General features: G+C 39.6%; 3 protein-coding genes and 1 non-coding gene across 5 annotated transcripts; 3 read left to right on the forward strand and 1 right to left on the reverse strand.

The window, feature by feature from the left end:
• Positions 1 to 7,907: 7,907 nt before the first annotated feature.
• LOC105689319 lies at positions 7,908 to 25,695 on the forward strand. The gene is made up of 10 exons (XM_012406235.2): positions 7,908 to 8,410; positions 9,429 to 9,628; positions 18,577 to 18,697; positions 18,803 to 18,968; positions 23,637 to 23,830; positions 23,902 to 24,071; positions 24,156 to 24,338; positions 24,412 to 24,490; positions 24,572 to 24,750; positions 24,848 to 25,695. The coding sequence occupies exons 2-10, from the start codon at positions 9,432 to 9,434 to the stop codon at positions 25,038 to 25,040; spliced, it is 1,482 nt and encodes a 493-aa protein (XP_012261658.1). The 5' UTR covers positions 7,908 to 8,410; positions 9,429 to 9,431; the 3' UTR covers positions 25,041 to 25,695.
• Positions 21,301 to 22,086, forward strand: LOC105689318 (probable small nuclear ribonucleoprotein E). Its single transcript, XM_012406234.3, has one exon. The coding sequence runs from the start codon at positions 21,406 to 21,408 to the stop codon at positions 21,688 to 21,690; it is 285 nt and encodes a 94-aa protein (XP_012261657.1). The 5' UTR covers positions 21,301 to 21,405; the 3' UTR covers positions 21,691 to 22,086.
• A 340-nt stretch (positions 25,696 to 26,035) lies between the features above and the next one.
• On the reverse strand, positions 26,036 to 52,819 carry LOC105689313 (knirps-related protein-like). Of its 2 annotated transcripts, none has more exons than XM_048649215.1 (3): positions 52,801 to 52,819; positions 31,152 to 31,229; positions 26,036 to 28,353 (listed from the first exon to the last, which is right to left on the reverse strand). In XM_048649215.1, exons 2-3 carry the CDS (start codon positions 31,227 to 31,229, stop codon positions 27,037 to 27,039), a joined length of 1,395 nt encoding a protein of 464 aa, XP_048505172.1. In that variant the 5' UTR covers positions 52,801 to 52,819; the 3' UTR covers positions 26,036 to 27,036. The 2 variants fall into 2 exon arrangements, with proteins under 2 accessions (XP_048505172.1, XP_012261650.2); XM_012406227.3 differs by lacking the exon at positions 52,801 to 52,819 and adding an exon at positions 35,127 to 36,517.
• Positions 38,880 to 38,951, forward strand: Trnap-cgg. Its single transcript has one exon. It is a non-coding gene; the product is annotated as a tRNA-Pro (tRNA).
• Positions 52,820 to 72,089: the final 19,270 nt, after the last annotated feature.

A 72,089-nucleotide genomic window follows, 5' to 3' on the forward strand; every position in this document is an offset into this window, starting at 1 on the left:
TCGGGAACCATTTGATTGGTTCACCGCGCGCTTGCCGCTCTAACTAGAGGGACGCCAGATTCACATTGTCCATCCCTATAACTCCCTCAGGAAATACACGCATTTCGCCTCATATACATACCGCCATACATATGCAACGAGCGTACATGCATATATGCAAGAAAACGCGATACCAAAAAATCGTACCGAGTTACCGACGCTTTTTTGTCTCCCTCATCTCGATCGTTTTGATCGTTGCTAATTTTCCACGGACACTTCAAGTCGGTAGAGATTTTTCTCCCATTCGAGTCGTACGTGTGTAACTTTTCACTTACATATTTACACTCGTATAAATTATGTGTATTTATATACATATATGTGTTGCGTGAACCTTATATGGGTGCGCAGTCGGGGCGTGGGCCAGGTAAATATAATCGTGTAGGGCCGGAACAAAGGCAAGCACCTCTGAACGTTTCTGCTGCCGTATATGAAGGAAAAAAAATCTCAAAAAAGAGAAGAATAAATAAAAAAGAAGAGTAAAAAAAAGAAAAAAGCCCGGAGCCAAAAGCATATACATTATGAATTCAAACTATTGTACCAAGTTTCGTCGAGGCGTTTGAAGTCCTTTTATAATAACAAAAGAGCTGGGCGAAAGAGCAAAAAAAAATAAAAAAAAAAAAAAAAAAAAAAAAGGAAAAAAATTACTTCTGGTCAAAGACTGGAGAAAAAAAAAAAAAAAAATTAACCTGTAGCGAAGGACGTTTCGCAAGAATATCATTTGCTTTGGATAAATAAATGTCGGATATTACAGATCTGATCATTGAACTGGAAATGGCAAACTAACGGAACGAAAGTGACATTAATATTTCGGAATGTACAATTTGGAAGAAAAAAAAGTGATAGAATTTCGTTAAATATCGCTCGTATTTCTGGTACATCCTCGTGTGTATCTAGGTATGGGTAGAACCGCGAGATACGGATATACGCTCGGATATTTTTTGAGTAAACTTTGTACAATGTCACAAGCAATATGTAATAAAATAACTCGATATCTTTACCGTATATCCATACGTGTACCGATATACTCGATGAAAATGGACTAAGATTCAATCTGGCAATCGTGATTTGAGTGACAGTTTTAGATAAGCGAACGATTCACGTGTTACCCCACTACACACACATATATATACACACGTACGTTATGGTTCCAACAGGAGCTCTCAATTTCCGATATTATTTTCCTTTTATTTATTTATTTATTTCGTTTTTTCTTATCCCATTTCCTCTGCGCAGCACATGTGTGTATATAAACTATTTTCTTTCCGCATCCTCACCTTTCATTTCCTCTCAATGTTTCGATCGTAGAAAAAAAGGTTCAACAAATGAATCAACCGATAAATGAATCAAACGCGAGAAATCTCACGTTTTTATGTATGCAAAGTTTTACAACAATTTGCACAAATGGACTCGCCGATGAATGATTTTTTTTTTTCTCTAAACAGACAGGAGGGGTGAGGATCGGCATGGATCGTCGCGAGTCGTCGTTGAAACTTGATGTACTACGATAAATTTGATCTCTGTATTCGGGTGTAATAAATCAGGTATGAGGATCTCCTCTGGATGCCGTTAAGTGGTTATATTAGAAAGAGGAAGAGCAGCAGCAGCAGCAGCAGCAGCAGCAGCAGCAGCTGCGTATTTGACTTAGATTACTAGAGTAACATGTGTAAGACACGCGATATCTCCGTTAACAAACATGTCATGTATGCAGGGCATCCTGACAACTTGTCAAACTGATATTAGCTGTACGGACCGCGGTGCGCTCCGGTAAGTGGTCTGATTTTTCAATTGATTTACACGGATTCAAAATAGAAAAAAATTCCTCCCAACAGATTTACGAATAGATCGTGTATCACTCGTCCAACCAAAACCTCGATGAGAGCAAAAATTACTGCGTGACTTTAAATTAATTTTTTTTTTTTTTTTTCGATTCACAATTCCCAAAAAGTGAGTGAAATATCGCGAATCGCTCCCTCGGCCGAAAAACTGTTACACGTTAAAAATTCGAGTCGATCGAAGTGATTCGAAGGGCGTCACTTCAACGTGCAACACCGTTGATCGCGCATACTTAAAGCAATTATAACTCGATTGAACGGCTGGCGCAACGAATTCTGTGCAGGTTATTTAACAATGAATGTACCCATTGTTGTATTCACGTACAGTTTAGTAGCACTGCAGGTGGTGGATGTGCACGGGTGCCGCTATGCCTATGCCGTAGCAGCAGCAGCGGCGGCGGCGGCGGCGGTGGTGACGATGATGACGGTGATTGTGAGCGTTTGGAAACGGGGTGGAGATCGTCCCGTATACCTATAAGGGATGGTTTATTCGATGCGTGTGATATATTTTAAACGTTGAGCGAACGTTATATATAATGCACGCACGTACACGGACGGATGTATGTATGTATGTGTACGGCGTTATATATACATATAATATGTACGGGGAGCCTGCGAACTGTGCTGCACGAAGTGATGTAATATCTTAATGCATCAATTTGTAACACGCTTATAGTTATGTAATATTCATGGGAGGCGACGGCACACTCGAGCCTTTCCCGTTAAGTGATCACTCCGTGATAATTATTGTCAGCATAGAAAACGTCCGCGACGGGGGTTTTAACACCTTGCTAAATTGCTACAGTCTACATTTTCACAACTTTGTCTAAACTTCACCCGTGACTTGGAAAGTTGAAAAAAAACTACCATTGTATATGCATTTACGTTGAACTTTTTCTCCTTCGTTTTTTTGTTATCCAGATTTTTGATAAAACGCACGTGAAAATATTCTCTAAAAATCTCGATCTCGGGTCGAATTCGACGAAATTTTGCCTCGGTACAAAAGTGGTACACCTTGAAAAAGAACTTAAGATCCGATGGATCAACGAAAGATGGGTGGTTTCACTGTGAAATAGCGATGAGCGTTTTGGCACTTTTTCAAAGCAGTTTTGAATTATAGTCGGAAATCGTAAGTTCACTTACACTCGTTAACGTTGTATGAAAAAGATCTCGCCCATTCGCATCTGATATAATTGTAGAATATAACGACGGTTATCATGTATAATTGGAAGAAACTTGAGGATTTCGCGACGGTTTCCGATGCCAATTTCACCGGAGTATATTAATACTTGCGCGGATTTGTCTTATTTTTTCCTCATACAAACGATAGCGTATCACGAGCAGCGTACCTCCCTCGGATATATCAAGCTCAGATTATTTTTTTCAATGGTCCCTGTGCCACCGCCGCCGCCGTTCCTACCTACCTACCTGCTTGCCCCGGTACACCACTCTCATTTAGACGGCATTATTTTTCGTGTGAATAAAAACGAATAGAGGGAAATTACACAAAATGATAAAGATACCTACCGTGTCTCAGTAGATGTGTGGGTAAGCGTACGTATATACGTGTTCGTTGCGTACGTGTAATATCCCTATGTTGTTAGTACCTACGTAGGTTTCGACGGAAACGGGAACGGAATCACACAGTCTATACGTAGAACAAAACGACTCCGGTAGGTTGAAACAGAATGAAGAAAAAAACAAACGAACAAAATACAGGTGAGTGAGTTTCGCGACTGTACTCGTGCCATTGGCTTAAGCAAAGAATCTTTTCATCCATAGAAAATTATAGGCGTGTACACACGTATGCGAAGAACGTACGTGTACGTGAATTTAATCCACACAAAATCACCTTTACATCTATCCCGCGAATTGTACGACTGCTGCTGTTATGAGCGTATATCTCTCGGTTTGTTATTTATTCTATAAGGTTTCGCAACAATAACCGTTGTTACTAATTGCACACCTTGCTAATTGTTGCTGTCCGGGCAACACCCTTCTGATGTGACGTGTAACGTATAATATATATAAAAATTGTTTCTGTGTTTCTTATATGTAAATACAGACGGAATATAACGAAGAGAAGCGCAACGCTGCCGCTGCCGCTGCTGACGTCGCCAAGAACAAAAGAAGAAAAGAAAAAAAGAAAGAAAAAAATTGAAAAATTCCCAAATCATAACCCAAACGATTTACTGAAAATTGAATAAAATCTTCCATCGACTTACCCGAGTGATTTGTCATCAAATTTATCGTGTAATTAATAAACCCTTCTTCCCCTCAATTTTATTTAGCATGCATTTTTCTTCGGAGGCGATAGATTATTTTAGACGACAAAATGTCCAAAATTCCCTTTGGATAATTCGTCGGAGAGTCGCGAAGAAATGTAGAAGATGTACACGTATGGTACATAGACGAGTTTTCACCGAGGGATTTTCTTCGAGAGGTTGGAGGGTTCGGGAGAAAAGAGGGAGAAAAGAGGGAGAAAAGAGGGAGAGGCTGCGGTGGCTTGACGTTAAAAATGCGGCGCTTCAATCTCGAAGCAGTTTTCGCTTCGTTTAACTTCACGGCACTCCTGCGTCGCCCCGGCTCGCTTTCTACCAAAGATTTTCTTCTCATCCGCTAGATTTTCACCCTCCTTACACGCCCCCCCCCCCCCCCCGCCCCCTTTCCTTCACACCCCCTACCGTCATCGGTAATATTTTAACGTTTCCCAGCGATTTGAGTAAACGTGAATTTTTCGTAACCCGATGACGTATCAATTTTGGCGAAAATTATTATCGAGCCAAACGGCAACAGGTATTCGACTTTTCGGATTTTCATCGCACGAGTATCAGAAAAAAAAAAACGGAAGCACTCGAAGATGTACGTTATACGCACCGGACAAAGGTGCATTTCGGAATTGTATGAGCTGTCAGAGGCAGTGCGGAAACTTAGTAGGTGCGAAGGACGTATAGGCCGTAGTTTTGTACGGGGTGGTTTTGTGCGGTGTTTTTGGGAAAAAGCGAACCGTCGACGTCGTTCGTTCAGAATAATAGAAACGCTGGTGAATTTGGGGTCGAGTTTATGTTCTTGAAAACCCCGACAAATATAATATATAGATATAAGAGAAGTAGGTGTCCGACGCAGGCGAAAATCCATTAGTACGTTATATATAAATAAGGTTTTGGTATTTCATTTCTAACGGACCTCTATACCGTGCGGAAATCAAACACGAATTTCGACGGAACTAACAAACGAATATCGCGTCGTAATGGGTAAAACCCCTTCGCAGATACACCGCGTAACGCATAATACATCTCGACGGTTTTATCCGCTAACTTCGCCACGCACCCCAACCTCCTAGCAATTTCCATTCCCTTCTCTCCGACAGCTATCTTCGTAAACTTTGCCTCCATATCTGAATAATATGACGTCACTTGACAGACCCTCCTGATCAGAAGCGCGGTGAAATGTACGAGTCGCGTCACGAGCGAAGAGAAATTTTACGCATTTAAAATATATAATACCGATCGAAAATCATCCGCAGCCCAGCTATTCGAATTCGATATTCGTCTAGGGCGGAGTTTATAATATGAATACAATTTTACATTTTCTCATCTCTTTTATCCCCGAATGTTCTACTCTAGCTGTCAGATATATTTTTTTTCGTTTTTTTGTTCTTCTACAAATCTCATAAAATTCAAAAGAATGATCTTTTTTCACGCCTTGTCGTTAGACTGTAAAGGAAAAAGAGAAAGAAAAAAAAAGAGGAATTAAAATTCTATATAATAATTTCAACATTTCAAGTCCATAACTGTAATATGGGTGGTACGTACAATTATCGCCTGAAATAATGGTCGAAAATGCGGTGCCATGAAACAATTCTTCCATTCGGCGTTACAGTCTCGGTTATAGTTCGTTTCACGCGAATCGAAAAAGTCAAAATGCAGAAGTACGACAATGTGGAGAAGTAAGTAAGTGTGGTTACGGTATAATAATTAATAGTAGACGCGGAATAAAATTGAAACCCTGCAACGGTTACAGTCCGTTATATACGGGGGGAGGGGAGGGGCAGCGCAGCGGGTGAAGAAAAAGAAGTAAATAGAAGTCGCGAGTAAGTACAATGTCCACCTAGGAAAAAAGCTCGGCGCGGCCTGCATAGCTGCATATAACAGCAGTAGCAACAGCTCGCACCTCGTACATATACGCGGAAATTGTACGTACATGTGTACGTGTCTCTATGTACACCAAGTTCTGCAGGTATAATTATGTTTTCAACGCATAGTATAAACCTCCCCTGCAGTCTTTTCTCCTCGAATAGTAATTATCAGGTGTATTTTTCCGAGCTTGTGGTCCCGCATTGTCTGCGGGACTGAGCGAGGCGTGAAAAGTACATAAGTATACATGAATATACTTATATATATATATATGAACACCTTGTAAATATGAATTCACACGTAATACGTTACTCATTTCATAAATACGTCTTTACCGATGCAGCCCATACCTAGATGTATTATTTCGCGTCGCATGGTCGTGCGCTTGTACCATATACCTATACGTGATACATAGAGTTTAAATAAAAAGTAAATCGGAAGGAGAAAAAAATAATTTATTCACGAAATTGGAAACAGATGTGAATAAAGAACGGTCGCGCGGGTGATCGATTTCACATCACGTATACCTACTCCGCAAGCGGAGAATTCTATTATCTTTTACTCTTTTTTTTCCACTTCCTTCGGGGTCGACAAATTGGGGAGAAGAAGGAAAAATTTATTATCACATATATGTGTAAGAGGATTGGAAAACTGTGGATTTCTTTCCGACGTAGGGATCGGCTGAAGTGATATTTATGTGCGATCGGTTGGGTGGTGTCTGTATATAGCTGCGTACCTTCGGATTCTTTCTGATTCTTTATTAGGTTTTGATGTTGAAAGAAAAGAGGAAATAATTGCCCTAATTTATTCATTATCTTATAAGAAATAATGAGGGGATGAAGGAGAACGTGGAACCGCGAAAAAATCGAATCTGTCTCATTAGATTGGAAAACTTGAAGAAACGAAGATTATATGTACGTACGACCGCATCCGAACGGGGCTCTGAAACTGGTAAGAATAAAAAAGATGATGCGAAGGGGAAAAGACAATATCTCTCCGAGGCACATACGTCTCCGAATTGAAATGTGTACGATGTATAATAACAATTGACCCCCGTCAATTGAGATTTTTCAGACTCGAAAGGAAGCCCGTAAGTAGGGCTGGTTCCCGAGATATACATCGCCTTCGATTGTTGGAACGACTATTATCGAAAGTAAAGTCGTATCCTTATTTTTGGTAATTGATTGCTTCGCTTCGTAATAATTAAAGAAATACAAATGATATAAGAAATTTCTCACGCTCCGTCGGTTTCCAAGAGATTCGACGAATGAAACGATCGGTCTCTCTTACTCCAAAGATCACGAGGAGTTTGCTTTGTACCATCCATCGGTAACCGGTCCAAAGTAGATGCATCGATCGACGATCCATAGATCGCGATAGTCTTGTGGCGACGTGTTTTACCGATCGAGAAAGATTGGTCCTCGATCGACGTAAGGAATCTGGGCACATAACCAGGCGCGATACTGATTGGGAGGGAAGAGGCTCGAAGGACCAAAATATATTCTCACGTCAGAATAAAAATCATTAAAAAATGATTTACTTTAGAAAGACGATTTCAAAATCGATAACTCGCTCAGAGTAATTTGGGTGAGACTGACAGGCGAATTGTATCCCTTGGGTTTGAATCTTACCAAATTATTGCCGAATTCCAAGCGAATTCAAGTATAACTAAGAAAGAAAAAACGGAATGGCATTCCCTCATCACAGAAGCGATAGGCACGCGGGCCTGGATCATTTCCAAATTTTCTACCTGTTCGTAGATACGTTATATTTCATACTTGGTCGAAATACCTTTGCTATAAATTTCTATCCTTTCCTCCAGGGATTGAGGACGTGGCAACGTCGTTGAGTGACCCTCCCGAGAGGAGGAGCACTCTCCTTATTCTCCGGTCCTTTCCTTGCCACTAGTCGAACTCTCCGACGAGTACAACGTAAGGCTTGACCTCAGAAACCAGAGGACGGCATGTTGAATCCATAGTAGACTATCCACGTTATTTTTCAAATATTTTAAACCACGATAACTAAGTGCAAAAGTAACGCGGTGGATCCAAAACTTTGCACTGAATTATCCGGTTCCGAATCAGAAAAAAATCGATCTCGATCTATCGAATAAATCGCCGGCTGAATTACGGAATTCCGATGCCAGATCCAATAATAAATAACATCGCGAGTTACCGTGCTCATAATATATGTATATAGTGAGCGTGTAAAGCGTAAACACACGTGTAGTGTCGGGAAAGAATTTCTTCCGTATTGTTAACGTGGAAACGGATACATTTGCCTCAAGATCTGGTTGACGTGATAAAATTATTAACGACGATCTTCATGTGCTCGTTACGTTCGTAATTTGACGATAAGCCGGGGAGTCGGTTAGAGAATCAAAAATTCCATATCGTATACTAGGTGAGACTTGAATAATTACGTAGATGAATGATAAAAGAAAAATAGGAGAAAACGTAATCGAATTACCGGATTCAACTGTAGTCATTAATTTTTAGTAGTTACAATTTAGCTATTAGAGAGGAGGTCAATTTCATAGAACAATCGACAGCTACGTATACGCGCATGACGCTAACTTGACAAAAGAAAGAAAGAAAATAAAACTATTCCACACAAAAACGGACTAATTGAAATACGATCTGCACCTGATTGTGAGTACACATATATACGTATAGGTATAGGATTTTATCAGCGACATCTCGACTGTAGTTTGGTCTCTCCATATCCCTGTCGCTAATCAAATATTAATTACGCAATTAGCACTGATTGCGTTTTAATTGGTATTTCATTTTTCGTTTCACCGCAGCTGCTGCGCTCCTGCTGCTTGCAGTTCCGAAGCCAACAATCACGAGCGGATAATGTCATATACCAATTGTCATCGGTCAAACTGCACGTCCCTTCGTTCAATCATTCATTCGTTCGTTATGTATATAGGCTATCGTTTCACGATTACAATATTCGTCGAAGAAATCAACGACGAATTGATCCACGGCGTTCACGTTTCTTTTCTTTCCTTTTCTTTTTCTTTTTTCTTCTTCTTCTTCTTCTTCTTCTTCTTCTTCTTCTTCGAGCAATTATTATTGTCGTTCGGTAATGAGAATTGAAAATAACAAAAGAGGAAATTCACGATTTGTCGTAAGGAATCGAAGGCCGATCGTTCGAGAGTAAAAAAATAATTAAGATCTTCCGAGTATGATGAACTTGTTTGAGGATAAATTTAAATTAATGATCGATACGTAAGACCCCCGTATAATACCTTATTATGAATCTGAAGGATTGATTGAAATTCGAAAGGAAGCTAATTGCATAACCGTACACATTTAATCAATGACGAATATAACATAATGCTTCAAGCATAACGTATTAGTGTATCTCTTTACTTATTCTGAAAACGTAACAATTATTATTCTTTTTTATTCAGGGAATGGGAACCAGAACCATAGCCGTTGGAGCGGCTGCGGGAGCAGCGGGAGTTTCGGGAGAAGCGGGACTCGCGGGTGTACCGAGACTCCTTGAAGATTTGGCACGATTATCGGAAGACACGGAATCAGCGGATATTGTATTTTTACTGGGGAGAGAAGACACCCCAGTTTACGCACACAGGATCATACTTCAGGCCAGGTTAACATATGAGATTCTAACTGATGATTATAATTATTCACTTGGGTTGATAAATAGGGCGCACGAAATATCTCGATTTTTGCAGAGAATCTTTCGAAATTCTAGAAGAATTGCGGATATCATTTCGTTCGACTAGAAATTTTTCTAGATATTATTCCGTAATCAACGAACAATTATTCCAGTGGTGTGATTCGCGTTGGAATAGAAGGCAGAAAATATACGTATTTAGACATTTTGGATTTAATTAAATAGCTTTAATTATCATTATTCGTCATTCGAATATACATAATACGTTCTCCAAGGAACGAACGTGTTAATAATTATTCGAATATCCGATATTCCCATAGATAGTTTCGTGCCTTCTCGATATGATAAAATATATAATATGTGCATTAAAATGAACGATTTATCGATAATTCCCATCGGGTAATAACGCAAACTGCACAAGTGCGCACATACTCGATACGTGGTATACGTACATATTTACACACCCACCCACCCACACACACACACACACACGCGCATGTATCGTGCAACGTGTACGTATACAGACTTTTTATCTGGTGCAGTGGTGATTAATAATTATTAAAAATAATTTGCATTAAAAAATGTTGCTTGCCTGGATGAAAATTAAAACGACACGACGGTGCGATATCTGGAACTCTCTGGTATACAGGCAATGAGTGAGAATAACCCTCTCGGGGGATTAAAAAAATCCTCGTGTTGCGACGTCGATGATTGAGGTGGCGGCAGCAAGGGTGTAAATAACCGCAATTTCATACAGCTGCAACACGTACACGTATGCGTGTACACCGTCTATCTCTACACCCGTCCGCGTTGAATCTGCGATACGTATCTGCACGCGGAATCTACACGGTGCAGCAATTCTTCTTTGAAATTTTCATTGTAAAAATATGCCGTACACCTGTCTTGGTTTTTTACCGGTTTTTTTTTTTTTCTCAGATTTTATTTGCACTGTAAATTTCTCTGTCGTCTGCTTTTTCATAAGGTATGAATAAGAAATGAATTGAAACAAACTCGCGTATTACTTATATATATTCTAACCACCTCGAACAACTGTTCGGTGGATTGAATCGCGTTAAAATGTTACAACATATCGCAGCGCAGTCGATAGATTAATTATAATCAACGAATTCATTGAATTATTCGATGAACCCATCAATCGCAATTACTTCGAGTATAGTATGAATATCGCATGGACAGCTCAGCTCGAATCATCGCATTATTTATACGAGCGTAAAATTTCATGCATCCCGGATGATATTAATCCCTATTCAGTGGAAAATCTTTCACCGGTTTCTTCGTATCTGCAATATCTTTTTCCTCTCTCTCTTTTTCTTATTATTTTTACTTGTAACGATTTCATCCCTGCTGTTGTACAACATGGATATGGTGTAGCTGCGGTTTTCCAACAATACTAAAATTGCTGCCTGCAGATAACGTGCACGTAGAGTTTCACGAGTAGAAAAAAAAAAAGCTGCTTCGTACCTGCAAGTGCATGTGCATGTGCATGTTTTTTTTTTTTTTTTGTCTTCTCGACAATGACATAAATTCATTATCCGAAGAGCCCTTCGCGTACAAGACGATCGTAATTGATGAAAGAGAGAACGTAAAGAAAAAGGAAAGAAGAAAAAAAAAAAAAAAAAGGAGAAAGATAAATGACAAAACTGGTAATTCCAACTTGACGGATTTTAATTAAAATCGAATTGTTCGCCTGGAAAGAAGCAATTATAGATTATAATTTGTGCCAGCGGAGAAAATTTTCCCAGACTTTGAAGCACTCTTTTATAAGTCTGTACATTTATAGCAGATATAACACAGCTTTCAGCCGGTATACTTTCACCCTACTTTTCAGTGACGCGCCTTTTTCGAAGGTCTGCGGCCATAAAGCTGTTCCAACAATCTTTAGAATGAGAGAAAATGAATAAAAACAGCCCCACAATAATAATTATGCATCGTCTCGTGATGTACGAATTCAGCCGCAAATCTTGCGCCCATAGAGTTCAATACGTCTATATGTAGATGAAAATCATATAGGTATCTAGTTATTAGCACAGGCAACTCATGTCGCGCGGTACGCGAAATTTCTAATACTTCCAGAACAGCTGTAGTGATTTTGATTCGTTGACGTTTTTCGGATAATTCTGTAGAATTCAGTTTTCCATTTTGATCATTCCATAGAAGTATACACTATATGTACAGGTACGTGCTCGATCCTCGTCATTCGTTATTTGCATTAACGGAAGAATGGAAAAAAGTTTCAACTGAATTCGAAAACGTCCAGGGGCCAACACCGCGCCCGTATTGACCCGAGACGCTTTATTTTTTCTCTACGTTTTTTTTTTCCTCTTTACCTCTACAACATATTGCTGCAGTTCTATAAAAGAACATTTTTCCGCGCTCTCGCGCGTTTCTATGTAGGGGCAGTGTCGAATTTTTGACGTTGAAAAGCTATTGCGGGTTGACAATAAGTCAATCAGCGGCGTAACTCTCCCTTTCCAGATAAAAATATCTATATATACGAATTGTATATAATATGTACTTTCATATATATATATGTATACGTATATAGTTGTACATATAGTTATACATAGCTTTTGATAACAGAAAAATTTGCAGAGACCCTCAGCCGTTATTATATACCACGAGAGGTTGAAGGGTCGTCGTTTCGATTCAGATTTCTCCTGTTATATTCGACGTATATAACATAATATACGTATTTCGGAAAATCAGTTCTCTGCGGTTGACAGCCGTGCGCTATAGTATTATTATCATCGTTATTACTATACCACTTTATCATTATTTATTTTTTTTTTTTTATCATTATTATACCTGCTAGGTACTATTGTGTTGTACATGTACACCGCATTGCAGACCGTGGTGATGCGCGCGGCAAATGTCAATAAATTATAGTCCGCGCGGCTCACGGTGCAGACGTAATATACCTATACGCTATAATAATCGAATGAAATCCCTCGTCGTATAACAGACACCGATTTTTATATCACGAATATAAAAATATCGTTCCCCTATTCTTGTAATTGTTTGATATGAATTTTATTCTTTCGTTAGATCACAGCGTACATATTTGTATATCGTACAAACTGTACAGGCGAGCCCGTGTGAAAGTTAAAGTCACTTGCCTCGGTCGTTAGTTATGACGAAGCTTTTGCCGCGGGCTTCGCCTACAACGACAGCGTCGACGACGAGAGCAACGACGACGACGACGACGACGACGACGACGACGACGACCACTACTACTACTACCACTACCACTACCACTACCACCACTAGGCACAGCATTCAACCCTTGCCGAGAGAAACCCTGCAGCCTTCTCCTCAGTTATATGCAAGTGGAAAATTCACCCCCGCAAACCTCGTTCGAGTTCTCAGCGTCGCGCTGTACCGCTGCCGCACAGTTCCACAGCTTCAGCAACTGCAGCAGCATTTCTACTTCCTACTTTTTCTCTCTATCGTTTTTTTTTTTTCTTTTTTTTTTTCGTTTCTCTCTTCTTTTTATACTTTATTCTCCTTATTCGCTCGCCTCTATCCCCGTCTCTTTCTATCTTTTTATTTCTCCCTCCATCTCGTTTTAGCTACCCGGTAATTTTTGGTTTTCTTTGATTTACCTCTCGCGTAGTTATATAAAATCCGACGTTAGCTGCAACGCTGCAGGTCTCGAACTACAACACAACAGCACCGGCACCGGCGGAGCGTTGTAGTTCGCGCGTGATTAGAGAGATGATTCTTCCGAGATTCTTCAATTTTTTCCATTTCATTTTGCAGTTATTTTTCTCCCTCTCTCTTCACCTTTCTTTCGTTCTACTTCCGTCTCATTATTGTATATCTACTATCTACGCGACTGTCATCTTCTCATTATTATTATACTGATTATTCTTATTTTTTTATTTCAATTTATGCATCTACCTTCATTTTATGGACGTTTATCTGTCCGTCACCGTTCTCTTCACGTATTTATCATTTCTGCATACACGTATTTTGTTTAATTTTTTTTTCACTCTGTATAAATAACTCTAGCCTGCACATGACATTCATACATCATTTTTTTTTTTTTTTTTTTATCTTTGAACGGGAGACCGCGTTGAGGCCACAAATATATTTGCTTTTTACAGCAGTAAAATTTATTTGTCATTTTGTTTTTTAGTATTATTTTTTATTATCATTCGAAGAATATTTCCATCAATTTTTTTCTCAGTTTCTTTTCGATAGGGTGTTTCTTTAGTTTAGTTTTTTTTCAAAATTTTTCCCCAAGTTTTTCTCTTGCCTTTATGAAACAGCAATTGCTATGCATATACATATAGCGTTGGATTTACCGCATCATAGGGTGGATCGGAGACCGTCATTAAATTTGACCCAGAGTCATTATACGATATATTGGAAATTCTTCTCTTGATTGCAGCTGAATCGATTCGCGGAGCGCATTAACGTTGCAGCAGCGGCTGCTGCAGATCACACGCAGAGATGCGTGTACATACAGTCGTCGTGATCGCGCGTTCGACGCGTGAGATTGTATTAAATATGCGGGGTGCGGAATAGTGGAAGAAAAAAAAAAAAAGTCAAACAAATTCAATCTTCGTTATAACAATAATTTCTGTACAGCGTGTAGCTCTGATCGATTTACAGAAATCATTATTTCGAGAGTTTTATTTATCGACTTTTTTTTTGCATCCACAATCTTCGTGTTGAGCCGCGCGCAAGCTCTGCAGCAATACTCGAGGAGAAAAAGCTTTAAAAAAAAAAATAGATAAAATCGAATAAAATGTGAGAGAAAAAAAAAACAGAAAAATCTGAACGAACCTGATTGGTCGTAGAAGCAAAAATTGAAGATACGTGCAGAGTATGTATGTATAGTTGTGGGTCTGATAACCGTAGAGGACAGGTAGCTATAGGTCGGATCATTTATAACGAATTTGTGGCGGTTTTTGAAATTTGATCGGGCGCGACGCTCACGTAGCAGATTGATAGAAAATGGATGGTCGTTATTTGTATAACTGTATAATAGGGGGTGGACATCGACGTCGCAAAAGTATACGTGCATTATATCCACTCTATATGTGTACGTATGATGTATGCCGCAGTTTGTTTCGCGACGTGTTCACGGCGATACGACCAGCGAGTCGCGAACACGCCACCCTTAATTTCACCCTTTTAACCGGATGGATGAGTAATTTTCGCCTAGCTGTCCACAGGTACATAGGTTTATATACGTATACATATATTTATATAAGGTCTCTGCGGCAGGCACACGCCACCTCATCTAATCCATGTGAGTGTTCTAAGCGCACGCACGCACCAAAAATTGTTCTCACCTAAAAATTATAAACTTGAATGGAATAATTTTTTCAACAAAAGTTGTACGGTTTGATTTGATGAATTTTCTAGGCGAAAAAAAGTCAGGTTTCTATTTAGAAAACACAGGTTGGTCGTCCTAACACCGTCATTTTTTATGTTGGAGGGAAACAATTTTTTTTTTACATTTCCCTTCGAACCCTAAAAGTTTCATAAGACTCAAGACTCGATCGAAGTCGTATTTTCCGAAATAAATCAGGTGTGATATTCGTGATAGTATGAAATCGATATTGTCAGAGTTTTGAAGATAGAGTCAAGTTCATCTAATTCTCGCAAAGATTTCAAGTGCAATTTTCGCACGAAAAAGATATCGAAGCGCATCTGTTGGGGTAATTATCAATTGGATCGAATTTTTCATTCATCGCTCGCACGGCCCATTATATGAGAAAATATGTTTCGATAAATTTCGCCCAAAATCCACGGGGTTTCGAGTCAATTCTATGAATTCTCTCCCCTTTTCCTCTACGTACCAACCGCTTTCGAATGGTTCAGTTTGCTTAACATATGTATTCATATGTTTCAGATCATTTGATACGACGAGTACGCCCTTTTATTTTCTGTGCTGCAGTACTGTACGATATTACGGCACACGAAACTTTTTATATTTATTTTTATATGAAAATATAAGTTTGATAAACGAATGTTCCGGCGGCTCATAGCGAAGCTCAGACGATAAGTTCGTACGGGAAACATAAAAAACATTTAATACGTATATAAAACGTAAGTAAGAAAAACGTGACGACGCGAGGCAAACGGGTGCGCCAGGGTTACAGTATATGTACTTTATATGGGAACGTGTTTTATTTTTGGCGAGAAATAAATGTCGCGGAACTCGGTTGTTCCAACGAGTACGACATCATTTACAGCTACTTTATACCTACACTGTATTATAGCAGGGTGAGTTTTATGTAGAGGGGATTTTTTAATTTTAATCACTATTCTATCTGAAACCCTTTCAAACGTATAAAAAAAATTTGCGAACATGGCGATGCTTAAGCTCTCGATATTGATAATAACTCGACCTCCGATCAGACGAAGTTTTAATTTGAAAATCCGTTGGATTGATCTGAAAGAATTCGTTTTTTTTTTCCATCATCTCATATTTCATTTTCATCAAATTTGATACGCTGCAATTTTTCTCATACGAGATTTCGTGACCCCAGATGAAAAAGATTCACAAATGTATGTGTATTTATACGTCCGTGAATATTGCCGTACACGTCACACTATATATACAAAGTTGAGCAAAGAACGAGGAGGAACTGCATAATATATATTGCACATACAAAGGCATCGCGCACAAGCGTTATATTGAAAGAAATGTGTCAAAGGGTGCAAACAGCGAACTCCAGGCGTCCTCGAGGTCATGTAGCGCATGGGGCTAAGGGTCGAAGAGTCGGAAGACGCGGTGAGCGAGGGGAGGCTTAGGGTTAGAGGGTACGCGGCGGAAGGTGAAAAGTAGAAGGTATAGAAGGGAAAAGGGAAAAGGGAAACGCAAATGGAAGAGCAGAAGACCCGCTTTGAACCCGAAGCCCGCGCGCGCGCCCGCCCAATGTGTATAGGGTACATACTCATGTTCACGTACACGCCACACCCGTTTATATAAACTATACATACCTTGTGCGTTAACACCTATACCTACACCCCTACGATTTATTCAAATATAATGAACACGCGCATACTAGGTTTAGAATTTCTAAGTCAAAAGTACATTCAGGTGTATCGTTGTAAATGTATTTTTAGACCGTTCCGCAAAGAGCTCACACACCGTTGCACCGCACTTTTTAACACGACGATAATATTCCATCGGGGGATGAAAAACAGGAGGGCGTGACCCGCACTTTTTCCGCTCGTGGGCCGTTGTGCCGCGATTTGAAAACGTGTGGAATTGCGGGATTTAAAATATCCGAAGGTGGTCCGTCAAAAAATGAAACGACCTCAGAAAACAAATTTTCGAAACATGTTCAATTTAAACTTTGATTAACTCTCTACTACGGCGGTATTTTCCATACTTTATTGTGTCGGCTACGGTCTTCTGGTTCACGGCGTGAGGTTTTCCAATTGAGAACATTGAAATAGTTAGCGCGACTATTTGATGTGCATATATATTCGTTTCATTGTACATTTACAGCGCAGCAAGTTAAAATCGTCCATTCTGCATATATATTTGCAACACGTATGTGCAGAGTTCTAATTCGCATAGTACCTCCTCCTCCTCCCCCCCCCCCCCTCCCATCCCCCTTTTTACAAATATACCTGCGTCTACGTGTATACGTATATTTTTGCGTATACATATACATACGGCATATGGAGAACCGGATATTGCTTCCCCGGACCAACAAACAGACGGAGGAACGAATGCGGTGGCTACGTACGTACGTATGTGTACGTACCAAACGCCCAACAAACTTATGTATCCCTATAGTTATATACATACGTGCAATATATATATATACATTATATGAGAGTTTATTGGCGGCGTTATTGGTTCTTGACCAAAATCGATCGCCCGTTGACTGCTGCTGGTACCTAACGTATATTTCTATGTAACTATGGGCACATTGCATGGACACGTATATATCCAGCTATATCCAGCCGAGGGAATGTTGCAGCAGCGAATCGCATCGCGTGCAGTTCAATCCGGACTATATATCGAGAGATGAAAGGATTTATCCGGCGATTCTTCTGTTCATTTTTCTTTTCATCCGATACAAGTTGATTTTCTACATCCTTTATCACCTATTACGATACCACGGATGTGTACACGAATGTGAATTCACCTCATCTAACTCGAATCATTCCCGAAATTATATCGCGTGTACGTATGACATGTATCTGAGCCTATATACTACAGCGCACGGTATACAGAACCGCGCTTTCTGACGAAGTCAATTACATGCGCTCATCTTTTGTAACGAGAAGTCACGTGTAATGTCCTTACATCGGTAACCCTACGCATCCTCGTATGTGCGTACATGTATTTTATTTATTTTTTTTATTTTTTTTATTTTTTTTCTTGCTGCAATGTGAGCACCCACCGCATGCATAGATCGCGTCAAGCCCCTGTACACACACGTAAATGCATACGTGTGCAGGCTGCATGTACTTAAGCTAAGATAAGTGGTGCAAAATGCGGCGGGGTGTCGTCACGTCCCTATCATCGGTGTTAATTTCAAGGATAAGGGCGTACGTCAGTTGTCACGCCGCGCGCCGCGCTGCGATGCATATACCGTGCTTCAAGAATAAGGGAGAGATCGTTAGGTAATGGGCTCCTCTAAGAACCGAGGTTGGGTTATTGTAAAATATACACGCGTACACGCATCTATTGAAACGCGTGAATATGTTCCTCTCGTTACAAGAATTACGAACTACAAAAGCTACATTTGTTTTTGTTTTTTTTTGTTTCTCATGTCAAATCAGTTTGAACATCTTTATTGCCCTAATTTCGCTGTACCACGCACTCAAAATAATATTCACTTCCTTTTTCTCTGCGTGCATAAATATTTTCATCACGTCGTCCAAATCGGTTGTCACGTGGTTGTTTTGATTTGTTTCAGATGCAAAAATTTCACCACCACAAAAAGAATGGGAAGTCCAGGAAATCCGACACCCGTTAGAATGCCACACGCACATCCCGAAACTTTCCGCCAATTTGTCAATTACGTTTACACAGGAAAGGTATATTAATGTACAGAAAGTTCCAGATTGAACGATTCACTGCCGTAGTCTGTGTTCGTTTTTTTTTTTTTTTTGTCATTTGAACATCGATTGTTCAAATTTCAGATCATGCTCCAGGACAGTGGAATATTTGAGATGTTGGGTCTCGCGCAAGAATTGGGCGTCGAAGAGCTTTGGCGAAGTTGCGAGGAACACGTTTCAGCTACTCTAAGCCCTGGTAATGCATGCGCCCTTTTGACCGCAGCCCTAGACGCGCAGGATCGGGTACCAGGTGAGTTTAAATAGAGCCATACAAAATTTATCTTTTTCCCAACTGCACGGAATACCATGAAGACCGAAATTAACAAAGACTTTTCTAAAAAGTGTTCTCATTAATTTCAGCCTGAGAAATCCTAAGCTCAACAAAATTTTTTTTGTTGGACAAATATCTGTAATTTATTTCCAACCCCATTCTCTATCTTTGGAAAGAAAAAAAAAACAAATCAAACGAAAGAAAAAATAGAAAACAAGCTAAAAGCTGGCAAAAAAATTCACAAGATCCGGTGAGCTCTGACAATATTATGCACACATTTTTGATAATAAGCAGATAAAAGAAAAAAGAACACAACTTCGTATACATAGCAAATCTCCATTTGGCCTTTAATTCCGTGACGGGGTTGATGTGTACGTAGATCGTTTGCGATGGGGTGTGGGGTTGGGCTGAAGTGTCGGAGTCAGACAAAAGCGGCCGCGGACACGTTTCAGATTCCTTTCCGTTCCGTTGAGGAAGCTTTTCTAAATTTCCCCTTTGACAAAGCGGACGCATCACGGGGTTCCCATTTGTTACCAGAACGACGCGAACGTTGCGGGAAAGGAGGAGAAAAAGAGAGAAGGAGAAAGCTCCGATTCTCCGCATTTTAGCTGGGCTCAACCACCCAAACAACATTTTGGCCCTTCTCACTCTCAATCTCTCTCTCTCTCTCTCTCTATCTCTCTTCCTCTTTCGCTCTTCCCTTTGACTTTTCGCCTTTCACCTTTCACCTTTTGCAACCACCCCTCCCCCCTACTTCCACCGAAAAAAGCTCGAGTTTGCGGTTGGCGACGATCCGCCCTTTACAAAAATTCAAAAAATAAAATCAAACAAAAACGAGGGAAAAACGAACGGAAAATACCTTGGGTTAATGGCTTTCGGTTACGGCAAGCTCTAACCTAATTTCACGGGGTTCCAGGTTTTTTTAAAACCCATTTATCCAACAGATAGCAAATACCTGGGGATAATTAGCAACAGGCATTATAGAGTCTCTATATACGCAAAGGGCAATGTAATAGATATACGTAGGTACACATACCATGTAATGTACTATGTAACGTCGACGAAAAGCGGCTACAGTGCGCCTGGATTTAAATATCATCGAAGCAGAAATTACAGTGATATTATATACGCAGATAAAACCGTGGCACAAAAATTATTAAGGAAATATTTTTAATGAAATAAGAAAAGGGGTGCAAATGAAAAGATAAAAGGAAAGCGAAAGAAAAAAAATTATTCTGAAGAAGATTTGATTGCCAAGAATATTAAAAGATGCAGGATTAACGATGATAACGGCTTATTCTAATCGTATACATGATGCAGAACTAAGGGCTTCCTCGTATTACCCTCAAATATAAGATAAGGGCGTGTTACTACGAAAGATAGCTACACCTTTTTTTTAACGCATCATTGGTTACGGCGCAGAACTTTTGACTACACTGAAATCTATTCATGTGCAGGAGGTTGATGCAAACGTTGATTGATGTATGATATTTTTTTTTCAAAAATTGATCCTTTTTACCGCACCTCCAGCTGGTGGGCAGAGGAAGCAAAAAGATTGTAGAATGAAAAAAATTAGGCGACGTGTATAAGCGGCTTATGGGGGAAGCCTGAAAAGGTGACATTCTCAAAGCACCATCAATCTTCATTATTTTAATTTCGGTGTACACTCATACGCGTAGGGGGGGCGAGACATACCCGTAAAACATATTTCGCAGGGTCCGATATTTGAAAGTGTAAGTGCAGGTGGTTTGTAAGTGAGAATCGATGAGGTCTTATTCGTGCGTGTATATGGTATCGCGTAGCGTCGTTGGAAGTTAAATATGATCGCTCGTTTGATCGTGCAGACACAATTCCGCCCACTGTTCATTCCCTTTCGCGAGAGAGAAATTCGTGAAGCCGTTTTACCAAACGATGCGAAATCCACGCATGGGTACGCAACAAAGCTCTGTGTTTTAAAAGTGTCATAGGTCGCGTAATTCGGTGTGAACACAGCTCACCGCTTTTGGCATCCGTTAAGGCGGGGGTGTAATCGCTTAGGGGCTGAAAGTTTCGCGGATTTTATTGTCTGCTTTTTCAAGAGTATAAACCCTCTTGTCGTATTTCGATCGATATTAACAACTTATCGGTTGAAGATACACAAGATTGTTAACTGCACTTGTGTCGGTAGAAACTATCTTTTAAACTTTTTCCCGCTGCGATACTTTTGCAGCGGCAGCCGGACAAATAGAATTCTACATTTCTTCGCACAACTTTCAAACTGTTCCATCGACAAGGAAAAAGCGCTGCCTTCGTTCTGTCAGCCATCTTCCGGCGTCTGTTCACTACGGTTGGACACTTTGGCGCAACAAACGTGTTGTCAACGTTTATAACGTTTAATCGTGAAATAAAGTGAATTTTCTACCAAGAATTATTCAAAATGTCGTACAAAGGACCACCTAAAGTACAGAAGGTGATGGTGCAGCCCATAAACCTTATATTTCGGTACCTTCAGAATAGATCGAGGGTGCAAGTTTGGCTCTTTGAGAACATTAACCTAAGAATTGAGGGTCACATTGTCGGTTTTGACGAGTATATGAATCTGGTCCTCGACGACGCTGAGGAGTATCACGTCAAAACGAAAAACAGAAAACAACTGGGAAGGATCATGCTCAAAGGAGACAATATCACGCTCATCCAGAACACGAATCCAGGGGCAAATTAACCTAAGAAGCAACAGTCTGTGGAGGAAAGAGAACAAGAAAACATGATGTAAAGATTAACGAAGAGTACTTTTAACAACAAATGTGACTATCAAGAATTAAAAAACCGGATCACAGCGGACGATAGCAACAAAAGCATGGACCTACAGTCTGGTTTAGAATTTGTGATCGCTTAGGAAGCGTTTGAGCATCGAGTTTTCTTTATAAATGTGAACACAAACGGCAAGATGTATCGCAATGTGTGAATGATAATGGAACTATGAACACTTTTATATTCCAGTAGATGGATAACTGTACTTGTAACATTAGAATTCATAAGATATGACGTTTGGTTTGTGATTCACGTTGCTGCAACTATATTTTCTCGTTGCAAATATTAAAAAACAGTACAAACTCTATTTTTGTTTGAATTTTTATTTTGTTCCCAACATTAGTTAGGCTTACCCAAGTGAACTTGGCCCCCCATTATAAATCATTTAAGAAAAATGTTTGCCGTATCTTTATCTTCGTTTGCCAATGTTTGCCATATCTTCATCTTCGTTTATCCTTTTTAACTTCGATAGTTATCCGTTTTCGAAAATTGGGGGCAGGGGGGCCCCCGACTTCGCCAATTTGGCCTCTCAACGTTAGAGTGGCCGTTAACAGGGTTGTTCTCGAATTTCGATACTCCTAGGAGTTTAAACCCTTCCAAATGAATTGAAACAAATTTCGTGAAAATCTGAGCTTTCTATATCAACTTAAAGATAGTCCGCATTGCCACCGAAATTTCTTATCGAAATAACATGTTTAACATGAGAATAACATGTTTGTTTCTTTGAAATTTTCATAAGTCGTTGACGAATATACGTAGAGAATTATAGAAATACATTTTTTAATAGGCAATTTGGGTTTCTAATGGAAATAACATGAGAATAACATGTGTGGTTCTTTCAAATTTTATAGTAAAAGCTTCTTTTGCCAAGCGTCAAATTGTCTATTAAAATATGGATTTCCATAATTTTCTATATATTCGTCAACTACTCATAAAATTTCAAAGAAACAAACATGTTATTCTCATGTTATTTCCATTAGAAACCCAAAATGCCTATTGAAATATGTATTTCCATAATTCTCTATGTATATTTGTAAACGACTTATAAAATTTCAAAGAAACAAACATGTTATTCTCATGTTATTTCCATTAGAAACCCAAAATGCCTATTGAAATATGTATTTCCATAATTCTCTATGTATATTCGTAAACGACTTATAAAATTTCAAAGAAACAAACATGTTATTCTCATGTTATTTCCATTAGAAACCCAAAATGCCTATTGAAATATGTATTTCCATAATTCTCTATGTATATTCGTAAACGACTTATAAAATTTCAAAGAAACAAACATGTTATTCTCATGTTATTTCCATCAGAAACTCAAATTGTCTATTAAAATATGTATTTCCATAATTTTCTATATACATTCGTAAACGACTTATAAAATTTCAAAGGAACAAACATGTTATTCTCATGTTAAACATGTTATTTCCATAAGAAATTTCGGTGGCAATGCGAACTATCTCGAAGTTTATATTGAAAGCTCAGATTTTCACGAAATTTCTTTCAATTCATTTGGAAGCGTTTAAACTCCTAGGAGCATCGAAATTCGAAAACAACCCTCTTAAGGGCCCCCTAATGTTGAGGGGCCAAGTTGGCGCAGTCGGCCCTCCCTAATTGTCGAAAACTGATAACTATCGAAGTTGAAAGGGGCCAACGAGGATGAAGATATGGCGATCATTAGCAAACGTAGATGACGATATGGCGAACAGTGGCCAACAAAGGGCAATCGATGGCAAACATTTTTTCCAAATGATTTATATCGAGGGTCCAAATTTACTTCAGTGTTAGGCTCCTGATATTCCTCAATTTTCAGCAGTCAATGATAATAATAATACCTGGCATTTTCTACAGGTGGAAAAGGAGCTTGTTCGTCGTTTATAGATCGTTGCTTTGCTTTTATTGGTGAAAATGCAGTTGAAACAGTCAAAACTACTTCATTTTGTACATTGCCAAAAGATGCATTGGTAAAATTGATTTCCTCCGACTACCTCGGACTAGAGGAAGAAGATGTCTGGAGGGCGGTTTTAAACTGGGCAAAGTACCAGGTATTTGTAGACTTGAATTTTCCGATTCAATCATTTTCCAGAATTTTTTGAGCTAAAATTGGATACTTTAGGCAGGCGTAACACAACCAACTCAACACTGGACCGAAGAAGAACGAGCGCGAGTTTGTCAGCATTTATCTGGTGTGATTAATCACGTTCGTTTGTTGCTAATAGACAGCCAAGTATTCGCTGAAGAAGTCGAACCAACAGGAGCAGTTCCAATGGAACTCTCTTTGGAGAGGTGCAAATATACATATTTGAAAGTAGTCTATGATCTCTAGAATCACCGAACCCTCTGTGTTTAAATTTACATTGACTTATGCAGGTATAGATTCGCAGCGTTGCCGAATAAGTATTCTGAAATTTGTTCGGATAAAAGGTTACAGCCGAGAGTAAGCGTGGTTCTATTTCCTGGATCTCAAATTTTGGCACGTGACAAAATAGGCTTTCAACGACTTTTGAATCAGTGGTACGGACTGTCTAAGCAAACCTGGAGACTCATCTACAGGTTTGTAATAACATTCGACAATGAATGAATAACATTGGTATAGGTTTTTCGGATTTATCAATCATTTTTACAGGGCATCGAGTCATGGCTACTCAGCGGCTGCTTTCCATCGACATTGTGACGGCGTTTCCCCCACTTACGTAATAGCTCTAGTAAGACTTTTATTCCATTTTTTTTGTAAATTGTGTAAGTATATAAAAAAATATCGCTTAAACGCATATTTATAATTTCAGGGTAGTCGCGGTGAGATTTGTGGTGGTTACAGCGACGTACCGTGGGGTAAAACCAGCGCTAAAGGTCATTATACCTCATCAGAAAAAGCCTTCATATTTACTCTAACGAACAGCCAAGATGTTCCGCCAACAAAATACGACATAGTAAAAAAACCGTTCGCAATTTGCTATCATCCAGAGTAAGTATATTGGTAATTGTGCGAATATTTCGTATATCGAAATCATATTGATGAAAGTAACTCACCGAAATTAACAATTCCATTTTCGTTCCACTAGGATCGGTCCTATATTTGGTGCCGGTGCAGACCTTCTCATCGCCAGTAACTGTAACACCAACACTGATAGCTACAGCAATTTACCTCACAGTTATGACGGCGAGCACGCATCGAGTAGCGTATTAATGGGCGATTATCACTTTTCAGTTTTGGATTACGAAGTCTTTACACCGAATCACGTTAGCGTTAAATAACCATCAGTTTTCCCGCTCCGTATTAAAGAACGTGGTATAGTCTAACCCTGGGTCGGTACTACGTTCCCGAACTCACCGTCGACAAATCTGACTACCGCTTTGCCCGGTGTTTACGCAGCGACTGAACCGGAGTTGTTGTTATCGTTGACCGCTCTCAAGTACGCAGCGAAGTTTGCGAAGTTCCTCGATAGGTATCTACATAACAGAATAACATCACCCTCTGTTTCCATTGTAAAAGTAAGATGATTTGCACGATTCTGAAACGAGTTTCATTGATACTTGCAATCTATTTTTCATCGAATAATTTAGCTAATTAAGTTTAAAAATAGTTTAGAAATTTGCCAATATATCTTCAACGTTGTAAATATTCGATTGTATCACCTATTTTCTTACCTTCAAATAAATAAATGGCTTATTCCCGGCCGTAATAACAGTAATTGCATCGCCATCCCATCATCAGCTGTCTACGTATCCTGTATCCTAAACTTGAAAATAAATGGAAGTAAATCAATATAGATCCTACGTGAGAACCGAATCAAAAGTTAAATTATAATTATTCTGCTTGTGCGCAGTACACGCGTTCATAATAGTTGTTTCTAATTAATTGGTCCGAAGATGCACCGCTTCGGCCATTAAAAATTCAACCAGAAGAGAAAAAAAAAACAGTTTTTTTAATTAAATTTTTCTCTCGAATCCCTATACAGCGTGCAGTAGCTCATTATTGTACCAGCTTAACGTTCTATTGACACGGATGACTTTCGATCCGAGTTAGCCTTCTCATAAGCTGAGATCAGTTTAGGCTTCGTTCTCTCGTTCTTAATCGATTTAACTAAAACGAGCTTATTAATCACCGTGTAGATGACCTAAACCGTATGTAACGCAGACTTCAAAACGATCTCGAGTGATCCCACGCCGCGTACATCTTATACTATACCTGAAGCATATTATAACATATTATACGTACACCTGATTCAAGGATATTGAAATATGTTTGATATTTTTTTAAGTAAGATTTTCGGTTTTTCTTATTTTTAGTGAAATACACAAGTATTCTCGTCATTATTTTTTTTCTCTATCATTAATATACATTATCTCAACTAATATTATTATCATTATTACTCTTAATTACAATTATTCAGAATCCAACAATCGCGACATCATCAATAACAATTGTGATCATGACTATTTACATAATTACTACTGGCCTGGGTCCCATCGGATAGATATGTCATATATCGTAGAAAAAAAAGAAATGAAAAAAAATTATGACAGTTAATAAAAGTGATATAGCTTTATTTCTATTTACACAACGGTTTCTTTTTTTCATTCTAGATTGTTCTTTCCATTTCGACAGTACCTTTATTTATAATTATATATTGTAAAAAAGTAAGTATGGAATTATTGCACTTTTTCGAAACAATATCAGAAGACACAAGCAACAAGAGTGAAAATCTTGAGACACGGTCTACTCGTTGTATTTTTCTCGAGCGTTCGAGATAATGTTGATAAAAAAATAAAAATAAAACGAAGGTATCTACTGGCCGTTAAGTTTTGATCGATTATCGAGTATTAGCAAACAGCACTAGATATTTGTATATGGTACATGTATATGATTTAAAATTAGTTAATAAGACAATAATCGTCAAAGTTTAAACAATATAAAACGGCAATATGTGTACAGATTTATAAAATATGATGTGTAAATTGTATCCACTGCGGGTAATTAGAGAGCACCGCGATTAATATATGTATACGCAATCGTAACTATTTACAATAAAATATAAATATTAAAAACTAAACTTAGAATAAGAGACAATTTATAATATACCCACTATGGGTATTGGTAACAACGTTCGTTTTTGTATTTATTCATGAAATCGATATCGATGAATAATCAAATAACTAAAATGTCATGGATGTATATTTTACATACGTGATCTCGATGACCTGATTTTACTGAACAAATGTACATGTACACACCTATAGCAAGAATTCCCTAAGCCTTTGTGCAGGTCAAATCTATCGGTGCGGGTCTCCGTTTAGCCGCGGGAGGACTTTCTTCGTCGCTAACATCGTCCATGTCGATATCTTCCCCCCTGCTCCGCGATGACTCGGGTGTACCCAGTCGCCCTACCGTTTCCAAATCTCCTGAACTCGATAAGTTTTTCATCGAGAGATCGATGGGGTTGTCTTGAGGAGGTGGTGGAGTAACCGCTCCATCTAAATTTGGACTAACACTGCACCTTCTCGGGGAATACGTCTCAATATCATCGTTATCAGAGTTCGTTTTGATCGATTCTTCTTCAGGCGATCGAGCCGGCGGTGGAGTTCTCTGACTTTTCAGCACAGCTTCTAAATAAAATCTTTTGGTGTAAGCCAATTCCGAAGCCTGCAGATTGTTAGCGATGTCATCGGGAGAAACACGAGCACCGATCGAACCGTTGTGTTTGTGCGCGAATCTGTTGTCGTTGTTATTGTTGTTGTTGTTGTTGTTGTTATTGTTATTGCTATTGTTATTGTTATTGCTATGACTATTGTTGTTGTTGTTGTTATTGTTGTTATGACTACCCCCCACTCCGTGAATTCCTATAATACCCGAGTGTTGTAAAACACCCGGAGGTACGCAATGTCCACCGATAAGAGAATGGGGATGAGGTGTACCTTGAGGAGAATGAGCACCGTACAAATGATAGGGTGTAGGGAACATGGGGATACCGTGAGGTGGTAAAAATCCCGGAGGAATAAGCGGCATTCCTCCCAAAGGGAAACCGAGCGGGAGTCCGAGCATTTCTTTACTCAATGCTGACAATTCAGCAGCTGCAGCAGCGTGGTGAGCGTGGAGTGGTCGAAAACCTGGATGCAAATGGCTCATGGCGTTTCGCCTTTCGGATACGTCAACGGAACTATCGCTGTTGTGCGACTCCGGTGAACTTATGCTCGGGGATGTTGAATTTTTATAATCGTCCAATCCCAACATCAGTATTTCATCCTTTCGCTGGCCCAGATGATGACCACTCATGGACGCGGGACTCCTTTGGTTTTGTTGTTGATGGGATTGTTGGGACTGTTGGTGTTGCTGTTGTTGCTGTTGTTGTTGCTGCTGTTGCTGCTGTTCTTGTAGAAGACAGTGGATCTTGAACCAGTTGGAACGACGACCGTATCGGGAACCAGATTTCGACATTCCAACCAGCAAACATTTTCTCAAACGACAAGCTTTGCAAGCAGTTCGATTCTTCTTGTTTATCACACACTCGCCGCCATTCTTACACTCCGATATACTGCTCAAGTTATTGTAGGAACGCCCGAAAAATGACTGTAAAATAAAAGAAAGAAGGAAAAATGATAATCAAAAATGATAAGATAAAATGGAACATATAAATAAATAAAACATCTCTAGGTTTGACATTTCAAATTAAGTAGAATAATGAGATGAAGAATATATCTAGCCGGTATAATTCTGACAAAAGTTGCACATATTGCATTTCTAAATCTGGGTCAACTGAAGAAGCGACAGCGACAGTTGGAAATTATGAAACTTTACATGGCCAAATTTGTCGTTTGAAAATACATGCTCCGGGTACGAGGGAGCGAAGATTTTTCAGGGTTTTAATTAGCCGCGGTTAATATTATAATACACGCGCCGGTATCCCTTGGAAACGGTGTATGAAATCCGAAGTAACACTTTTAAGAGATCCTAGAATGGATGAATGGAAACACAATGAAAGTGAGATCATAATTATTACGTTGTGTGTATATTCGCAATCTGGGTTACGGTATTCCACAGGTAAGGCTAATTCTGTGCACCCACTTATGGCACGTTTTAATGTACCTTTGAATCGCGGTGAACCTGTGCCTGATGCACTTTGTAAGCTTCACGAATGTATTAATTATCCGTGTTAATTAGAGTGTCTCGACAACGTTGAAGGTCGGGTTAGCAGCTGCTCACCGTGTGAATTTCTATACCATTATACCTTCGTCTGTATGGATATAGATTAACACATAGATCACCTTATCTACACTCTCATTGTTCAACTTTCTCGCCTGCTATATTATTTAAACAAATTACACGAACCTACCCCGGGACGAAAATAGGCAAGAGTTTTGAAATACTTCGCATTTTTTATTTCATTCTTATTCTCCTCACCATGTTATTCGTACAAGGAATTTTGGCACGCGTCGAGTAATTAAACACGACCGGAAGCCTACGATTTTTCGGTTGCCGAAAGAAAAATTGCACCGGTACAATCATATACGCATAATGATACGATCCCGCCGTACGATATGTTTCGGTTTCCACATCTAATTTTCTTCAAATTCAAGTAAATGGTTCAATTTCAAAAGGTATTATTTGTGGAAGGCGAGGAGAAGATCTATATCCGTTAATAGGCTATTCGAGGGGATTTATATCGCGTGTTTACATAATTACCGAAATAAAGTAGGAGAATCGTACGATATATTTCCTCCAATTCAATTGTTCTGAGTAATACGCGATGTACATATCGTTTCCAAAATCAGTACAACTTTGTAATAGCCTCTGTTACGAAAAACCTATTTAGGATCATTTAATCTCGAAAGCTGCATCTACCGATTCAAACCACGTGCAAATTTCCCTAAAAATATGTAGCACTGTACATATGTGTACGTGCACGTATATAAGATAAACTTGAGCATGTATTTCGTAGGATAATGTATTTAGTACATTCGCGGTTCTACTGTCTCGAAATTAAGAGCCTTCTCTCGCTCTTCATTTCTTCAGATGATGTTTTGGCCCAGTGATCTCGATGCTCGCCTGCGAGACAACTCACCTATTGTTATTTGTTACGCCGCTAGTTGTACATACACACATATATTTATAGAGAAACAATCTCGTAACCTCTGCACAACAATCAGCAATACAGCTAGCTGTTATAGTATACCTACTTAAATAAAGTATATGCGAGTCCGACTCACACAGATGTAATTATATTTATATAGTCGTATAAATATACATTTATATCAGTGTATATGTAAAAAACTGTTCATCGTTCTTTTATGACACAATCAAGAAAATCCTAGCGTTACGTCTCCTAATTCCCCACTACCGACTGTAATATACCTTATATATACCGCCGTCGTTGAATGCAGTAGACTGAATTCAAGTTACGTAATTAAAATAAGAAAAAGATAAGAAAGAAAAAAAAAAAAAAAACCGAACAGAACCAGAAGGAAAAAATTATAAAGTAATGACTGTAAAACCGAGCGAATTTAAACGAGGGTCAGATCATGAGTTCGAAATATTCGGCAAATTTGAATACTAATTCGCAGTTTATTCTACATCATGTAGTTTTTTGATTCTATTTCTCAGTTTGTGTTATTTTATTTCAACTCATTTTATTTTATTTCATTCGCGGGATTTCGAATAAAAATCTCTGCACAGCGGCGCACTTTCTCGAGAGTGTTTAACCTGTTTAAACGTTTGTTTAGGCATGCGTGTCAATTATTTTATTGCAGTGTTATATGAATTATTCCCATTCGTAAATCTTACGACGAGCAATATAACGTCTTACTACTCGTCGCGTGCAGACGTGCGGACCTACTCTTCTGTGCGTCGTGATCGTCGGAAGTTGGCTACTGGAGCTTAGCTAGTAAAATAAAACTATAATAAATTAGAGAAGGAGAGAGAAGGAGAGAGAAAGAGAGAGAGAGCGAGAGAGGGAAAAATAGAGGGAGAGAGAAAATGAGGTATAGAGAGGAGGGTGACATGCTAGAGTGGGCCTGAAAACGAAAATAACGAAACGAAACGAAACAATACCGTGGCGGTGCTACTGCGGGGTGACGTAACCGTTAACTAGGGCGGAAACAATTGTGGCGGACAAGTGCGAAGCACCGGAAACCGCCTTTCAAACGGTTGAAACTCACTGGAGCCTAGACGGAGCAAGTGAATATTATAATGGGAACACTTGTACTCTTCAACACTTTTATTTGGGATATCGATATCAACCCCTAAAACATTACGTACTTCACCTCGGCTGATTAATTTCGAAAATCAAACTGACGGTGAAACGAAAATTCTATCCAATCGAGCATCGATGCTCGAGAGATGGGAAAATTTTTAAACCACTTAATACCAACCTTACAACCCTCGCAGGTGAAAGCTCCGAAATGAAAACCTGCCGCGGGTTCGCCGCAAACCTTGCATTGCTGGTTCATCTGAAAAAAAACATAAGGAACAAAACTTAGACATTTTTAAATTTGGAAACAACAACAGGTGTACGCAAAGGAGAACGATTTAAACAGTTTGCATTTTTGGCTAAACTTCTTTTTTTCGATCAACGAAATTCGTATTTTCCTGTAAAATTGGATGTTTCGTTGTTTTGTCTATGATTTTACATTCTTATACCTGTACAATTAACTGCCTATAGACAGACCAATTGTGAGACGTTACATGTAATAGTTAAAAATTGTTGTAGACAGTGTCTCCTGCGATCCGTGAACCAAACAGAAATTTGAACCGCGTCAATTGCCAGATATTATTTGCCACCTTACCACATCGCTCTCTATCTTTACTACGAATATAAAACAGTGTTGTTTATCCCAACTTTTTTATCCTATATTTATTGAATTGTTTTTTAATTATTTTCTTTCTCTTTTCATCATTTGTATTTTGTGCCATTCTTATTCAACTCGAAATTGTTCACGAGGTGTAACATTTCGGGTGTATAGCTGTCTATAGATGCATTCAATACATAGATACGTACATTCGGTGTAGTTGCGAAAAGTCTCGTGAAAAGTGAAATTCAATACGCGATCAACTGTGTACACAATTATTATGTATAGAGTTTTGTCGCATTTATTTTTAAATTTTCTTGAATCTAATTGCTATCTAATCGATGACTCATAGTACAGGTAATACAGATTAGCAAATGGATTGAGAAACATTTTCGCCGACAGAGGATAGTTAAATAATTAAACGACTAATTTTTACTTTCGGGGTGAACTTGTTAATTAATGAAAATTCTATGAAAATTGTATGATATTATTTTGGATGAAAAGATTGAAATTCAATTAATTTCTTCGAAGACAGGGAATCACGGGGATCTGTATAATCGTAACTATTGCAGACAAGTATATGAATCATCGCGCACTGGATTTATAGACTTTTTCTTCGGATTTTACGTGCAGTGGATTTCCACTCGTGGGAATACAACCTGCAGCTATGCGGAAGAACGCGTGGGATGTGAACGAATATCGTTATTTCGGAAAATGACCCGGAATTCGGTTAACCCGTTATCACCTGAGCGAGTGTTATGAATCAGTGACAGATCAGTGACATTGTTTTTCTGTCAGAAAGTCGGCCTCGTATGGTTAACGGTTTTCCCCGGTTTCAATTTATTCGTGCAGTTCAACATCTCGGCTTCGCTTAGCTGTATCTATCGAGCAAATGTAAATGATAAAAGCTAACAAACCGATCAGTTTCTGACCAGGCTGTGGACCCACAGTTACATACGTAAGAGTTCGCTTCGCGGCGACTACGTATATCGAGTGTAGGTCAGGAGGTGACACCTTATATTACCCACCTCGCCTAGAGAATACCCGTGTATACCTACGTGTGCGTATTCAAATGTATGCTGCAAGAGTAAAATCTCGAGGCAAAGCCGTATAAATGCTTCTTTGAATGGGTTAATCAAATATCTCCGAGACGGATGTGTCTTTTCCATTAGCCAGAATTTGCTTTTGCGTTTAGCGACAGTCCGTCATCTATGAAAGTCTTGTCGCGTATGCTCGTCGCATAGTTTCGGTCGACGTATAACCGACCGACAATCTTCGCGTTCCTCAAATTTTGCTCCCAAAATTTATCCGGGTAAATGAATAGCGTGTGCGCATAACCCGAAATCTGTGTACTGATACACGGTATACGACAGTTTAAATCTGGGACACTAGGTACTGTTTTGTTTCGGCGAGCCCCAAAGCGATTTTTAATGCCACCGCCGAGTTGGGCACATACGTAACTACTACATACGTACGTACATGTACGTACATATGTATTAATAATTCCCATGGTCGAATCTCGAAAGCGTCCCGCTGCCGCGCAACGACTCACAAAACTCTAATTGCACGACCTGCAGCAGCACACAGAATATTCCACGTGCACGTACGCTGTATAGATAACTGCATATAGTTACACACGTGTGTTTAATAACCTGGTGCAAGTTTGTTGGTTAAAACAAAAAAAAAAACAAAAACAAAAAAATCGAGAATATTATGTGCGCATAGTATATCTGACAATATATTACGTGTGTATCTTTTGCATACTGCATTAATTGCACTTCAGAGAATCATAACGGAAAAAGTTTCATCCCGCGATCGGACTTATATTCCAATTAAGGTAATTAGCATAAAATATTGCACATCTTGGAGTACCGTCGAGAATCCAGATATGATTTTTCGAACCGTGGATGGACCCTTTTGTTTCTTACTTTTTTTGTTTCATCTGTCCCAAGGGTTTTGACGTTATACATGCACGCGATTACCGCGGGGTAATAGCTGAATCGTTGTTATAAATCACATCGGGAATAATTTCGCGACCGATCGCGCATATCTGCAGCAATAGCAGCGGCAGCAGCGGCAGCAGCAGCAGCAGCAGCAGCAAATGATCGTTGCAGTTATTACACTTTTGCTGGTAGTGGCGGTGCTCCTGTTGCTGCTGCCGCTGTTGAATATCGCGTTATAATTCTCACGGCTTCGGCGTGGTATATCGCAACTTACGACAAGGTCTTTCTCGGCACGATCTTCGATCTTGATTATCGGACTGGGAATTAACCTGGCAATAATTTCCTTGAATCATTGAATATTACCGACGCCTTTGCCTCTTTGCCTTTGCCTTTGCCTTTGCCTTTGCTTTCTTTCGCACTGCAGCTGCAGCATCGGCAGCACGGTGTACGTATATTATACACAACTAGAAATGTTGCAGTCATGAACCGCAGCAGATATACGCGGTGTGAAACTCTATTTGTCTTGTCTATAACTGAATTCCATTCCATTCCTTAATCCACGATCTCCTTAAGATCTCTTTCCACATCATATCCATAAGATATCCCAACTCGAACCCTATCGTAGCTGATAAATAGTTTGAAAATTAAGAAATTCTAGTTATCCGATCTGGATCTATATAGAAAACGTGCCATTTTATTGCGACTGATCGCATAAATGAGGGATGAGGAAAACAAAAAAGGTCAAAAAATGACAGAGTAAAAAAATTATACGGTGATAATAACTTCGGGTTGCAGTCGCTTGTTTTATTATTTTGAGTCGTTTTTCAAAGGACTTAGTATAGCGTCGCGAATTTCGGTAAAATTTGGAAATATATTTCAGGTCATTTTTTTCATTTTTTTTTTTTTTTTCTAGTTTCTTACTTTCTTGTTTTCTTCCTTTTTTTTTTCTAAAGCAAAAGGGCACTGCTGCACCTTTTACAATCTACATATATACATACATACACATCCACGTACATAGAACATGAGTATTCCGATGGTAATAAACGCACGGGTATAATAATTGTATTCAGGACAATTGTAAAAAGTTGGGTTCTTCAAGACCTTGCAATAAAGATGCAGTCGTGCCGGAAAAAACCGTTTGCCATGGTGGGTATTATAATATCTGCATACATGCCGCATTGCAGCCGCATGCTGCTGCTGCTGCTGCTGCTGCTGCCGCTGCTGCTGTTGCTGCTATATATTATATACTGGCGTAATTAACGCGCACCTAAATAGCTGTTAGTGCTAAGGATTATATTATATAGCTGTGACGAGGGTGGCATTTCAAAATCATGATCAAGTTCTTTTTATTTTCATTAGCTCCGATACGCGTACCCAGGTACAACGTTTTGGAAAAAAAATTTGATGAAATATGAGGTAAAAAAAAAACAACTCAAAGACCAAAAATAAAAGTGCCGATAGAAAAAATCGAAGAATACCCACTCGAAAAGATCTGCTCAAATCGGCAGATCTTTTTAAAGCCTGATCATCTACACGAGATAAGTATATCTACTTTTTTTCGAGTATACCAAAAAACTAACCCTTTAAATTTTTTGTCAAATGCACAAGAACTCACCGTATCTGATTAGGTTTCGATCAATTTTTTTTTCTTGTTTTTCCGTCACCGTCCACCGCACGAATTTAGTAGACAGTTATCGCTTACACGGTGTCCGCGGTACAGCTTTTTCGTATAGTTTTTCACCGTGTATTTGTGAGTTCGATTTGCCTTTTCGTTTTGAATGTTTTTTTTTTGGATTTTTTATATTTTGCTTTATATTCTCAACGATGGGTAATCCATTTTTGTTCACTCAATTTGAACGGCGGAGAATATCATTTTTCGAATATTTTACAATTTTATTAATCATATAACGTGAGCTCCTTTCCGACGAGATATTTCATGGACATAAATTCTCCAAGCGACGGCAGATAGCGATGCACAGATCCATCGATTTATTAGCACCGACATGAAATTTTTTAATATCTTATCACGGTTAGCGTTACATCGATGTTATTTTACGCATTTGTTAAGAAATTATCGTATGGATCAAGATAAACGAGGATCATTTCCTCTGAGTTTACGATTGGGACGAAACATAAAATTCACCAATCGAAACTGCACCGTGGTTTTTTTTTGTCTTTCGTTTATTCTCTTATTATCACTTGAGGAAATTGTTATACCGATCGCAACCGATCGCTCAGCAATCAATTTGTTGATTTCTTTTTTTCCGTTCGTTTTGCGATTATTATTAATTTGTTTCGATTAATATCACAGGTGAAGGCAGCCGCGTGAGTTCAGTTGAAAAAAATAGTAAACTACGATCCTGCGTTTTCAGTTAATCATCACCGTTTATAAGATACATAAAATGATGATAAAGCGATCGACGAATGATGAAGAATGACCGGCGCTATGTGCCCCCTCGATGAACGATGGGTGAATGACTTTCCTTCCTTCAGGGGGTGTCCACCTCTTTTTTCTTCTTCTTCTCCTTCCTCTTCTTCTCTCTCTTTTTTCTCCTCTTCTCTCTCTTCTTTCTCTTCTTCTTACGTCCTCCCCGCCCCTCAATTTTTTCAATTCAAAAAATACACCTCCACTATTAGTACAACCAACTATCGATCGACGACGAAGAAAAAAGTAGAATAAAATAGGAACCGACACGACGAGAGTATCCGATCCAAGATCTGTCACGATTTTTCAAAAACACATCGCTTTTTACTTCCGTTCCGGAACTGACGATTTTACTTTCATTTTTATTTTTATTATCCTCAATTTGTCGCAGATAAAAATTCGTTCTCTCTATTAGTCAACGTCCGGCCCAAACTGAGGTATTATTTTTACGTACGATACAGTTCGGGTTAATTTGAATTGCGCGTACGTAATACGCGTGTATATTTAGTGTACAGTTTTGGCTGGTGTTTCGTTGGGGTTATACGCGCGCGGGCCTCACCGGAGAAGTGTAGGGCCCATCCAAACGGCACAGGTGAGCACGGGCTGTCGCCTATAAGGAGGTGGAGGAGGGAGGAGGGAAGAAGAGGAGGGGGTGGGAGGGAGGGAGGGAGACAGACCACTCTTGTGGGACTTACCGATGATGCCCGCACGATTGTGGGCATTGCGATGGAGGGGAGGATTCGTAGGGATGAGGAGAGAGACGCGAAACTTTGTTAGAGAAAGAAAGAAAGATGGAGAGAGAGAGAGATGAAGAGAGATGGAGACACTCATAAAGTTAGAGGGAGGGATAAGAGGGAGGGGCCTATTGCACAGATTCCATCGGCCCTCAAGGGTGATCGTCGTCATCGTACCCGTCATCGTCGTCGATTATCGTGATAACGCGTGGGAAATGATACATTTACGTATAAATTTCACTTATATACGAAGAATCGTGCGGAACACGTGCCAGAAAAATACGTGTATCCGTATCGTGTAAATGGTGTAGGTCTAATAACATATTTCTAACAACACACGATGATAATTACTTCCGATTCTGTTAATGAAAATTTCCGACCATTCTGGTATGTCGATTTTTGAACCGATTTCGTCGCTTCGGGCTCATATATTGAAATTTTGTATGTCAATCGTTTGCGATATGCCCTTAAGGCTGCGGGCGCGGGAAAACAATTATTACAATTATGTGTCCATGTTGTACCTGCGTTGTAAGCATGTAGGAGAAAATTGGAGAGTTTTAGATATCGATTTTCAGAATAATTAGCTACCCATTGGTATGGGGTAAGACTGCACTCAGGTTAACGTAATCTGGTTCGATAACAGCTCTCGATATTATTATACGCGTACCGACAATGAGTATACACATTTGGCAATGGAAACTATAGGTATTTGTCAAAGTTCAAATTTTAGAAACCCTCTCTGGATATAAATCACTGTATTTAATGTCGTCTACCCAGCGTAGTGTGCCGCAGCATATATATTAATTATAGCTCGTGTTTGCCATAAACAAATTACATAATTTCATACCGTGGTATACGGTACTCGTATTTATACTTCTGTTTCTACAGTTGAAACCTAATTACTATATAGACCGTCGTCGCGGGCAAGAATTGTTGAAATATTATGAAGCGACATTAACCAGACTGTGAATACATTCGAGCGATTGTACTATATTCACATTATATTGATGCGGAATGAAATTTTATTCTTGAAATCAGGAGACCAATTCCAAGTAAATCGATCGTACAAGGGAGATTCTCTATACCTGTGAATGGCGGTACGTTTGACCGATATCGTAGTGAGGTACGAATTTTTAAAACAAAAGATCGAGGAGGTATATTTCGGGTCGATGTAATATAATGAGGTAGGTTCACCCCTGCATGGGGTATATATGAGGGGGGGAAATTAGGATGGGATGCGAATGTTTTCGATCGTAAAACTATGATGGTGGTTATTGTATCGACCTCGAGTACAATTGTAGAGTAGGTACTATGCTGTTGGTACTTTCGATTTTACAATACCCATAGAGGTGAGGGTATTTTAATTAAGAATTCTTACACCGTGAAGAGGGTATATAGAACGTATTTATGTATTCAGATATAGCGCACGTTCAACGTGTACACTAGTTTCTAGTCAATTACCTACCGAAATTACTTATTGCAATGTATATAACGCATTCCTAACCCCTGCGCTGCAGAATTTAATTTCCTGCTTCGAAAAAATTATTGCTCGCTTTATGATCGTTAATACATAGGTACGTAGGTCTGTATATTTCGAAAATTTTCAGTGGTCAACACACTGCAAGGTCAAGAATAAATAATGTGCAAACTTTATGATTTTTTGAACAAATTATTCATCGAACCGAGAAATCACTCTATAACACCTATCCATGCCGCAGTGTAGGAGCAATTAAACTGAAAGAAGAGAAAAAAAGGTATCAAATTGCACAAGCGTTCACATAGAGCATTGAAATCTTCATTTTATTCCGCAGTCTACATGGAAACATGAAATTACAGCACGCGGTAGGTAGGTACGTAGCGACGAACGACGGGAGATTTCAATGCGTGGACACGACATCCCTAAACTATACGGAGACTTCAATGCCTTCGCTTCGCCGTGTGTATAAGATACGGCGAATGGGGGGAAAGATTCTCTACCTCTTGCCACGGAACAGTGGTTAGAATCGTAATCCAGAGATGGCGGCACGTGAATTACGCGGATTAATATACAGCTTCTAAATATAACTTCAGATTGAAAATGAGATGATCCGCGGTATGACTCTTAGATTTCATGCGCGAAAATTTTTTGGGCTGAAATTAAACGTCCCGATCAATGTAGAATTTAAAAATTTTTATTATAGTATTAATTATCCTGAACACTTTTTACAACGGCTCGTTGGTCTAGGGGTATGATTCTCGCTTCGGGTGCGAGAGGTCCCGGGTTCAAATCCCGGACGAGCCCCGTGGATGAATATATTTTTGCCCGTTCATGACACTCCTCTTTTTTCCTCTTCCGGATGTGGATCGCCATTAACCGCATACTCGTATCACGTAATCATCAATTAACGGAATTTCCAGCGATTCACAAATTCTCGTGACGAACCTTGAATCATCGCGATGCTCTCGCACGATACGTATATGTACCGGCAATCTAGACCATGACGTTTAAATTCTTCGAAAAATGTCCAGCGAAATGAAATCAGACCGGTCGAGTCACCCGTGCATCCGCAGAGTTGTAAGACATTTGAGAAAATTCGCGATATGAACGGTATTTGGCACATCGTGCATCAGAGTGTACCGCAAACCTGCTGCACCGCAATTCCGGATGCGTGCATTAAGCGATAATTGAGGAAAAGTTCTTCTATTTCTTCCACTTCGTTCCGTTTAAATCCTTCTTTTTTCTCTCTCTCGTACTTCTGATACGCTAAACGCACGGTTAGTTTTAAACACGACTCTCCACTCACGATCGGAACGAACCGTATGTATAGCTCTGATCCTCGCCAGCGATTTTACTGTTGTAAGAACGTACATACGGTTAGTTAATTAATTGATCGATAATTTTTAGGTTCCCTTTTTCTTATAGTGTAATAATTGGGATTAGAATTTGAAAGATTGACCAATCCACGTGCGTATCCTTGTACAGATGTACACACACGTGAACCCATACGAGCAACGGTAAGAAATATATATATATTTTTCTTCTTATTTACCTGTCTGACCTGATTAACAGGACACTTAAGTTATGACTATTTCTGATCCCTCTTTCGCCTCTAATTCATCCGAAGGTATTAGGAGACAGGAGTTAGACAAATCAGCCTACTACTATATAAGCATAGAGAAAATACGCCCGCGGATGCGATGTACGGACAAAAGCATCTCTATAATACCGCTTTGAGCGTTTAGTTTCTAACAAACAAAAAAGAATTGAAATGAAAAAAGAGAAAAAAACGACAGTAACAATAATAAGAATCACAAGTATATCATACATATGTATAGCTATGTGTGTAAGCAGTTAGGACTCATCTTCGTCGCGGTCATATTATTTGCGTCACATACGTATGTAAATACATACAGGCATACATGTACGGGTATAACATAGTCGGGTAGACGCAGATGTATGAAATATACATAGAAATCTTTTCTAGTTATACATACGTAAGCAGCGTCTAATAAATCGGATCCGTTTAACAGAGTTTTCTACCAATTTGGTCGTATGCGTGGGTTATACTCTCTGCAACATTCTGCCCTAGGGCGTCAATTGACTTCCAACCTTACGAACTACTATTTAGGTCTCATCGTTTTTAGTGTGTTTACAATTTGAATTTGAACCCAATGAGCTGCAGAATTTTTCTAACCAATCGGTAAGTTGAGCGCTGCCGCTGGTTTCTCTTTTTAATTTTATCAACTTTTTAATTTTCACGCGCACCTACGTGTGTATGCATGTAAAATGCAGATCGCGCGACATATGTTGTACATTGTACGTATTTTCTTTTTATTTACGACGGTCAAAAGCTCGAAGTTTCACACGCCTTCTTTATTCACATATCCAGTGTTTTCTTCTACAAGCATAGTAACGGTAACGGTATTATATTGAGGAAAAAAATTAATACATTAATAGTATAGGAGAATGTAAAGTCGCTATAAAGGAAACTATAAGAGAAACTGTTGATCTATCGATCGTTATTAATCATCGAAATTAGAAAAGAACTTTGTATTTCTATTTTATACTACCCGTTTCTTTTTTTTTTTTCTTTTTCTTTCATTCTCATTCTCATCCATCCTTCGTGTAGGTACAATAAAATTTATTGAAACGAAACGCTATGTGTTCCTCTCTTCTATTTTATAACACTCGCGCCTATAAATCGCTTCACAATTACATTTAAAATACCTACAAGATGTAGAGACCAAAAAAAAAAAGAAAAGAAAAAAATCAAAAAGAAAAAAAAAAAACAGTTACACTCGTGTATACGGTTACTTCGAAGACATGGCTAAAAAAATTTCAAGCGATAATCAATCGCTGTATGACAAAATTATAATTTCTGCATTAGCAACTAGAATAATATCAAATTTAATATTCCGATTACCTCCGAGCATCGAAAATATATTATTTTCAAAAAACTGAAAATTTTTGCAACCTGGAATTTCGCCACCCATTCACTGAAGCTAATTATATGTGAAATATTTATTTATTACGAAATTAAAGTCTTACGTTAGAATACAGACGACAGTAATGATGAGAAATAAAAGAATTGAAAAAAAAAAAAACAAACGAGAACTGAGAAAAAGACCACGCAGAAGAAACAAGTTTTGCTGATCTTGTTCGTGATTTGAGAGTGACAAAGAATTTTCTTCTAATTTTTTATTCTCTTTGTTTTTTCGGGCCTCCCGGTATATGATACGTTGCGACGACCACACTTTGAGCTAAATGCGGCTTATAAGGATGAACGCGAAGCACGAGCTATAATGTATGTACATTCAATATAAGCGACGCGCGCGTTAACGACTCGTCATGACGTTGATCAGGTTTGAAAAGCGTCGAGCATTTGCTCCCGAGTCCTGTCATCGCGTGTCAAATACCGATAAACGAAACTCACAGATGCTAGAAATATATTTTAAAATACAGCTATTATCAGATAATAGATGATCGGACGAAATCTTTCCCTCGCGGGCTCGATATCGTACCTACTGCAGTGGGAATTTTTACGTATATGATGGTATATTTCGTTGTATGATTTACGCGTTATGAAATTACCGCTGATAAAGTATGTAACGAGTAAAAAGTTTCGTACATACGTATACGAGCACATGCCGCAACCTATGTTCGCGTCGTTGTTTCAGCCTATATATATGTGACGATGGTAATAAAGAAAATAAAAAATGGAATCGTTGCAAATTTACTTGATGTGTAAATGTATATACATATATATATATACATACCACGCATACGTGGTCTTCAATGTCGTCTGCGGATATTAATTAATAATAAAACGTTCAAGGAATATGTATTACGTTATCATTATAATAGTTATATTTTTTACACTTACGATCCTTTATAAGGACATAATTAGGCACGGATATACAGACTGCAGCGGACCTGTTAACGTAATTATAACCAATTCTCGTCATCGCTTATGGTTGTGCAGGAGTATAGGTGCGTACCTACAAAACCTATAAAAATCCATCACACGTGCATTGAACACGGGACAACAATCGTTGCTAATTCATGTCGACAGAAATCTATCCTAATAGACGTGCGTCCTCAAAGTACGCGGGGAACGAAGAAAAAGGCTTGAAACTTCGCTATGAAACTACTGGATACAACCGCGAGAAAGAAAGCAAGACAGAATCATTGAAAAAAAGAAGAGGGAAAAAAAATTGATGCAAAAAAATGTATGAGAATGTTTTGCTACATATTGCGCAATTAATATCTATGTTGGTTTATTTATGCTTATTTATAGTTATCTCATTATTTATTTTTTCTGCTTTTTTTTGTTGTCGTTCGTTTTTTTAAGTTTAAACGAGGACGTTTTAGGTTGTTATAAAAAAAAATATGTGTGTACGGTTAGTACATGTATCTTGTAGACGAAAGATATTATTATAACAAGAAGTTGCGAGCTGCAGGAGAGAAAATGCTACTGAAGTATAGGTACTGACCGTCATGTTACACCGAAAAGAACGTTGTGAAGTACCCGTACTCACGTCATTCGTTGATATCCAGAGGGAGTTGGGAAAAAAAAAAGGTTTGAAAAACATTGAATAGAAAAAATTGAGTAAATGGAAGAAAAAACAGAGGAGTCATGAACGAGCCTTGAACCGGAAATCCGAGGAAGCAGCAGCGACTGTATCGCGAAAGAGAGGAAAAAAAAATAAACACTCAAACCAAAAAAAAATGAACAGGCATGAAGTACGCATTTACCTTGATAGTGCTTCTTTTGGTGATCGGAAAAAATTCATTACTCTTCTTCAACCTGCTGTACGTACATATCGGAGACGTGGCTAATGTTCGTTATGTGATTATGATGTACGGAATATTTATGGTAAAACGTATATATATATACATGTGAAATATGTAAATTCATCTTTGAGCTGCATGTACAAATTATCAAAACCAAATAAAAAAACAAACAAATGTACGTGAGGTATAATAATTGTGCAATCACGTACTCTAATTGTAACCGCGCGTCATCCTGCAATGTACGTACAGGAGGTTCTGTTCTAGCGAATTTAAACTTGAAAAACAATCGTTGATTCGACAGTTTTTTGAAAGTAACATCGAACCGATATCCGAACGGATGAAATATCTCTTAGCGACGATCTTGCGGAATGATTCGGTGATCTGTTTCTTTTCATATTTTTGTTATTCTCGTGTCGTTGGGCGTTTCGGGTATTTGACTGCTTTTGAATGAAGTCGCATTAGTTGGATACGAGTAACGCGATTCCCGCTGCCGAGATATGTTTTATGTATAGAGAAATAGTGTTGTGCAGCAGAAGCAGGCGGCATCACGGTGCAGTTTAACCGGTTGTAAAACGAATCTCTTATACTTCACCAGTAAATTCAAGATAGAAAGGTTCTTCGAATTCCACGAATCTTATACAGCCACTTTGACACGTGCCTCAGGGCGATTATCGTACAACTATATAACTATACATATGTATACGGATATATATATATATGTATATATATATATACGTACGTTTTCATAGGTGCAGGCTATATGCATATGTGTTTCCTATTCCCTATCGTATATTATCACGTTTTGACCCCGTGAACGGCGTCGCGACGCCGGACGTTCGCTACAAATGCTCGTGGAGCCATAGACTAGAAATAGAAATGTGAAAAGGGAAAAGTTCCTCCTCGTACTTCTCTTCTTTCGAACGCTAACGATTTTTGGAATTTCGCGATTATGTCACCGTGACTAGTCGATCACGGACCGCGTATAGTTCGGTGAAATGTTATAGATGGTGAATTGAATTTCTAGCGGTACGTAGATATGCGTATATTTAGGCGTATTCATAAAGGATATATACATATCGCGTGCTACAGGAATCTAGAAGGCAGCAGCAATAGCTACAGGGCTATATCTACCTTGCTCGACTCGCGGACAACCTCAACCGACCTCTTACGACCTCTCCCACATTACCTCACCGCGTGTGTGGAAGGAAACGCACTCCACAAGCTATACGACCATAGCTGCAAGACCCGCATAACTGAGGCGGATGCTTTCTCGTATGAGGTGAAAAAGAGAAGAGGATGAGGAATGGAGAGAAAAAATTTTTGCCCCGAAGGCTTCGACGTATGGACGAGGACACATTTTCCGCAAAATTTCTTCCCACGTCCCTCTGGTAATAATTGAACTTGAACTACGCTATTTGTTCACCTATTTCGAATTCCGTGTCTATTTTTTGAAATAAATCGCTACCAGCTGGAATACAATTTTTGTGCTTTTTTTGATACTCTACAGACGAAAGATCTCGGTCCGTTGATGCTTGAAAATGATTTTTCTGACCTGGCGAAAGCTCAATTTTTCATTAAAACAACGTACCTTGCTCAAGAAAATAGTTTGAAAAAAAAAAAATGCAAGGAAAACAAAAATGCAAAACCAATAAAATTTCTTCACTCACATCCCCAGATCTACGGAGAACAGGGAACACATTTATCATAGAGAATGAAATTTTGAAAACTTGTAGGTGAAAAAGTTTGAGAATGCTAGAGAGTAGGTTGTGTGTACAAGTTGAAAGATGATTGAATAACCTTAATAACAGCCCTCAAAGATCGTACTTCATTTTCTAGGTACATCCATGGACGACTTTTTTCGCCCTATGCCGGTGGTCTCTGCGACCAGTCCTCGGTTCTTCTATCGTTCACATTTTGTTTTGCGTAAATTATCTTGTGTGTGTGTATACGATGTATACTATATAATAGAAGATTTTATAGGTTACGTGTTGAAGGGGTTTTAAGGATGTCGATAAAGATCGCATGTAGCAAGTCGGTTAAGACCGTAAAACGTGAATAAATTCATCCTCCGCATCGCATAAAATATATGATATCACGCTTCAAGTTTGCGGAAACGTCCGTATACGTATATAGGTAGCACATAGATATTTCAAAATCTCGGTCTACACGGTCTTCAAGAATAAGTAATCAATCGCCCGTGTGTTTTCTATTCCATTCCATTCTACTTTATTTCATTTATATTCTTTTTTTCTCCTCCAAACATATTACCGATCGTACGTGCATGGATTAAAAACATAAAAAAAAAAAGAAAAGAAAACAAGAAAATTAGGTCTTTGAAATTATACGCGTTCTAATGGAGCGATCCGTGCAGCGAGAATTCATTCCCGCTCATCTCGTCGATCTTTGAGGTCTTCATCAATCTCAGGACATTGAGGGATATCTAACCTTGACCTTGAATATCACTCCACGTCGTACAAGACTTTGCTAATAACAAATCTAGATGCCCATATATAGAGCTTCATATAAATACATTAATTAACGACGATAACTCGCATCATAATTTCATAATACGAAGGTTAAAAATGTCTCTCAATCCAGAACATCATTACCTCTGTATATAGATAACATTCCTAATGATTCCTACCTTAGGTATGGAACAAAAAATGAAACACCATCTGCAATAAATGATCGTTTATCACAATAACAACGTACGTTGACGATGTATATCCTGTCACAACATTTGAACCGATAATAACACCAACAACAACAGCAACAATCATTGTGATAATAATAAATTACGTGTACAGTCACACACACATATATATATATATATATATACGTGTAGAATGCAGATACACATATGTACATGTACAAAAATAAAGAGTCAGTAATTCATGTAGTTATCGTGCTAGTCTATTAATTACATCTGGAGTGTTAATTACACGTGTTATATATGTAACCAGAGTTAAAGTTCGAAATTAAGTCACGTATGGGTAGACCGAGGTGGAAGGAAGGGATACGCGTACATAGTTATACGTATATACGTACGTTCGTATTATGTACATAAATGAATGCGGTGCAGGAGCAGCAGGTTCGCTCGTGTGCGTGCGATAGGTTGCACATGTGAGGGTATAATAATATACGTATACCGTACGCGAGTTAAAAGTTGCATCGAAGACAAGCCGCTGCGCGACACGAATTTGCATATACTCAACGCATCGTTCCGTGAAGGAGACCGGGTATACGCGCCCGCGGTTACATAGGAAATTCAAGTGTATATACCTACGTACACGTATATATAATGTATATAATATAAGTTGCGCGCGCGGACTCGACGGAATTCGAGATTGATTTATAATTAGTGGAGCTTAAATTGTCGCCTACTTCATCTTCTATAAACTTATATATCTCGTACGCGCTCGTACACCTATACACGTTTATAGAAATAAATGCATTTTACCTTTTGCTCGATTCGTCCGTTCGCGATATCCAGTGAATATAATACACGTTAGTTAATGCGTGTATATTTGTATTATAACATGTGTAGTCCTGCGCAACGATCTTATGATCAGCAATGTTAAATATTTTGTATATAAATATATATATACATATATACGTAGAAACGCGTGTACGTGTACACCTATACATCCATACGTAGCAAAATTGCACGCGGTTATATATCGCGCACGGTTGAATAAATTATGTCCTCTTACATAGAAACATGCGTAAACGTCATAACTTATACGTTTACAGTGTTGAATATTTACATGCAAATATGTGGGAACTCGCGAATACCGACATGAACATCGTCACAACTTTTTTTCACTTTTTTTACTTTCCTTTCGTTTCTTTTTTTTTTTTCTTTCCTCTCATTTTTGCTTTTTATCTTCACATCTTTCCGTATCATCTCCGTAGAGCCGACAGCAGTGTTGTATCGTTTCGATCTACAAAATTTTCGATCGAATCTGTCAGACCTGCGGATTCTGAATTCAATTCATTTCTCGCTTTCAAACGGGTAATGTCGCCACTTTTCATTAACGTAAAAATTGAACAAAATTGTGACGAAAATGAAACATAAAAAATAGTAGCAATAATTCGAGGGTGTGATCTTTCTCTCGTTTTAGATTACGTTCCAAATACTTAAGAATTCCGATAATTTTATGCAATTTGACAGAAAATAATAGATCAGATAAAATAAAATTTAAAGGAAAAAAAAAATTGCGCAACGATGTAGGAAGAGTAGGAAAGGCGTAAATTTCTCAAATTTTTCAATGTCGCAGCACCGCCTTTTAGTTTTGAAAATTTACGAGCTATTTAGTAGATTGTAGATTCATACCTATACATAGAAATATTTGATTCAATAATTCTGGCGCGGCGAAGTTCATTGTCCGTGTAGTTCGACTATGTGTGCGTGTATGTATAACGTTTTTTTCTCAATAACCCGCTATGGACGTTAAAAGTTGGTCACCATCATTTTTACGACCGGCTATTCCTTATTTTCTTGTCGGTATTAAGATAACAGCTACGGGTGTATAGCTGACCACAGAAATCATTCGTAAGCTGAGGGCGGTCTTTCGATACTTGGAAACATTTTAGATAAAGTTTAGTAAAAAATGCGTTTGTACCATCAAACGAATAAAAATTGGAATTAAAATGATAGCTGGATGGTTTTAAAGTTTGTATAAATATCGATCTCAAAAAGTGACGTTGCTCAACGGTTGGACGGATTATAATCAGAATCGGTCGAATGTCATGAAAATTAACCGACGAAAAATAATTATAACAGTAAACCGAAACACAGAAGCGATACTTCGATCCGAGGAAAAAAAAAATCTTCTCTCAAATATTCTCTCTCATCAAATCTCGGTTCGATTTCATCGAATCGCTCGAGGATGAGTCTATTAGCTGTAGATTACAAAAGTACGTGTACAGGTATAAATAATATTTATACGAAAACGCGTGGGTGTTCGCTTGTCTTCGATCTCTCGATCTCCGTGCGTAATTCTGACGTTCGCGTAGATCATATACCGCGTGGTATACATATGTATGGAATTATTATATACACCGGTGGCACGTATGTGACCCCTGAGTTCAGAACGAACGAGCTATGTGTACAGGAACTGAAATTGTTTTATTTCAATTTTATACCGTATGTATATATATAATAAATATTTATATTAATTATTTGCTTGCTATTTTATCCAATTTTCAAAATCTTAAAGCTATAAAGCTAATACGTGCGGTTTAAACACGTGCAAAAGCGCGAGAGGAAAAGGAGGCTGGACGGACGGATGGCCGTCTGACTGGGTAGTTTAATTTTCACGTTCTCTCCATTTACTTTATACCGACTCTCCTTCCTCCATATTCCTCCCGTATCCGCGTATTCCGCACCCGAGAGCCGATTCCACGCAGCACCTCGATTTTCCTTGCGTTAGGCTAATGGAGCGGCGCCATGGACAGACAATTAAATAACGCTTAAGTATACATAAAGGTTTCTATTACGCTATCTCCTGATGTCCTTGACGGTAAATGTAGACCCTCCTCAACCGGCGTCGAGCAGATGCGAGATCATCGAGGGCTACGCAAACTCATTCCGTTCGCGATGGATGAAAAAAATTGACATTCGTTCTAGCAAAAATACTCGGTAAAAATAGATTTCTATTTCGACCACCTCTGACACTTCCGACCGGAGATATACGTGTATGTGTATATCTCTTGCGGACCTTTGCGAATATCGCAATCTGCACACATGGGATAAAAAGTGCGGAGGAGTTTTTAAAATTTATAACGGTTTTTCAGTTATTCCCAGATCGTCTGTTACGAGCTCAGGCGGTTTGTCGCGTATACGCGACTACAAAAATTAATAGCTCGTGTGTTACGCGAACGCGCGTATAGGTGTACGTGTGACACATTATAATAATTCCGAGTCGGGATAATAGAGGGTTTCTTTATTTTGACAGGGAAAAATTTATAACTCCATTTTAGGACTCCCGGTTAGCGTTTTCATAAATATATGATACAAGATATATGGAAAACGATCGTACACGTGTATGAAATCTGCCCGCAGGAGCAGCGGCCGCGCAGCAGGGCCCTTAGATTTAATCCAGGGCATCGCCGGAACTTTATGCAAAGTTATAAAGGCTTTGCATAATGTCATGTGTTGGTTCTACCGCCTTTACACTACCCGATGTCGTATAAAGAAATTAATATCGTTCGTATTCTCGAGTAAGCGCGACAAGGTTGAAAAAAAAGATCAACAACATTGAAGAGAATAGAGGAGCGGCGGAGGAGCGATGAAAAAATTAAAACGAGAACGGGCCGAGGAGCGAAACAAAAAAAAGAGCGACGATGAAGACGTCCCGCTGGATAGGGTGAATCTCAGAAGGATACAAAAGGACGGGGTATTTAATTCCTATTAAGAGGCGTGAAGAAATGGAGACCGAGTAAAAGTCGTATTGCACTCCGCGTACGATATCCGGAGCGATGCCTTTGGAATGGAAATTTTAAAAGCGTACATTCGTCAAGATTATATATCACCCGATTAGGGGGATGCTACCGCGCGCTGACGCGAGGGCTGTTTCTTAACGTCCGATGGGACCGGGTCGCAAGATTAAAGAAAAGACGAACACGCATAGAAACAAAATGGAGAAATCCGAAAAGCTCCACGTGCAAAGGAGAGAATACGGACAGCCATATGTTCGTATTGGAATTTCACGAGTAAAAATATATAACAGAAACGTAAGCTATGTGGAGGACGAGTAGTTGGTCTCTGTAGCATGAAAAACGAAAGAACGAAATGGGCGATCACGTATGTAAATATATCCGACTTTTACCATCTATTTTAAATTACCCGAAATTAGCCGCATCGATATTACATAAAAAGATGAAAGAGTGAAATAAAAAATCTCAGGAAAAAAAAAGGAGCAGCATTTCGGTCCCACGGTTTCGTCTGACATTTAGTCAAATTTTAGAGCAATTCGACGATTTATTCACGAGATTTTTATCTGAATTTAATTTATGTGTTATTGCCTGGATGTTGTTAACTTATACATTTATATATATATATATGTATATATAGATATGTACGTACGGCAAGAGGACGTTAGCACCGTGGGTTGTATATCGCGCGCGTATAATGGAAATGAGTTGACTCGTACTACTCTTATCTCATTTCTTTGTGTCGGTATACATATATATATATATTCATAATGTATAGTTCTCATTTGGAACGACAACGATTTGGACCAGAGATTGAAGCGAGGTGAAAAAAAAAAAAAGAAAAAAAAAAAACTCGGTCCGCACGATCATCGCGTCCCATTAGGAAACGTCAGAAATTGGTCTAATTGGTCGGTCGATTTATTTGCTAATGAACGCATAGGTATGATACATTTGGTGTCTCCATCCATCGGAGGAGACGTAATTAAACGAATCAAAGCGATCGTTCCTCTCTCATAAGGTTGCAATCGCGCGTTTGAATATTATTCGGAGTTTCACGTAGGTTTTCTGTTTTTATTAATTTTTTTTTTCGCATTCCCTCAATTTTTCGATTGAATTGCGTAATTTGTTTATCCGATGTATTGACGTATACGGCGCCGGGAGTATTACATGACGATTATATCGTACAGTGTAATGGTCGGTTAATTAATCAAATTTCGAAATTTTCACATGATAAATTCATAAAATCTCGATACACATTATTGAAAAATAAACGTGTTCACGTATACGTCTAATCAAGTGATTACATTCGTACGAGTTTCTTCACGCGTGTAATAATCTTCGAGCGATTTATTTCCGTTCGTTTATAATTAATTTATAATTGACCTGCATCGATATTAATAAACCATATACGTGTTCCTGGATGTGATAAAGAACGTTTCGTACACAATGCACAATTCTATGTACATACGTATACGCACGTGTACATATAGGTAATAAAGCGAGTGAATATGTTATACGTTTCTATAGATGATCGCGAACAAAGATCAAATCACGCAAATCGCTGACCATTGAAACACTTACGGATGGTTCGTCGTGATATATTTATTACTTGTGTAAATCGAATATGTATTGTAATCATCACCCCGTTGAATCGACTCTAAAAATATAGTTGTGTTATTACAGTCGAGGTTGAATCGGGTAGCCTAAATTAACGCAATTGTTAAATCAAGGTCAGGATTTAAGACGTACTGGAAAAAACTGAACTCCATATACCCAGATCTTCAGCGTCAGCGATCTTAAATTATATATAATATCTGGTTACGTAACATACGGATATACGCGCACAACATATTCCTTTAATATGATAAAACGAACATCGTGCGAATTCAAAAAGGCTTTGTGTATCAGTTGGAAAAAATTGAACGTTTTTTTATCGGATCGGACATTCTCTTATTTCTCTCGCCAGAAGAACGCGTTCAATAATCTCACAATAATAAATAAGTATGATTATACACCGCAGTGCATTAGCCTGGGAAATAATAGCGCAGGCGTATGTGTAGAAAATATATATTATCAGTTGATAGTTCCTATCTAGGCCGATGAATCACACTCCTAATATGTTGTAGAATTATGCGACCCACAACCGGAGTTCCAGAACTCTTAATTTCATCGCTCATCAAGATTCGCATACCTTTTTAAAAAGACGAAAACAAAAAGAAAATCCATCTCGAGTATCTGACAGGGTCTGGCCGAACAACATTTTTCACGAATCTCTGTAAGAGGTTAATCTCCATTTTTCGTTTTTCCAAAGCAATTTTCTAGCGCATCAATTATTCTTTTTCTCCGCGATAAACTCAGAGTTTCTAGGAAACCTCAAGATGATTTTTCCAACGAATCGATCCACAGAAAACACCCCTTCGGCTAGGACAAATACGCGAGGATAATTTTCGTCCGGAGATTAAGAAGAGATTTCTGGATCACGATGCAACAATGTAAAACTGCAATAGAATCGTTAAAATATGCGCTATTCTTACGGCGTTCAGTTGTTTCTGTTGCTGCAGCAAAATAATCGCATCGAGCGCGAGGCCTCTGAGTGTCCTTGCCTGTCGCCGGAAGCGTTACCTTATTCCTTACGTCTCCTCCCACCGACTTCCGCCACCGTTTCAAAAAGGAAGAAAAGAAGAAGAAGAAGAAGAAGTAAAAAAAAAAAAACAACTCGTGGAAATTATACCGCGCGAGTTAAACTTAGCTGACCTAAGTGAACAATGTTTGTTTCGTGAACGGTGAAGATTGTCACACCCCACCCCGCCCCCGCCTCACCCCTGGCATGCTTTTTCCCGACATCGATCAAAACCGATGATCCTTCATCGGATTCCGTGGAATTCCGCTCTTTCTTTTCACGTGCCCGTCGAGGTGTGAATAATTAGAACAGATGAAATGAAATGTGAATCCGAAAAAGTTGTAGCGGATGATTTTGGAAAAGAAGGACCGAAAAAAGTATCCAAGGGTTGTAATTTTACAGCCGGTGCGATTGGCGTAAAAAATTCATCAACACCAATCGTGGTGAGAGTGGACTAAGAGTATAGATATCGCGTTTCTGGGGTACACGGCTGTTACATGCATGAGGTGTACAGCTATAAACATAAATCCCCGGAATCAGGATCAACATGGTCAGGGAAGCGTGTATCAACCTCGTCGACATCCTGTCTGTTTAGGTGCGGACGTGTGTGTTTATACAGTTACATACGTACGAAAATTATATTTACACACGCGTTACACTCGCGCGTACGTCGCACGTACGTACGAGCGTAGGGAGCTGGTGGCGAGGAGGTATTGCGACACCTGCAACGATCGCAGCGGCACCAGCAGCAAAGGAAAACGGCCATAGGTATAATAATGGAGAACGTAGTCGTCTTACCTGGGCAGATCCACGCGTTCTGCAGCAGCAGCAGCAGCAACAGCAACAGCAACAGCAGAAGCAACAACGGCAACGGCAACGGCACAAACGGCAACAGTTAATATGGACACCGGAAGAACGAATTGCGCAAACTTTTAACTCGGCGCGGGGGTATAACGATCACCTACCCACAACTATCATTCTAGACAATGGACTCGCGTGTCTCTCCTTATAGTACCCCCCTCATTACATTGTATGTACACACTCGTGTGTACACATATATACGCTAGAAATTAGTTAACATCATTTACAGTTATACATATATGTTTGTTGTACGTACGCTGCAACGGTCCGACAAATCTACCGATTCACGGATTTTATTGCTCAAATGAATTTCTCCAATTTACCGCAAAGACGTGTGAATAACGATGGCGAGGAAAATAGCGAGTTTGGACGAAAATTGAATGAACAAATTGTTCGAAATTTCGTACAAATACGCTCTGAAAGCATGATCGGAAATTCGGGTCCCCAATGTATGAGATGAAAAAAGGAGCTCTTGTCGAGCTAATATTCAACGTTTTTCCGCAACGATTTCGAAGCGGGTAATATTCACAATAACGCACGACGATATCCGTTGAGGAATTGAGTTTGAGAAGGGTTAGGTCTTCCCCGATGCAGGGCCCTCGGGATGCCAGACATACCTCAGCGAGGTCTCCCGAGATTAATGGTAGTTTAATAACGTTAATTGAACCCCTTAGAAGAATCGATACGGTCTGAGATACCGATCGATCTCATGATAAATAGTCAGCGGCACCGCAGGCGACCGTTTCCGACGCCTTCGATGGGCCACTGCCCGCATATAGATTCGACATTTCGCGTCTCATCGCGGCCGAGCTCTTCTTTTTTTTTCTTTCTTTCTTTCTTTCTCTCTTTCTTTCTTCCTCTGTACTTCCATTTTTTATTATTATTTTTTCTCTCCTCATTTCGATTCATATTTTTATACGATATACATATATCGCACGACCCGGCTATTCGTGTACATTTTTATATTTATACATCGTCGTACATTGTTCACTTGTGGGTGTTACACGCGTTTGGTACACGACATTATACGTATTACGTCGTTTCGTAACGCCAATTAATGACAATTCTTCGAATTTTTTTTTCTCCTCCATAATATATGTTATAATAATACCGCGCGCGTTCTGTGCGCAGACCTCTTGGGATAATTTGCGTATGTGGAGCATGGGATTTCTTATTGTTCATTGTTTATAGCGTACACAGAAAAGCTTATCTCGGGTCATGGTCGAACTCTCGATTTTTTTTTTTCTCTTCTCTTCTCAATTCTATTTCTTTTTTCTTCTTTTTTTCGGAATCGCGAGATTCATTTCCAGTTGTTGAAAATAATTTCATTGAGTGAAAAATTGAATTTTAATTTCAAACGGTGGGAGGCACTGCGTACACTATAGCTAGATCTGAGACTACACATATATATATACATATATATATATATATATATATATATACGTTTATGTACTAATATACAGGGAGATCCTGTACATTGACCGCGCGGAGCGTTAAAATATAAGATATCCGATAAGATAAGATAAAATGATCCTGATGCTGTGCGGAGCGGAGTTAGAGCTTGTGAAGAGATTGAGGTAATTCCAAGCTCAAAGATCGTGTCCCATTCATCCTTGCCGCCTATATCCCTTTTATCCCTCGCATTTTTTTTTTTCGTTTTTTTTTTTTCTCTTGTTTTTATTATTTATTTTTCATTTTTTATTCTTCTACTCCAACAGTCGGCGCGTTGTGCTATTAGAACCCCATTGTGTTATCTCACCTAAGAATTACCTGTAGCAAGATAGGTATATTCAGTCAGTCTCGCGCGGTTGGTTTCTTTCGAATTTTTATTCTGTATCTATATATATATATATGTATATATATATGTGGTATGTATTATGTACTCCTATATACGCACGGTATATAGTGCGTCAAGATAGTTGTACACATCGTACTTGCACGTATACGTATAGATATTACTCTGTATACATCGCGCATAGATCGCGCGCTTCCTATAAAGAACCGAAAGTATATCTAGAAGGCGTGAAAAGCACCTGGACGACGCGTGGGTGGCGCGATATGCTCATGAGGTTAGGCGAGGCTTCGTTATTTCAGATATATGTATATATATATATATATATACACACGAATATACGTACACATATATACGTATAACTATGTACCTAACCGCACGGACCTCGAGTACCAATACTAACGACTCTTCGATTCGACCCCGCGTGCCCTCGGCTATAAAGTAAATTATTATAATTATATATTATATCGCACGAAGCTCTCCGTAAAGGCGAGCTTGTGTGTGGTTTTCTAAACTCATATTTTTCGTATCGTCGCATAATATATATTATATGTACGTAAAAAATGAAATATTTACTAGTAAATTTTCTCGACCAGATCACTTAACGAATACGCGGAGGTGATCGGACACGTTCTTTCGGAGAACATTTTCCGTCTCTTCTTTCGAAGTTCTCCGATCTTTTACACGTATTTATACGCTCACCTGATGCAGCTGCTATAACGGAAACAAACGACGTTAAGATGCGAGAGACAAGGATCGCGTGCTACGACGTCACGCTCAAGAGCGGATGTGCCTTCGGGGTGTGGGTAAAATACGCAGCTCTGCTTGGGTCCCGGCCATGGTATATTATTGGCCAACGAAAGTGAAATTCTTCCTTTTCTTCTTATTTTTATTCCCCTTTTTTTTTTTGTCTTCATCTTCCACTTCTTCCTCCTCTTCTTCTTCTTCTTCTTCTTCTTCTTCTTCTTCTTCTTGTTCTTCCTCAAATAACGGCACCTGCAGCAACGCTCGCAGCCCTCCTTACAACCGGTACCGTTAAGGGCTACGTGGCGTAACGGATGAAGAAGAAGCCGGCGACTCTGTCCGCTGTCGTTGATCTTTTTTTTTTTCTTTTCTATTTTCGCTTCCTTTTTCTCAATCTTCCATTTTTTTCCGTTACCATATTCAGGCGTTCGTTCATCTCTGCGGCCAATCCGTCGATCCTGCGAGGAAAACTTTGTCCGACTAATTTTTAGAAATTGAAACATAATATTTCCTCTCGAATGTAAAATTCGAAACGACGGATAATAGATCGAAAACTGACGATAAGAAATCAGATCGATTCGCGGCGGATATTATTCAAGGCATATACAATAAAAGCGTGCCGTAGTCACGACTCACAATCAGCTTGCTTATATACTTTTATATGACTTATATACGGTTTGTTACAGGGCGTCGATTAATTATCGGATGGGATCTTATAATACCATCCAAGGAGAGTCTCGGTTCTTATATTATATGCGAACAATGGAAGCCGCGCGCCGGTGTAGAATCAACGGTGCACAGGTTTATAATCTTGATTGTAAAAATTGTCCAAGGTCTCTCAGTTTCCCATGCGTATAGATGAGCGCGTTACAGGTATGCGTACGTACATGGATGTATTTTCCTTTTCTTCGTATCAATGTTCGTCGTGGGCACGAAGCAAATGGAACAAACGAGGTTGGAACCTTGTTACACCGTTCCGTTTAAAAAAAAAAAAAAGAAAAGCGCACATAAATTTGGTCGATAAAAAATGTGTAGAACAAAATTTTGTTACACGTACGACGAGCGGCGAAATTTTTCGGAGCGTTGTTCGAGTTGCGAAATGGGTCGAAAACGGAAAAGAAAATAAGAGGGGGAGATGAAGAGAAAAAAGAAAGAAAGAAAGAAAAAAGAAAAATTAGATGTAGAGAAGAAGAGATAATTTGCTTTGTCAAGAAACCCCCACGCCATCGTATACAAGAGTCACGTACCTTGCGTACGTAGGTATGTATATAGGCGTACATGGGGACATAGACGGTGGACGTACACACATACGCGCGTACAGTTCGGTTTGTTCATCATCCACGTGACCAGAGCGGAGGTACGGAGGTAGGATACAGTGTAGTTACAATATCATGGATGGGTATGGTCTTGTCCATTGTTGTTCTGCCCGCGTATTCCACTGCACCGGGTCAGAGACGAGAAAAAAGAGAAAGAATAAGAAGAAGAATAGACTGAAGAGGAAGAGGAAGGAAAAAAGAAAAAGTGACGCTGGAGTACCGCAGGTCTGATGCGCTAAGAACTGACTGACTGACTAAGGAAGAAGAAGAAGAAGAAGAAGAAGAAGAAGAAGAAGAAGAAGTAGATAAGTAGAAGAAGGTGGTGTCCCACACAATCAGGTGGGCAGACTACTCCACGGTGACTCACCAAGAGTCACCGTGAGCCCGCAATAGAGGACTCGCCCCAGTATGAATTGCATTGTGTGTGATAAGTACGTACCGTATAACGCTAAGGACTTGTACTCGCCACTTCCAACTCTATACCGTGTTACATGAAACACGTAAAAGTTGTCCCGCCTTCGACTCTTCACTCTCACAATAATCGAACGTACTCACCAGCTGCTGTAGATCGGGATGCTCGCGTCGCATGCACTCCCGATTCTCGACTCGATTTTTGGAGTCGTTGCTGTTTTGAGAAAAAACAAAAAAATAATGAAAAAAAATCTCATCGAAATAACACACACCCTGAATGAAAATGTGAACTGATTTCATGTACGACACTGCAGTCGTGAACCTGAGCGTTGTCCCTCAATTTTTACGAAAAAAATGAGACACATTTTCATCAGTTCGCCGCCGATAGAACTGATTTTTGAGATGGGTCACCGACACTTAAAAATTCATTGGCCTGTGATGTGCGATGTACATTTCACCGCGATTTCATCGAAGTTGTCTGATCTCAGTTTTTTATCCGAAGCTTGCACCTTATTCGTGGCGGTTGTAAAGTCCATTAGGGTGGAGTATAGATTCTGTTGGTTTTTCTCGGATAAATGGGAAGTTTTATACGGGTAGGTTGAGAGGAGTGTATCGGAGAGTGTTCAATGCCGCGGGGTACGCGGTAGCGCGTAGCAGTTACGATGATATTAGTGCTTTTGGTACGGTCCCCCTTTTTTCCCTTTTGGGATAACTCAACTCCCCGGATAGGTAGGTAGGTAGGTAGGTAGGTAGGTAGGTATAGGAGGTGGGCAGGGGGATATACGGGTATGGTGAATAATGCCTGAAGGGCGTTTCGGAATCAAGACAGCGGCGTGGCACGTTTAAGTTCCGAATGTCGGTTGTTGAAAGGCACCCTAAGCACACAAGCCTCGAGCTAACGGACAATGGGCGATGATCTCGGTCTTTTGTCTCGACCACCACCACCGCGCCATCGGTGCATTTCGGTGCACAGGTGCCAATCCCCACCCTAAAAACCGAGACCACGTACAAGGTACATAAAAATTAAGGTTTGGTAACCCCGTCAGGTAGAGAAGCGAGCGCGGTACCATTCGTTGATTTTAGTAACTATTTTTATTGCTTTATTGGACTCGCACCGTTTCCAGACCACCCCGGACGTGATTGTCTCGGTCTTCAGTGAAATCCGCGAAAACCGACGAAAGAAACTTGATCGAGCCAAAGACGAGAAACAAAAAAAAAATATCGTTACGCCGTATGTTTTATCATCAGACTCGAGGCGACTCCGACTCGTGTAGGTATAACCCCCATTGTTGAAACTGACAAATGACATTTCACACCATGAGAGTTACACCCTGGGTGCTGCGGCAGCGAGGTACGCGATAACATTTATCATTCTCGTTGTAGAAGAATAATAGGAAGAGGTAAACGAAAAAGATGAAAGAATAAAGCAAGAAGTACGATTTTTTATATATATATAAAAGGAAACTACAAGAGGTTGAGAGTACTCCTCAAGTACGGATTCGAATAGGACGAAGAGGACTTGCAACGCGGACAACGACTAAGAGACCTACGACTTTGCAGTCGGTTCTCGACGTAGGCGTCGTCGCGTTTCTCGCACCGCTGATCTTTGTGGGCGTTGCGCAAACATAATCGATCTGGACTCTCTCGTTTTCAAATGAAATTCATTTTGTACACTCGTTTGAAGAGCCGTCCGCACCGTTTTGAGAAAACAAAATCAACTGAAAATTGACGAAGGATACCGAGGAAAATGAATCGTTCGCACTTTCGAACGATCCCCCGCTCTCCTCGCGAATCGACTCGAAACAGACCCGCGCGAAGGAGCGGAAACGTCGAGGAAAATCAGAAATTTTACGCTCTTCCGATAGCGGAGTGGATTCGATGCTCGATTGAATAATTCATCGGATCAAAGTTCTTTTCTTCATACATCTTTCCAATTTCCTCTATTGTCGATATTCCGACAGACGATCGGCTGTTTCTGAACCGATGAAAGGTACGAGACGAGAATTCCGTTGTCGCTGCTTGGATTCCCAACGTCCAAGAGTACGACGTACGAGGTATCGTGCATTATACGTGAACCCCGTCGAACACAGCGACGTTCAAAAGATGCTCGATAGATGAGAAGGAAAAAAAAAAAAAACGAAGAAGAAATTACAACCATCTATATTACTTCTCGCAGTCAAAGAATATAACGAGCATAAAGAAGTCGAGTGTTTCCGGTCGTCTCAGATAGTGCTTCAAATATTAAAGAGCAAAATACAACCGAAATCCGAACAAAGCGTTTCGAAGCTCCCGAGCGCCCCGTCAATGTATCAATGATATGGGCCATTCCACGTGAACCGGATCAGTCACCTCTCAGATATTTTTTTAATTTGACATGTCGATTGTCCATGGGGAGTTAGATTTTTGTGCCAAAGGATTTTTGAATTAGTGCAAATTTCGATTTATTATGAACAATCGAAAAATTGAGAGGCGGTTTCTTTAAAAAATCATAACTTCGTCAAAAATGATGTTAGATTAAATTTTTTTTTTTAAATTTACGCGGATGAGGCTATAGATTTATGAAAAAAATGAATCGTGCCGAGAAAGTTTATTTATCATTTGTTTATTTGACAATGAATTTTTAAATGATTTTTAAAACACTGATGGATAGCACCGAAAAATTTAAAAAAAATGCTGACATATACTTTGAACTATACTACAGCCTGTGAATTAATTTCAGAGATGCGTTCGGCTTTGTTTTCGAGTAAAAAATCATCGAAGTTGGCGGCGCGCATAAATTCGAGCTCGTCGACGCCTATGCGCGTGATGACGCGCGTCGAGCGACAGAGACCCTATCTACTCTCTACGGACGCTACTTGGTGTACGCTCGACCGCGGTATTCACGAGTCATTTTCGCGATGATAGACACCGTTAAAAAATCTGGAAAAAATTCCATAGCTTCCCCATAACACGGCAAAGCCATAGAGTAAGTTCCAGAGATGTGTTATTTCTCGTTTTCGAGATATCCGGACGCATTGGGACTTTCCATGCTCGCTACTTGGTAGACACTCGGCGGCGGAATTCACGAGTCATTTTCGCGATGATAGACACCGTTAAAAAATCTGGAAAAAATTCCATAGCTTCCCCATAACACGGCAAAGCCATAGAGTAAGTTCCAGAGATGTGTTATTTCTCGTTTTCGAGATATCCGGACGCATTGGGACTTTCCATGCTCGCTACTTGGTAGACACTCGGCGGCGGAATTCACGAGTCATTTTCGCGATGATAGACACCGTTAAAAAATCTGGAAAAAATTCCATAGCTTCCCCATAACACGGCAAAGCCATAGAGTAAGTTCCAGAGATGTGTTATTTCTCGTTTTCGAGATATCCGGACGCATTGGGACTTTCCATGCTCGCTACTTGGTAGACACTCGGCGGCGGAATTCACGAGTCATTTTCGCGATGATCGACACCGTTAAAAAATCTGGAAAAAATTCCATAGCTTCCCCATAACACGGCAAAGCCATAGAGTAAGTTCCAGAGATGTGTTATTTCTCGTTTTCGAGATATCCGGACGCATTGGGACTTTCCATGCTCGCTACTTGGTAGACACTCGGCGGCGGAATTCACGAGTCATTTTTGCGATGATCGACACCGTTTAAAAATCTGAAAAAAATTCCATAGCTTCCCCATAACACGGCAAAGCCATAGAGTAAGTTTCAGAGATGTGTTATTTCTCGTTTTCGAGATATCCGGACGCATTGGGACTTTCCATGCTCGCTACTTGGTAGACACTCGGCGGCGGAATTCACGAGTCATTTTCGCGATGATCGACACCGTTAAAAAATCTGGAAAAAATTCCATAGCTTCCCCATAACACGGCAAAGCCATAGAGTAAGTTTCAGAGATGTGTTATTTCTCGTTTTCGAGATATCCGGACGCATTGGGACTTTCCATGCTCGCTACTTGGTAGACACTCGGCGGCGGAATTCACGAGTCATTTTCGCGATGATCGACACCGTTAAAAAATCTGGAAAAAATTCCATAGCTTCCCCATAACACGGCAAAGCCATAGAGTAAGTTCCAGAGATGTGTTATTTCTCGTTTTCGAGATATCCGGACGCATTGGGACTTTCCATGCTCGCTACTTGGTAGACACTCGGCGGCGGAATTCACGAGTCATTTTTGCGATGATCGACACCGTTAAAAAATCTGGAAAAAATTCCATAGCTTCCCCATAACACGGCAAAGCCATAGAGTAAGTTTCAGAGATGTGTTATTTCTCGTTTTCGAGATATCCGGACGCATTGGGACTTTCCATGCTCGCTACTTGGTAGACACTCGGCGGCGGAATTCACGAGTCATTTTTGCGATGATCGACACCGTTTAAAAATCTGAAAAAAATTCCATAGCTTCCCCATAACACGGCAAAGCCATAGAGTAAGTTTCAGAGATGTGTTATTTCTCGTTTTCGAGATATCCGGACGCATTGGGACTTTCCATGCTCGCTACTTGGTAGACACTCGGCGGCGGAATTCACGAGTCATTTTTGCGATGATCGACACCGTTTAAAAATCTGAAAAAAATTCCATAGCTTCCCCATAACACGGCAAAGCCATAGAGTAAGTTTCAGAGATGTGTTATTTCTCGTTTTCGAGATATCCGGACGCATTGGGACTTTCCATGCTCGCTACTTGGTAGACACTCGGCGGCGGAATTCACGAGTCATTTTTGCGATGATCGACACCGTTTAAAAATCTGAAAAAAATTCCATAGCTTCCCCATAACACGGCAAAGCCATAGAGTAAGTTTCAGAGATGTGTTATTTCTCGTTTTCGAGATATCCGGACGCATTGGGACTTTCCATGCTCGCTACTTGGTAGACACTCGGCGGCGGAATTCACGAGTCATTTTTGCGATGATCGACACCGTTTAAAAATCTGAAAAAAATTCCATAGCTTCCCCATAACACGGCAAAGCCATAGAGTAAGTTTCAGAGATGTGTTATTTCTCGTTTTCGAGATATCCGGACGCATTGGGACTTTCCATGCTCGCTACTTGGTAGACACTCGGCGGCGGAATTCACGAGTCATTTTTGCGATGATCGACACCGTTTAAAAATCTGAAAAAAATTCCATAGCTTCCCCATAACACGGCAAAGCCATAGAGTAAGTTTCAGAGATGTGTTATTTCTCGTTTTCGAGATATCCGGACGCATTGGGACTTTCCATGCTCGCTACTTGGTAGACACTCGGCGGCGGAATTCACGAGTCATTTTTGCGATGATCGACACCGTTTAAAAATCTGAAAAAAATTCCATAGCTTCCCCATAACACGGCAAAGCCATAGAGTAAGTTTCAGAGATGTGTTATTTCTCGTTTTCGAGATATCCGGACGCATTGGGACTTTCCATGCTCGCTACTTGGTAGACACTCGGCGGCGGAATTCACGAGTCATTTTTGCGATGATCGACACCGTTTAAAAATCTGAAAAAAATTCCATAGCTTCCCCATAACACGGCAAAGCCATAGAGTAAGTTTCAGAGATGTGTTATTTCTCGTTTTCGAGATATCCGGACGCATTGGGACTTTCCATGCTCGCTACTTGGTAGACACTCGGCGGCGGAATTCACGAGTCATTTTTGCGATGATCGACACCGTTTAAAAATCTGAAAAAAATTCCATAGCTTCCCCATAACACGGCAAAGCCATAGAGTAAGTTTCAGAGATGTGTTATCTCTCGTTTTCGAGATATAGGGACGCATATGGCACTCCGCGCTTGCTACTTTGACATATTAAGCCACAATAATATCTCAAAAACGAGAAATAACACATCTCTGGAACTTACTCTATGGCTTTGCCGTGTTATGGGGAAGCTATGGAATTTTTTTCAGATTTTTAAACGGTGTCTATCATCGCGAAAATGACTCGTGAATACCGCGGTCGAGCGTACACCAAGTAGCGTCCGTAGAGAGTAGATAGGGTCTCTGTCGCTCGACGCGCGTCATCACGCGCATAGGCGTCGACGAGCTCGAATTTATGCGCGCCGCCAACTTCGATGATTTTTTACTCGAAAACAAAGCCGAACGCATCTCTGAAATTAATTCACAGGCTGTAGTATAGTTCAAAGTATATGTCAGCATTTTTTTTAAATTTTTCGGTGCTATCCATCAGTGTTTTAAAAATCATTTAAAAATTCATTGTCAAATAAACAAATGATAAATAAACTTTTTCGGCACGATTTATTTTTTTCATAAATCTATAGCCTCATCCGCGTAAATTTAAAAAAAAAAATTAAATCTAACATCATTTTTGACGAAGTTATGATTTTTTAAAGAAACCGCCTCTCAATTTTTCGATTGTTCATAATAAATCGAAATTTGCACTAATTCAAAAATCCTTTGGCACAAAAATCTAACTCCCCATGGAAAATCGACATGCCAAATTAAAAAAATATCTGAGAGGTGACTGATCCGGTTCACGTGGAATGGCCCATATACATTATACATAAGAAAAATAATAGATGGGAAAAAAAAAAGAGAATAATAAAAATGAAAAACGAAAGACAGGACATACGTGATCGATATGTGAAGCCCGTCCATGCAGGTGATTCTTGTTTCATATTCCTCAGTTGCAACTCAACTCAACTCGAACGAAACTCCTCCCTTTCTCGATGCAATGCCATTGACATTTTAAAGACTTGAGTCATATATACGTTATTGTGATCATAGCGTTATTATCATCATTTTTGTCTCATACTTTTACCTTTTATTTATTCATTTCTCATTGATTTTTTTCCATTTCTTTTTATTTGTTATCCTCCGGGCGCTGTCTGGTCACGTCCAGGGCATACGATGAGCAGCCGGTGCTTTATGCTCTTTCTCAACGCACGTAAGAGCGAGCGATCGAGTATAGGCATAAAGGTAACGCGTAGTCTACACTACGACGTATCGTTTGCTTTGCTACACGTGCGGAGGTGGCAGCCTCGCTATCTATTGTTTAATCGAGATACGGGATACCAAAGCACGGTATCGTACGAAAAAGAATTTCAAAAAATCGAATGAAAATCTGTCTTCACTTCGTCCGGTGTCCAAACATCGGTGTCATAATTAATTTTCACACACGAAGAACATCGGAAAAATCTCACCAAATCTCTCGTAGCCCCAGTTTCAGCTGTGATGTCGATGAAAATTGCGATGCTCCAAAATCGTTGGCAAAAAAAAAAAAAAAAATCCCACGACAAGCGCTTGTGCGAATCAGTTATATACGGTGATTCGCGATATTCGTGCGGGGGACTCGAATTCATCCGCCTGAAACCGCTGGAAAAAAATCGACGGAATGAAGAAAGGAGAATAAATGAAGAGGGACACCCCGATGATCCGTCGGGAGGTCTCTCCGTGTGTGTGTGTTTTTTCAAAAAGCTCCGTCGGATCCTCGGCGTTTGACTTTCCGAGAGTCGGTCGTTGAGCGCCGGATACGCACCGGGTCGCTTTCTGCATCTGTAACGAGTAGTAGCTGGGTACGAACTGACTGACTGAGTTGTGTTGTATTTATACGGGTTCCCCCTTGTCACCGTAATATGTATAAAGCTGTATAATATACATATACGTACGCACATATTGCATTAAAAAGAAATAAGAAGGGGGAGAAAAAAAAAAGACGAAGAAGAAGAAGAAGAAGAAGAAGAAGAAAAAACTTTGAACTCTCGATGTGCAGCGGTGCCCTGCAATGAGGCGTGGCGTTGAATTTCACTGCGGTAGCTGCGGCGCCGCAGCGTGCACCGTATGTATATTTATCGCATGCACGCGGGTATGGTATCTGGTCCCGCGTATGTATGTGTAGAATTATATTTACGATCTTCTCATACCTATACGTCGTTCGTGCGACTGGCGAGGGCCCCCCAAACACCGCCGTCGACATCATCGTCGCGTATGTCGTCCCACCGCGCTGCCGAGTGTCCGTCCAGGATCATCGGATCACTCGGTGTGAGGTTCGAAGGGGAAGCGGTGGGGGAATTCGTACGAGATCATATAAGCGTACAGTTCAATTCTTATCACGAATCGATGATTTATATACTTCGCTACGCGCGCATACACCGGTATACCGTGCCACTGGATGTACTCTTCGAGCGTTTCACCTCCGAGACGAACGGACGAAACGCAAAAACTGGCGTTACGAATACAGCCGTTGAAATTTTTGTCATCCGTATGTCGCGACGCGGTGGTCGATTTTTCGATTTGATTCAACGGAGTTTGCGATTCGGTGTCGCGTACTAGGTGCGTGCTGAAGCAGGGCGCGGATCGGAAGAGAGAAAAAGGGAGAGAAAAGGAAATTATGATACGGTGAAAGATACGTGATAGCGTGGATGAAGAAAGAAAGGAAGAGAGAGAGAGAGAGAGAAATAAATAAATAAAATATAATATGAGATAAAATAAAATAAAAAATTAGCATCAACGACCACAGAAGACAATGGCTGATTTGAATAACAATACCCGCTACTGTGTGGGCTTCTAAGTTGAAACTATGGATGTGTTGAGTAGCGCGGGGCTATAATTAGTATAAGGTGACAGCTGCGACGTGCCGTAGTGATTCGATTTTACTAACCCCCCCATAGAATATCTTACCTGCGTTACATACGCGTATGTGTAGATCGAGATTTTCGAGTTTAGTGTCAATTTTTACCGATTCGCCGATTGTGAGAAAAATCGAAAAATTGTCTGAAAATTGGAGAGATTCGGGGGCTTCTATGGTAGGCGTCGGTAATCCAGTAAGTTTTTTCATTTTTCGTCAGCAATGCAAAAACGAAAAAAAAAAAGTAAAAAATCAACGGATGATATTTTATTGCCGAGCTTTCAAAGTTTGAAACGTCAATTTCGAAAGAGTTTTTTTTTTTTTCTCTCAATTTTCTCAACGTCGAGAAATTATGTTCATACGTTGGTCAAGCTTCGGACTGCTACCATTTAATCGTTTATCGATGGCCATTTAGTCAGTTATGTGTGTATCAGATGTGAGCGCTATAATGTCATCGCACGATCATCGCGACGATCATCGTCGTGATTGTCGTTCATATTTTACAAAGTAGCGATGTATTACATATAAAATCATGCATGCTATTCCCGGTGCAGGAGCCGTTGCTATTTCTGCGTGGTTATATCGTCATCAAAGTCGCCGTGGGCAGACGATGATTATCTACACTTTCATAGTCGTTTAATAGCCTACAATTTCAAGCGAACTTCCACACCCCATCGATATCATGTAATTACATGTATTGATCCCATATTGATAGCTACACAACGATCCGAACATACGTGTGTGCATTTATACATAAGTACGTATATATATATAGATATATATATGTATAACGTGCGTGCCGTGGTATATAATTCATGTAAATATCAATGAAAATTTATACATGTAAACTAGTTGACACCGAGGATGATGAATCACCGATTGAAAAATGAGAAAATGCGGAACGTTCGATCAATTTTCCATCATAAAATGACGGTATTCGATATCGTTTTACGCACGATGACCAAAAAAGATGGCGGGTCATGATTGTTTCGGAACTGGATGTAAAATCCTCGTATGGAATGAAAAAGATCGATAGCTAATGACGAGGTTGATGAGCTACGAGACGGGTGTACGGAAATGAAAAGATGAGATTTATCGAGTTTGGCATAAAATGAAAATCTCTCGAGAGAAAAAAAGAATGAAAATAATAAAGAGGACAAAATAAATGAAAAACAACGAATCTGTTTTTGTTGGTGCACTGAAGCGGAATTAGCGAAGTTAATTTGCAAAAACCAAATCTCGTGATATACCAACAACAGTTGGTAATGAATTCAAATATATTCTCCCTGTTAACGATGTTTAATTAGCGCGATTTTAAAGGGCCCTATATATGTATGGTATATTTTAACTACCGTTTGAATATGAACAAGTAAGCATATATAAGCTTAGTTAGCGTTAATTTAATTATTACGTTAGATTTGCTAATTCGATCCGGCAAAGCCTTCTCCAACAGTAGTTGAGAGGAAAAGGGGCGTCTGTAGTAAGTTTTTCTCATCTTTCCTGCACTCTCTCTCACTTTCTCCCTCCCTCTCTCCCTCTCCCTCTCTCTCTCTCTCCCTTCCACCCTCCCTCCCTCCCTCTCTCTCTCTTTTCCAACCGCATATGCATGAATACAGATGCAGTAGGTAGTTTAAAAGGGGGCGGATTTGAAAATGAAGAGTATGGGAACGAACAACTTGAGTAGGCTGAGGATTCGGTCCAGCGGACTAAGAGAGAGGAGAAAAAAAAAAAATGAAACCAAAAAACAAAAACTTCCTCAAGAGACTCAAGAGCAAATTCCACACTCGTCAGTTATCTTATTTTAGTCATTTTATTGACGAGTTTTTTTTCAACTATATAATTCTCGGTTGAATTTCTTGTACAATATTTTACGGTTGTTCGACAATTAAATAGCTATTAATTAACCGATTAATTGCTTAGCCTTCTTGCTTCTTGGGTCGAGTACCTACTCGATATTTAAGTTTTTACAAACCACCGTAATTTTGTTTTCTGTATTCTTTTCTTTTACCCGGTATCAAAAATTGGCGAAATGAGATTGAGGAAATAAATGAGATTGAAAGAAAAAAAATACCTACCATGCAGCAGACATCAGAATGAAGCAATACGATATTGCAACGTGCAGGTCGAGGTGCATTAGCTGCATTTCGTACGATGTGTAATTGTTTAATACACGGTAAACGGTTATTAATTTATGAACTAACATTACATACGTCATCGCGTACGTTGCATTAACATAGTGCATGAAATGATATATACAAAAGTTTAAACATGCATCTATTTGTATACGAGTTGAATCACGGAAACTAGCGCATAATATATTTTTAGCTATACGTATACGAAAACAGGTATACATAGATACATATATATCTAAACGAGCCACGTGTGTCGCCGTCTTCTCATTATGTACAAGTCCGACACAAGAATTACATAGAGAAACAGTGTGTATTGTACTTACCTCCGTACCTGTGTATATTGCACTCCCACAATATTGTGCGAGATTGTGTCACAGATGTTATAATATTACGTAACATATACATGGACACACGCCTGTATTACATACAGACGACAACGACGCGGGTAATGTGTAATCGTACCATGTATGTACGTACGTATATACTTACACCGTTTCAGCGTTTGCAGCGCGGTGGGGTGTCCTTTATATTTGTAAGCTAGAAACGACGCCCGACGTCGTCGTCGTCGTCGTATAGTCTTACGGACGCACAGCAATTTGCTTTGATTCGATATTGTAATTGTGTCACGAAGAGTGCACGCACTGTAGTAGATATGAGGTGTACACAGATATCCCATAGAGCGGAAAACTATTGCCCAGCACGAATCGGCACATGTAAAAGAAAGAGAGAAAAAAAGAAAATATAAGAAAATAAACAACGAAGAGTACAATTCTGTCAACCTGTAATTCAGAAATTTCGTCACACGTAAAACCGCGTTCAAGTTGCTTTTTTACTCTTCGACGAAGAAAACCTGCCGCTCATACGTTCGGAAAATGTTCATGGGAAGCGTGTACCGTTGGCAGCAGATCATCAAGTTCTTAGCCGATTGTTCGAGGTTTTTGTCTAGGCGGTTCGAAATCATTTTCGAATCATTGGAACATTGGTTTTTTGGACAGTCGAACATTTCTCGAATATCCGTGGAAGTAGGTCCGTGAAGAAAGCGATCTCGAAATATTCTAGATCGGAAATGAAATTTTTTAAGTATTTTATCCAGGATGCAATAATACCGAGTCAAAGAACAATTCCAGATGCGAGGAAACGAATGAAGGAAAAATCTGGGGCTGCTGAAAAAAAATTATCCGAACCGCAAATACAAAATGGTGACGTACGGACCCCGTGCTTGAATTAAGGTGGACTTTTTCGTACGTGTGTTATGAACTAATGTTGGATTTTACAGGCGTCGGGTCAAAATTTAATCATTTCGATACACTTAGATCGCACAGGTATTCGATTCGTAAGGTTGAACGGTTTGTTACGTAAACGTAACACGCGTCGATAGCGACGTGAGTACCACCCACACCTTGGTTATGAAATAATGATATATATTCCGAACGATTCACCCAGTATAGTACGTACAGTCCATTATTATAGCATAGGTACGATGTACAATACGTTTGTCGCTTATTCGACGCAGCCATTTTGCAATTTATTTCGTACCGCAGGTGGAAGAGGTTATCGTATTACTTAAGATCTTTTCGTTCCTTTCGCCGTATCCTGCGGCCGGCATGTATATGAGAACATGTTGGAAAAAAAAAAGAAAGAAAGAAAGAAAGAAAGAAAGAGAGAAAAGAAAAAAATGAAAATGATAAAATAATGAAAACTTTTCTGCAGTAGCTTATTATACGCGGTCCTCTTCTACTCGTACGCATACGCGCGCCATGCATCAAAAGAGCTACTCGAGTTACAGATTATCTGTTTCGATAATATAAAAATGTAATACGAGTTTTCTTGCTGGAAGTTAATATTTTAATACATTCTACCGTGCGGCGATATGTGCCGAGACTGCAGAATCGTCCGCGTATATGTATACAAATACCCCACGAAATTATATGGAAACGAATTATTAACTACGTGTCTACGGGGGATAGTGTATTAATTCGTTGAATTTTCAAAGAGCGTTGCAGCCATGGTATGGGCTTACGACGCGTCGTCGCGACGCGTTGGACGCGAAGGACCTCTTCGTGCGATAGTACGGCGATGCCTTCCTAAGACACAAACCGGATACGCGTGCGCGCCCCTCACTTCCGGTGGGTTACCTACCAACGAGTTCCCCATTTTTACCTTCGCGATTGTCTTTCTCCCGTATCCTCAATTTCTACCGATATCCCATGGTAGGTAGTATGGTATACCTACCTACTTAAAACTTTCGTTTGTGAAGCGCGCGGTGCGCTGCGTTCCCGAGGGAAGAAACAATATACACGTTGTATATATGTTCCGTACGTACAATACACGATCCGCAGGAGACCACGAGACCAAAAGAGGGGGCGGTCATTTCTACCTACCTACTTTAAATGCGTACCGAACCACCCACCCCCGGAATATGAAAACAAAATCATATTCTTCGCCAAGAGCTTACTAATGAGCCCGCGCCATACGCTATGTAAAGTATAACTTGAGTTGGTGTGGATTGTGAGGCAGTTACGAGAAAAAAAAAAAAAAAAAGATTTTTTCTTCCTCTCCTTTTATCTCCGAAAAAATCTGAAGAAAATATTTCTGATATTACGGGGAGGAAATCGTGCTTCTGTTCCATCCGGTGAAACTTGAATTTAGAAATTGAAAAGAAAAAAAGCAAAACAAAACAATTTACAAGTGAGATCGAACAACAATAATTTCGTAATTGATTATTTAGGAGGAAACCATTTTTCTGATCCGTTTATTGCGTACGATAAAATGATAAAAAGTTTCACGCAATTGATCGTGTTTAAAGGATATAATGGACGTACGTGTGTACACGTATAACGCGCGTGTGTGTATATATAGGTATATGTTTATGTAATAGATTTATAATGGAGGACTTTCTAAAATTAACAAAGTTGTAATAGATTAGGATTCTTTTCTTCATGCTAGGTTAAAAGAGTAGTAGGTAGGTAGGTATTATGCGCACGTAATTCAGTTTGCGTTAGAAACAAAAGCGCCGATATAGAAGAAAACCAGTTGAGAGAAAAAAAGTAGCGTAAGAATAATGCTTCCCAGGTCCGTAGGAGCCGTTTTCAAATTGCGATTAGGAGTGAGGTATCAGCCGCGCGTATAATAGCGGAATAACTATATAGTCATTAGAATTAGTGGTTCGCATGACCTTGTTAAATGTAACTGGTAATTAGTTGGAATAGGTAACGCGCGCGTTCTGTGCGGTGAGGATATTAGTCATTTTTTTCACCAACATTCGAGCGTGTCCTCAATGCATGTGACTGATGTATTGTAATAGTTCTCGAATTGTGCATCCGAATGATTGAGAAGGTAAAACACTTTTTGAAACACGTACACGTGACTCGCTCTCGTATTCGATGACCCAAGGGATCGACCGTTCGTGGGAGTCATGTATGCCGAGTTAATATATATTGCGACATCGGAGCAGAGCGAAACTGCTACTTCAACGGATTAGACGTATTGTAAATTAATTGTAAACAGAACAACTATTTTCATGATCATCGCGCCGATGTACCATACGTTGTAAAAGTAATTTTGTAAACGGTCGATAGTCGTGAGTGTTTTTTTTTTTTTTTTTTTTCTTTCTTTCATTCTGTGGCCGTCAAATAATTCAATGGTCCGTGATCGGGTCCTTTGACGGTAACAAATGTTTTCATCGCCTTCAAACAGGTCTGCGACCTTAATTCGTGAATAATTTGACGAACAACAATTATTGCAATTTAATGTTCTTACCAGCGAATTCTTACGGCTATTAAATATTCCGGTGGCAAAAGTAATTGATAACTCACCCCACCGTGGTATTCCACGTGGACGTCGTATGATTTTTTATGGACACGGATCAATTCCGTGATCGCGAAATCATTCCGTCGTCTTCGAAAAATTTTTTATAACCGAGCACAAAATGGGTGCTCGTCTAACGATTCATTCGATTGTCGCCAACGAATTATCGCGTGGCTATCCCATCAATTCCGTACGGTGATCGAACGATTCTGCGACCGTCAATGGATTCCGCGGTTGCAGCAACTATTCGTACGATAGCCGGGTGATTATGTAACAGGTGGTTCGTCCGATGGCCACCGAATCACGCCGTTGTGGCCGCTAAGTAATTCTGTGGCCACCCGTTAATTCCTTCGGCTGCTATAAATTAACTTCGCGGCTCTTGAATACATTTCTGCAACCACCAATTGAATGAGTACAGCCACCGAAGAATTCCGCGGCTAACGATTCATTTTGTAGTCAGAGGTACGACGACT

Source organism: Athalia rosae, chromosome 2 (assembly GCF_917208135.1).
Source record: "Athalia rosae chromosome 2, iyAthRosa1.1, whole genome shotgun sequence".
NCBI lineage: Eukaryota > Metazoa > Arthropoda > Insecta > Hymenoptera > Athaliidae > Athalia > Athalia rosae.

Bases quoted from the DNA above. Each gene is read 5' to 3' on its own strand.
- LOC105689319 (XM_012406235.2), top strand. From the start codon at position 9,432: ATGGGAACCAGAACCATAGCCGTTGGAGCGGCTGCGGGAGCAGCGGGA. The intron at 23,831-23,901 runs GTATTTGTAGAC...TGGATACTTTAG, and splicing joins TAAACTGGGCAAAGTACCAG to GCAGGCGTAACACAACCAAC. The intron at 24,072-24,155 runs GTGCAAATATAC...TGACTTATGCAG, and splicing joins ATGGAACTCTCTTTGGAGAG to GTATAGATTCGCAGCGTTGC.
- LOC105689318 (XM_012406234.3), top strand. From the start codon at position 21,406: ATGTCGTACAAAGGACCACCTAAAGTACAGAAGGTGATGGTGCAGCCC.
- LOC105689313 (XM_048649215.1), bottom strand. From the start codon at position 31,229: ATGAACCAGCAATGCAAGGTTTGCGGCGAACCCGCGGCAGGTTTTCAT. The intron at 28,354-31,151 runs GTTGGTATTAAG...TTTATTTTACAG, and splicing joins TCACCTGCGAGGGTTGTAAG to TCATTTTTCGGGCGTTCCTA.